Source organism: Pseudophryne corroboree, chromosome 4, assembly GCF_028390025.1.
Source record: "Pseudophryne corroboree isolate aPseCor3 chromosome 4, aPseCor3.hap2, whole genome shotgun sequence".
In the NCBI taxonomy this organism is placed as follows: Eukaryota; Metazoa; Chordata; class Amphibia; order Anura; family Myobatrachidae; genus Pseudophryne; species Pseudophryne corroboree.
The window spans coordinates 564,791,076-564,863,164 of NC_086447.1; the positions used below are offsets into that span (position 1 = coordinate 564,791,076).

The window sequence follows — 72,089 nt, forward strand, 5'->3', positions numbered from 1 at the left end:
TATTTCATGTAATCTACAATAAAGCATATCAGTATTAACCTCATCTTCCTGTGTACCTCATCCACAAGTCTTATCTACGCCCACCAAGTTTCCTGCACTGTGTGCCCACCACAGAACCACATATTGATTCTAGCTTGGATACACAAAATACCAGAAATCTGACAGTTTGTTCTGGACCATGGATTCAAGTGATGATCAGAGTGTTGGTACGGGGGCTCTTCAAAGTCTTATAACCAGACTAGAAGGTCAGGAAACCGCCCAGCGGCAAGTGGTTCAGTTCTTGCAAGAGGTCTCCGCACGTCTTTAACATGCAATCATCTTTATATTCAGCTACTCCAGTATCCAGTTCTGCACCAGTTACGTCAATCCAGCCAGCATCAGCCGACACCCGGGTGTCACGTCTTCAGCTGCCCATACCTTGCAAGTCTGATGGCAATCCAAAACTCTGTGAGGCTTTTTAAATGTTTGTGAAGTACACTTCGAATTACTTCCTCATAACTTTCCTACAGATAGAACTAAAGTGGCCTATATCGTGTCCTTGCTGTCAGGTTCTGCCCTGAACTGGGTGTCACCATTATGGCATACTTGCCTACCTGACCCTCTCCATGAGGGAGAAAATGCTCTGTTCCTGGACTTACCTGGTAATGTATGATTGCCATCACCTGTGGTCTTTATTGGCATAAAGAAGCAAAAAACATACGAGTACATTGACAAACATAAGCACCGTGTCGCAGCACAGGCCAAAACACAGTACAGATGCAGACGGTATAGTGCAGTCGAAGAACTACGGCGCAGGCCTGTAGCCTACACTATAGTTCTCAGACTGCACTATGCATTTAAACGATACAATAACACAACAGTTAATAAGGCTATGGGTGTGGAGGGTAGGGGGGTGAGGGAGGGTAGGGGGGTGAGGGAGGGTGAATCACAAGCCCGAAGCTTTATTGAAAGACAGACACATATAAGGGGAAGGGCAATAAATAGAAGGACATTAATAAAACAACAGACATTGTGGGTGAGGGGGGAGGGGCCACGGTCCCAAAGTCTCATTATTCAGTCCAAACAAGGGGAGAGGGGCAGAAAAAAGGGTTTTTTTAGTCCTCTTCTTCCTCAGGGCTGTCCATGGTGGAATAGTCTCTGAGCAAGCTGTGAACCAGCCTGCAACAGTCCTGGATGGACATCCTCTCCCTCCGCAGAATGAGTCGGTTCCTGGCTAGCCACGAAGCGTCCTTAATACAGTTCATAAGGCGCCAGGCTTCCTGGATCGCCCCAACGGTGTGGGTGCCAGGGAATAGTCCGTAGAGTACCGAATGGTACGTGAGGCAGTTCCTTGGCACACAGTCTTTCAGTTCGTTTTCCAGGGCATCCAACAACAACTGGGCCCAGGCACAGTCCCAAAACAGGTGCATAGATGTTTCCTCATGTATGATGCACCTGGGGCAATGTCTGTACCTGCACAGGTTCCGGGAGTGCATGAATGACCGGAGGGGCAAGCCCCCTTGGATGGCCATCCACGACAGGTCTTTGTGTCTGTTTGTGAGCCTTTTGGAGGCCACATTCTCCCAGACCTGTTTGGCAGTCGCTGAAGGGAGCCCCGGAATCGGCTCCAAATCATCTTTAGCTCTGATGAGCTTGTAGATGGTCTTCGGCTTCCATAAGTCAGGTTTAACTCCCTCCAGTTGGTGTTCCCTCACGAACTTGGACACGTCCAGGTAGTACCACGGAGTGTTCCAGTTGTAAGGGATGGAGCTGTCCCATTTGTCCCAGCCGAGGTTCCTCCAAAGAGGCAGGAGGAAGAAACGGGACATGGAGTTTCCTGCAGAATCGTTAAAGTTCTCGCACAAAGTCCTGCGGATGCAGTTACACACGAAGAAGGCTCGAAGCATGGTTGGGATATCCGGAATACCCTTTCCACCCTTGAGGGGCTCCTTGTACATAACTGATCGCTTTACTCTGTCCATCTTGGAGCCCCAGATGAAGTGGAACACTGCCCTTGTGATGGCCCTGCAGACGGTGGCCAGAGGTGGCCAGGCCTGTGCGGTGTACTGCAGAACGGGAAGAATCTCGTTGCGCAGCACAAGTGATTTCCCCTCGATGGTAAGTTCTCTGAGGCTCCACAATCCAATCTTTTGTCGAACAGTCGCCAGTCTCTCATCCCAACATCTCAGGGCTGCACCCTCGCCGCCGAACCAGACTCCCAGGATCTTGATGAAGTCGGGCTTGATGGCAAAAGGAAATGGTGCAGAGGATGACAGGTGCCACTTTCCGAAGAGCATAGCCTCTGACTTCCCGCAGTTGACTTTAGCCCCTGAGGCTCGGCCGAAGTTCTCGCAGGTCTGGACGAGTGCGGTCACCGAACGTTGATCCGCGCAGAAGACAGTGACGTCATCCATGTACAGCGAACACTTGGCCTCTCGTCGGTCACGACCCGGTGCGGCGATCCCTCTGATCTCTGGATTCCGTCTGATGCATACAGCCATAAGCTCTATAACACAAACAAAAAGAAGAGGTGAAAGAGGGCAGCCTTGTCTGACCCCGGACAAGATGGAGAAGGGGTCAGTCTTCCAGCCGTTCACCAGCACCGAGCTGTGGATATCAAGGTACATCAGGTTAACATACGTACAAAACATTTTACCGAGGCCAAATTTATGCAGAACCCTGCCCATCAGCTCATGTGAGACACGATCGAAGGCCTTCTCCTGGTCAAGGCTGACCAGGGCCGCGTGAACGTTCCGATCCTTGATGTAATGGACCGTGTCTCTGAGGAGGGCGAGGCTGTCTGCAATCCTGCGACCAGGAATGGCGCAGGTCTGGTCCGGGTGAATGATCTGTCCGATGACAGCCTTCAGCCTGTTAGCGAGCACCTTGGCGAGGATCTTGTAGTCCGCGTTTAAGAGAGAGATGGGCCTCCAATTTTTCAGCTCACATCTCTCCCCCTTACGCTTATACAAGATTGTGATCATTCCCTCCCTCAGCGATGGGGGCATTTTGCCCTCCACCACCATCTCCCCATACAGCTCGAGCAGGTCCGGTCCAATGAGGTCCCACAGCGCTACATAGAGCTCTGCTGGGAGACCATCACTGCCCGGGGTCCTGCCCTGCCTAAAGGATCTGGCGGCAGAGTGCAACTCCTCCAACGCCAAGGGAGCATCCAGAGTGGCTTTGCCTGCAGGATCAATGGTGTTAGTGATACCTGACAGGAACTTATCGGCCTCCTCGCTGTCTGTTGTCTTAGGGGAGTAGAGGTCGCTGTAGTAGTCTCTGACGACTTTCATCACGCCCTCCTTCCCCTGTCTGGGAATGCCGGTCTCATCTCGCAGCTCGGTCAGGGGCGTGTGGCCAGAGTGGAGTTTCCTGAAAAAGAAAGAATTACACTTCTCATCCTTCTCAAGGTTCTCCACCTTGGAACGGAAGACGATACGTCTGGATTCCTCCTCAAAGTGCCTTTTCAGGCCCCCTTTGGTCTCATCCAGCTCGTCTCTCACGTCCCAGCCGCACCGTTGGAGGTCCAGCAGGGACTGCAAAAGTCTCTGCAGTCTCTTGAAGTTCCTCTTCCGGTCGCACGCCTGTTGTCTCCCTTTAACCTGAAAGAAACTGCGAATGTTAGCCTTGGCATATTCCCACCAGTCGCTCATACAATCAAAATAACATTTGTCATTTTTCCATGTGATGTAGGCATCCTTCAGCTCCGCCAGCACATCCTCTCTTTCCAGTAGGGCACAATTCAACTTCCAGGAGCCTGGGCCAGGTGCGAAACCGCTGCCCAGGACTCCTTGGAAGAGAATGGCCCTGTGGTCTGAGAAGAAGCAGGGGATCATAGAATGCCTAGTCTGCTTCACTGCTCTAGAGGTAAACACAAAGTCAATGCGGGAACGCACAGAGCCATCGGGGCGGCTCCATGTATAGTTCACGGAGCCGGACCCCATGGAGCCCATAGCGTCCCGCAGTGATGCTTCGGTCACCATTTCTATAAGCAGTTTAGACGTCACATCAAGCTTGGTAGAGTTGCTGGTGCTGCGTCCATCCTCCTCCATGGTGCAGTTGAAGTCTCCTGCCATCACTACCGCCCTAGTGGTTGCGAGCTGCGGTCGCAGGGTCTGGAAAAGCTCCAAACGCTCATTCTTGAAAGGGGGGGCGTACACGCAGATAAGCCTAATAGGCTCCCCTGCCCAGGAGCCGTCTACGATCAGCAATCTGCCGCAGACAAGCTCCTGAACAGAATCTAGCGTGAAGAGGCTCCCCCTGATAAGAATGACGACCCCTGCAGACTTACACTCGCCCCTACCGGACCAATAGGAGGCGCCGTGAGACCACTGCCTGCCCAGATGTTTGTAGGACTTGGAGAAAGGAAGAGAGCATTCCTGCAACATGTACACATCACATTTCTGACTTTCTAAGAAAGTAAACACAGACTGTCTTCTAAGCTTATCCTTAATACTCCTCACATTAATGGTGAAAATAGAAAATGACGCCATTAGTTGGGGGTCCGCAGACGGACTGTCGAGCCCCTTCCTTTTGCAATTCCTCGTTGCACCTGCAGTGGGTGTAAGAGGGGGAAACTCTTCCAGGGAAGAGAGGGCAGGGGTGGGAGAGACAATGGGCTGGATAGGAGAGTCGGAGGAGGGGTCAGGGAGGGTTGTGACAGTGGTAGGGATGGGAGTCACTGTCACAGGGGGTGGGCTGGTGGAGGTGGGGAGGGAGGGTGGGAGGGGGGTGGGGTTGGCAGGTTTCTTACCCTCCTGCGGTTTCTTTTCCTTCTGCGTAGCAGAGGGCAGCAACTTGAGGGCGGGGAGAGCACGTCCGGTCACCACAGCAGAGTAGGTTCTCGCCCTACTCGGGCAGTCCCTGTAGACATGGTCCACCTTGCCGCACAGGTTGCAGGTTTTCCTCGTGGGGCAGTCTTTTGTCTCATGGCTGGCCATGTGGCAATTCTTGCAGGCCGGGACCTTGCAGTCCTTCATCACGTGACCCATCCCGCCACACTTCCTGCAGTTGCGTGGCTGGTCGGCGTAGTGGAGAAGTCCTTGGGATCCCCCCAGGGAGAAGCACTGTGGGAGGTGCCTGACTCCTTCTGGGCACGAGGTGTCCTTCTGCAGGATGACGATCACCGCCCACTTTCCAGTCCAGAATCCGTTCCCGTCCAGAACCCTTGTGGGGTCTTTCTTGACGGCGCAGAAACGGCTGAGGAAGGTGACGATGTCCTTGATGGGCGTGTGCGGGTTCCGCATTGAAACCGTCACCCGCCTTTCCTCTCTTTGAATAGGGCAGTTGCCCACAAAGCGGGAGAAAGGGGATTCGGGTCTTGCCGTTTTCACTGCCTCCCAGTACCTCTTGCAGATGGCAAGGGAGGCGAAGGTGATGTAGAAGATCCCCTTCAGGTAATTCTGGATGCTGAGGGTTTCAGCGGTCGAGAAGCCCTGGTCCAGGATCATCTTCTTCCCAAAGGTTTCCACTGTCATGTCCGGCATCCGTCCGTCCACCTCCTTCAGTTTCATCACCACGGTGTACCTCATCCAGGGCTCCAGGGACGGTTTGTCCTTGGTGCTCACCTGGGTGGGTGCCGCTGGTGGTGTCACTGCAGGGGTGGTGGCGCTGGAAGCGGCCGATCCGGTGGGGCCTTTGGCGGTTTTCTTCGCCGTCTTGGCCTGGCTCTTCCTGGCGAGGGTGGCCGGAGTGGAGGCAGAGGCTGGAGCAGCTGGGGCTGGAGCAGCGGGGGCTGGAACAGCGGCGGCTGGGGCAGCGGTGGCCATACTCACGGGTCCTTTGGCGTAGGAGGCGGGGCGGAGGATCAGCGCTGTCGTCGAGAGGAGGAGAGGCGGTCGGTCGCTTCAGAGGGCAGAGCCAGCAAGTCTAACCCTCCAGTGCAGCTAGGGGGCGATGCAAAGCTTCTCTGGCGAAGTCCCTTTTCTCCACGCAGTCTTGCTGGCGGAGGGGGGGTATCTTCTCCAGAGGGCAGAGCAAACAAGTCTAACCCTCTGCTGTAGCTGGGGAGCGATGCAAATCTTCACCCTCTTCAAGCGATCTTCTCCTTCTCCTCGCAGTCTCGGCTTCGATTTTTCTGGCTTCTCGGCCCGGGTACAGCTTAGCCCTGAGAAGGACAATTGTCGGTCCAAGAAACAAGGTAGCACCGTCAGTCAGCGTGAACTGATAAGAACAGATACTACACTTGATCTTAGCCAAAAGGCCGAGAAGCGATCTTGCCTACCTGACCCTCTCCATGAGGGAGAAAATGCTCTGTTCCTGGACTTACCTGGTAATGTATGATTGCCATCACCTGTGGTGAGCTAGTTAATTGATAAGAAAGGTGTTTCACCACAGGTGATGGTAATCATACATTACCAGGAAAGTCCAGGAACAGAGCATTTTCTCCCTCATGGAGAGGGTCAGGTAGGCAAGTATGCATTATGGGAGCATGCTGATTCTTTGTTATCCAACTACAAAGACTTCGTGAGCACCTTTAGAAGAATATATGATGAGCCCAGCAGGTCTTCCTCCACTTCTGCTGACATTCTCCAGATACAGCAGGGATCACGCTCTGTTGGGCAATTTGTCCAGACAGCGGAGACAGTGGCTCAGACCCTGCAGGGCGGACACTGCTCCCCCCCTCAGTCCCTTGCTGCAGGGAGGCTGTTGCCAGCAGCCTCCCTGTAAAATAATAAACTCTAAAAAAAAAACATTTACCAGGAAAACTCAGGAGAGCTCCCCTAGCTGTGACCGGCTCCTCCGGGCACATTTTCTAAACTGAGTCTGATAGGAGGGGCATAGAGGGAGGAGCCAGCCCACACTCGCAAACTCTTAAAGTGCCAATGGCTCCTTGTGGACCCGTCTATACCCCATGGTACTAATGTGGACCCCAGCATCCTCCAGGACACAGGTTCTCAAACTCGGTCCTCAGGACCCCACACAGTGCATGTTTTGCAGGTCTCCTCACAGAATCGCAAGTGAAATAATTAGCTCCACCTGTGGACCTTTTAAAATGTGTCAGTGAGTAATTAATACACCTGTGCACTCGCTGGGTTACCTGCAAAACATGCACTGTGTGGGGTCCTGAGGACCGAGTTTGAGAACCACTGCTCTAGGACGTAAGAGAAAGATTAATGAGTGCTGAGTGTGTGAATTGATGAATTCTTCAGGGAAATGGGTTAACAGGTGCTAGTGGTGAATTGATAAATGGGTTCCTGGAGGAGGGATGTTAATGAGTGCTAATAGTATGGATAAATGTGTTATTGGGTTCTGGGATGGTGAACAGATTAATGAATTCATGGAGAGGAACGGGTTAATGGGTGTTGGATGAGGGAAGCTAATGGATGCTAAGTTGGCAGTGAATTGGTAGTTAGTTTTGAGGGGGACAAAGGTAAATGGGTATATTGGGAGATCTTTTGCTGCAACAAAAGGCCCATACACACTGGTCGATGTATCGGCCGTTCTCTTGAACGGCCGATACATTGCGGGGACCGTCGGCCAGTGTGTACGGGCGATACGTCTGTGAACTCCGTCGTTCACAGACGTATCGCGTCGGCCGCGCAGCACAGCCGACAGCCAATATATCTAACGATATATTGGCGCGTCGCTGTGTGTGTACGGGGCGGTCGTCCGACCGCCCGTACACATGCTGCGGCGGCCGGCGGTGATTGACAGGTGAACTGGGCGGGCGCGAGTGCCCGCCCGCCCAGTTCATGACGTCAGTCCCCCGACGGATCGGGCTGTGTGTATGCACAGCACACTGCCCGATCTGTACATAGATATATCTGCAGATCAATTGATCTGCAGATATATCTAATAGTGTGTACCCACCTAAAGTGTAATATGGCAAGTCGCCACCCTCGAATGCAGGGGTGATGTTAATTGCATCGACCCCAATGGGGCCAATTTAGTTAAGTGCAAGTTGGATCCTATGAGCTGTTCTCACGGCGAACTAACACTGTGAATACATTCACAATCCAATTCCAAACTCATTTTGATTTGATATCATTTTTCTACCTTTGATAAAAAATGCAGTGACACTTTTTAAAACCTCCAGTACTTTCCTTATGGCCACTAACAGCTTTCTATATGGTCATGCTATCTCAGTTGTCACAATTGGGTATCCATACCTCCCAACATGACCCTCTCCAGGAGGGACAAAATGCTCTGCTTCTGGATTTTTTCTCTTAATTCAAGATTGCCGGCATCTGTTTCGAACAGGTAATGGATAAGAAAGGTGTTTCAGCACAGGTGATGGCAATCCTAAATTAAGAGGGAAGTCCAGGAGCAGAGCATTCTGTCCCTCCTGGAGAGGGTCATGTTGGGAGGTATGGGTATCTAGGATGGCTTTCCTACTTTTTCATGCACTTCTCCCAGGTCACAAAGTCATACAGCCTCTCTGCAAGTACCTGACATCTCTAATTGCATCTCGTACTTCTCAGGTGTGTGCATTTGTGCGATGTAAACAAACTCACTTTCGTAAACTCGCTCCTAATTAAATGTCAATTAAAAATAATTTAGGTACTGGAATGCTAGATAGGAATATGTTGGTTTACCTTTTGCAGCAACATGCTGCATACCCTCCAACATGACCCGCCCCACTAGGTACAAAATGCTGTTTCTGGACTTCCCTCTTAATTTATGATTTCCATCACCTGTGAAGAAACAGCTTTCTTATCATTTAGCTCAGGCATGTCCAAACAGTTCAACACAGGTGATGGAAATCATAAATTAAGAGGGAAGTCCAGAAACAGAGCATTTTGTACCTAGTGGGGCGGGTCATGTTGGAGGGTCTGCATGCTGCAGTGCACTTTTTAAAAATGATTAATTTGCCACATTTTCTCTCCAGCAAAGGGTTACCTGAGACAGCTGCTTCATGAAAGGGCCAGCAGGTTATAACTTATAATTGCATTCCAAAGGTAGGAGCAGCTGTTACAGCAGGCAGACCTAAAAGGAGCTATGGATGCTTCTTATCAATAAAACAATACACTATGTTTTCGGTTCGTAGACTAGCCCAGAATGTCAGGCACCCCGTACAGTCAGAGCTGCACAACAGTCAGTCAGGTGAGAGCTCTGCCGCGTTTCCCGGCGTTGTGCTTTGCATGCATATTAAAGCCACAACGGCTCTTGTGTTTTTATTAATATTCATCGCATTTCAGCACAATAATCTAGCTCGCCGTGATCGCCTCCTCCCAGTTCCCGCCCGGCTTTCATCTAATAGGCTTTCACCCTTTCCTATGGGCGGTGCGTTACTTGTACCATTAACTCCATCCTACACAAAGCAGCAGCGTTTCTCTTCCTCCCTCCCCGTCCCCCTCCCAGCTCTCTGCCTGCAGCCGCTCTGACCTGTGCCGCCGCCTGATTCATCTGTAGACACCGCTGCACCCCCACAGGAGCAAAGTTACCGCTGGGTGAGTTCAAGTCTATTAAGGAACGCTCCATAGAAGATAAAACAATCATTTAGTGAACATGGGCTTCCTACTGTGCTCACCAGTGCGTGACAGAGGAGTCTGTCATCGGGATATGCTGATAAGATGGCTATATATGGAGTGTCTAGAAAAAGAGAGGATTTTTTTTTCTTTATTTCAAGTAGAACTTCCATATTTGCGAATATTGCTATTTTTGGCATACGCTTTAATTAATGAATCGAAAATGTATTGTGTATTTACAATCTAGAAATAAAGGGCCACCCTTAGCTTTAAGGGATGGTGAAAGTTAAATGTAAGAAAGTAAAATGGAGATAAGTAATCTTTTATTAGTTTATTTAATGTTGCTTTACACAAATAATATTCTTATACAAACTGTACAAATGTAGTGTGACAAAGAAGTTTGTGCAGTAAGGTTTTCCTGGATAAATACAATAATTGAGTAATTCATTATTTCACAAGGGACACAGAAGTTATTTGCGACCAATTGCTCTAACTTCAATCAGAAGAGATTGCTCCAGTCAGTGTATTGTACAAATTTAGGCACATCTTTGTGCCTATTCCAGAACATGGTGCGCCATGGGACATGTGCTAATGATGGAAGTGGTTTTGAATCTAAAAGGAAAGCGTATTTCTAGCCCAGAAGTGCAGTTTCTACTCCTGAGAAAAGAGAGCAGCAGCTCTGGCTTAGTGATACTAGTTTAATGAATAGTTGATAACAATGCTGAAGTCTACTCTATTGTCCTGTGACCATGGTATAGGACATTAGTGGGACAGAAGCGTGCAGCTGTAGGGACAATTTACCTGAATGAGGGCAGCTGTCACATGATTGAGATAATGTGGCCTAAGTCTTAAGAAATAAGGAACAGGAACAACTATAGCAGCCAGCTACTTCCTGGTTGACCTCTTTGTGAGCTTTGTCATTACCCAGTACAATACTTCAGCGCTGTGAGGATCAGGAGTAGTGTGCTCCATAGGTTTACTGTTTTTGTCTGACTGAGTTATGTGAATTTTATAGGGTATTTTTTCTTGTATTTAACTTATGTTTCATGGGCAAATTAAAAACCCCACACAGTTTTCCTGCATTATTCATGCAGTAAAGGAATTTGACTTTATGGGGCTGATTCTGAGTTGCACCGCAGCTGCGTTCTTTGCCGCATCTTATGCTAATGCCACGGGAGATTTTGGTAATATTGAGATGCTGACTTGCAGTTGTTCCATCTTGGTCTTTAGATGCACTATTGGGAACACCATTGAAACTTGCACAGCTTTATGGCCGGTGCAGTTACTAAATGTCTGTGCATGACGTCCTGTGTGAGAGGCTGTTTGTGTTTGGATGCACCCGCTGTAAACAGCGTTTAGTTATTCCCCTGTTACCTCCCAAGAACACCCACTGAATTCCACCATGCATCCAATTTGGTTCTGCATCTCTAAGAGTTGACAATCATGACGCATGCGCTGTGCGACTGGGACGCATGCGTGGAACTAAAACATTGGCCAGCTGCGTGCAGCTGCAGCATCATCATCATCACTGCGTAAGTAGGTGGGTACCCCATTTATATATCTTGAAGCTTTAGGTGGCAGAGTAATGGTTTGGTTATGAAATTATTTTTGAATATTGTTTCCATGACACTTTTTTACATGTATGTATGTGTTATAATATATGTATTATTTTAAAATCTTTGCCATGGGAAACCTTGTGGAGGCACCATAGACAGAGGCGGATTGGGCATAGGGTCCACAGGGAAGATTCCCGGTGGGCCGGCGCACCAGTGGGGCCTGTTTTGTTTGAGGACATGTGATCCTATATATAGACATAATGAATAAGATGCAAAATAATTTGCATATATGAAAATGACTTTGCCACTTAGCCTGTGATTGCAGATGATCTAGTGTATGCTCTGTCTGCCTGCTTGGCTGACATATAAGATTGAGTGAATAGTGATTGGGATACAGTTGGTGTAATAAGCAAGAAAATATCTTTCTAAAGAATTATGTAGTTTCCTAAATTCTGAAGGTGTATCATATAATGTGCTCATATTATTTAATTTTATTTCCTTTTAACTTCCCCCTTGATGCTGGACATGCCCACTATCTGGAAAGTCTTGGGGGGAGGGTGCTGCTGCCATGGCCCATGGCTAGACCTTACACCTCTGGTGCTGCCCATGTGGGGCCACTAGTACAAATTTTTCCAGGGCCGCTTTTTGTTCCCAATCCGCCCCTGACCATAGACCTCAATACTCAATGCAAACGTAATCTATTTGGGATGTTTTGTGTAAGTACATAGCATGTTCACATGTTACCCACACATTAACTTTGAATATTGTGTTTAATGACTGAGAACAGAAACTACTCTTTAAGGCTCCTAGTTCCACTTCTAACATCCCTGAGATCTGGGTTTACAGGCAGTCACGCATCACGCAATGGCTGTATCTTGGTGTCTCATATACAGGTTGAGTATCCCATATCCAAATATTCCGAAATACGGACTTTTTTTGAGTGAGAGTGAGATAGTGAAACCTTTGTTTTTTGATGGCTCAATGTATAGAAACTTTGTTTAATACACAAAATTATTAAAAATATTGTATTAAATGACCTTCAGGCTGTGTGTATAAGGTGTATATGAAACATAAATTAATTGTGTGAATGTAGACACACTTTATTTAATGCACAAAGTTATAAAAAATATTGGCTAAAATTACCTTCAGGCTGTGTGTATAAGGTGTATATGTAACATAAATGCATTCTGTGCTTAGATTTAGGTCCCATCACCATGATATCTCACTATGGTATGCAATTTTTCCAAAATACGGAAAAATCCGATATCCAAAATACCTCTGGTCCCAAGCATTTTGGATAAGGGATACTCAACCTGTATATATAAAATAAAGCACAGGCCCACCACCATGTATGTACTGTGCAGTGTTCACTCATGAAGGGATTAACAAGTGATATTGACCAAACAAAGGGGCAGATGTATTAACCTGGAGACTGCATAAGGAAGTGATAAACTGGTGATAAACGCACCAGCCAATCAGCTCCAATATGTAAATTAAAAGTTAGGAGCTGACTGGCTGGTGCGTTCATCACCTTGCACTTATCACTGGTTTATCACTTCCTTATGCCGTCTCCAGGTTAATACATCTGCCCCAAAATGATGTTCAAGTGCATGAACACAATTGGGTTTAATTTTTCTTTTTCTTTTTGTGGCCGCCACTAGATGGTGCCAACAGCAGCGATTCCATTGTTCTGCCGTTCAGGCGCCCAGCAGCCGTCAAGGAGGCATTTTTTCTCACAGCTTCCTGAGGTGCAAGAAAAAATGTGTGCAAACTCTGCGCTTTGGGCAGTTTAGACTGGTTTACCCAGTCTGTTTGGGCGCGACATGTGCAATATGCATATGCGCCCAACCAACAATTGAATACTGACAATTGTTTGGGAATCTAAACATTCCCATTAACCTTTTTTTAGATGACATTTTTAGATGCCCAAAACAACTGAATCAGCCCCAATAATGGGGGGATTTCTTCCCACAGTCGCCACTAGATGGTGCCCGACAGAGCAATTCAATTGTTTTGGGGCGTGATGTGCTGTGGGGAAACACAGTTTAGCTTGAAGCCCCTCCTGCTGGTTAGTTAAAGTTTGGGAAATAGGACCCTTTGTGCAACCAAACTGCACTTTTTGCACCTCTCCCAGCACTTTGGGTGGGTGTAGCCGTTTTATGTGGCTAAACCCGGGGGGGGGGGGGGGGGGGTGTAGTAAAAAAAAAATTGAAGTACGCCCTGCGGTCACTGTAGATGTGCACAAAAAACAATTGAATCGCTCCCGCAGAGTTCAGGGATTTTTGTTGCCGCCAATGTGAGGAGTTGTACTTAGTGTAGGCATGGTGCATGAGCACAGTGATTATGAGGACTGATGGGGAAAGGGGACAGGGGAACTGCAGGATATGTATAACTGTGCACTGGCAAACATAAACCTTGTTCTTCCATGCACACAATGTGGGAGCATATACACCTGATTTCCGTGGAACTCCGCATCAGTCGCACTGTATGCAACATCTGCCCTAGTAGGATTCACCACAACCAATATGATCGTGTCATTAATATTTTTATTTTTTATTAATGCATGTACGAGCACCCAGTTATCTTTCTTTAGTCGTTACTGTAAATGCACTCAAAAGCCACATGACTCATCATCACCCGCACTTGTGTGCGCACAATTCCGGAGCATGAAAACATGCATGCAGGGTCGTAACTAAGGGTGTGTGAGCGGTGCCGATGTGCTAAGCCTTGGGGGTGGCACCATCGCTGCTCCATGGCCCCTGCATCTGGCTTTCAGGGTGCTTGGAACTTCCTCATGTAGCTAGTATTGCTGTTGCAGCACTGCCTGGAGAATCCTTTGGAAGCTGTAAGCTGTGCTGTACTTCCTGGCACTACTTGAATAAGTTAAATACTTTTTTTTTTTTTTAATTTATTTTTTATTTATTATTATTTTGAGTTTAAGTAAATAACATAGACTGCATTATTATACTAGGTATGGTTTGAGCCGTAATTGAAGATTTAACAAGTACTTACTGTATATAAACATAACTGGTTTCTGATGTTTCAGGTTGATCACGATGAACGTAGATCATGAAGTTGGCCTTTTGGTGGAAGAAATTCGTCGTCTCGGGGAAATAGGTAAATACATGATGAGAAAAAAAAATTATATATATATATATATATATATATATATATATATATATATATATATATATATATATATATATATATATATATTCAGCAGTTTTTAAAACAAAGTGATGTTACGCATCCACATTAAACATGTTTAAATATCGTGATTCCTCTATCAGAGATGTTTAACATGTTTCATTTCCCCAACGGATCCTCGCTGGCCGCTAGCTGACAGTTCCGGTCAGATTGGGGAATCGTCACTTAGATGTATTGGGGCATTTAGACCATGTCAACACAGTGGGTTTGATTAAATTCTGCGCGGATTAAATAGTGCTGGGAATTTGCTCCCGGCGCTATTCAATTCAGCGTACTGTCATGTCGGGGAAGGCTGGTTCTCCTGGACTAAACAGGGCGTTTTGCAGAGACAATCGGCATGCTCAGTCTAAAGTGCCTGGCACAATGCTGTTTACGCGGCACTAAGGGCAGAAATCGGCATCGCACCAGCACTTTTGTCAGATTTCTGCTCACAACCCCCGAGGGGTGCGAGAAGAAATCCTCTTGTCGGGTGTCAGTGTGCTGAATTGATTAGCACAGGGAACTAATTCCCGGTGCTATTAATCTGCACTGAATTGAATCGAGCCCTATTAAATCTTTAGTTTTATCAGCCACATTTCTACCAATATCAACAACAAAACCTACTACACCAAGAAGCATTCCTACATAGCATTTCATTTTGTATGATTTGTTCTTGCACATAAAAATTTGTTTGCAGGGCACTACATTATCCGGTGTCCTCTACTAGCCTCCTACATAGTATTTAGGTGATGTTTAAAAAAATAAATAAAAACTAGGACAATTAAACTGTCAACCTGATCAAAAGATTGACTGTTGAACTATAGACAGTCAAAATCTCAACATTGAATAACTAGATGTCGATAGGGTCATAATGTCGACAACCAAAATGTGTCAAATGCTGCTAAAATCCAGCATCTGAAAGGCAAGTGATTCCAGCACCGTGCTGACCAGTTTGGGGTTGGTTAATCTGCACCTCTTCCCCTGGCTGGCTCAGCTTGGTACTGGTTATTGGACTCTAGGGGGAACACCACACGGTTTCCCCCTATTTTCTAATACCAGCCCACTATCAGAGGTCCGGAGCTGGTTATTATCACCGCACGATTCCCCCAACTTAAATGTAAGTATTTTGCTGCTCCTACACTGCGGCAGCTCTCAGAGGGTATGCGGTCAATAGATCTATAGTGTATAGTTACAGTTACTAGGTCGACATGGTTATTAGGTTAACCAAGGAAATGTCGACAGGTTCAAATGGTCGACATGAGATGTCTTGGGTTTTTGTTTTTTTAAACATTTTCATAATTTACCATTCATGTGGACTACGATTGGGAATCATGACCTTGCTTGAAGCATGGCAGTGAATTGGTACACTAATTGGGAGTCCACGTACTGAGACGGCGAAAATGTCACCATTACATGCAAAAATGTTGTCAACCTTTTCCTGTGTTGACCATTTTCCACGCTGCCCTTTTGTACTAATGACCTAATGACAATCTCAATCTTTTGCCCATGTCAACCTTTTCACTGTCTACCATATGGTGTCGACATAAAGATTGCAGACCGTCTGACTGTAGATCTGTTGATCCGTAACCTCCTAGAGGCGCCTAAGACGCTGGCCGCCAGGTGCTATTGACATTACTGTTAACTGTAAACAGACTCGACATTTCAAATGTCGACCTTACGATTTGTATACAGATTAAAAGTTGACCTTTTGACGCTGTCGACATTTCAACTTGTCTGTATTATATTATGTCTCTGTCTACATTATGTTCCTGTCTACATTTTGACTGTTTACTTATTGATTGTAGACATTGTCCATATCAACGTAGTGTTTTCTTCAGTTAGGCCAGATGATAGTGCTGTTTTCTGTGACATTTGGAAATAATGGGGGTCATTCCGACCCGATCGCACCCTACGCTTCGTCGCAGCCATGCGATTGGGATGGAACTGTGCATGCGCTGCAGGCACATTGCGCAGGCACTTCATTGCAGCGACGCCGCTAGCAAAGAAAGCGGTCGCAGCGGCGTCCGCAAGAAGATTGACAGGAGGAAGGTGTTCCGGGGCGTCAAGTGACCGTTTTCTAGGAGTGGTACAGCGAACGCAGGCGTGTCCAGGCGTTTTGAGGGCAGATGAAGTATTTTGGGTGACAGTGTACAAATAGCGCTTCACTTGGGTATAAGCAAGCCGTTCAATACATGCATGGGGGACCTGCCTTGAGAAAGGAACCTTGTGTGTTCCGAAACGCATTGGTAACATCCCCCAGTTGGACGGACTTACCATCTTCTGGACCAGAGGAGTGATACCTGCCGGAGTGAGGACTTTAAGATCTGGGAGCAAATGCAGGGCAAGTCCGGACTTCCCTGCATAAACTATCACCTGCAGCTCCCCTACGTATATCCTCGGTAGGACTCCTTCCCTATTATCACATTATGCCTGGTGTGATATTTTATTAGTGGTATTTTATTAGTTGTATGGTGTTTAGGTTATTAAAGTGTGTATTTGTTTACATATTTGACTACAATATCCTATGTCAGCAATTGGGTAGCGCCACATTCAATACTCAACCTACGTTTTGAGGGCAGATGTCTGACGTCAATTCCGGGACCTGCAACGCTGGAATGATCGCACAGGATGAGTAACTCTTACCCTGGTCTTGTTCTGCACAAAACTTTTTTTGCATAGCAGGGCTGTACAAGCGATCACAGCCTTGCTATGCAAAAATACACTTCCCCATAGGCGGCGTATAATTGATCGCACGGGCTGCAAAAAGTTGCAGCGTGCGATCAACTCGGAATGACCCCCAATGGGACCTCATGTTGCAGGAAAGTAGTTATATGTGGACCAAAAAGAGGTGTGTGTGGTTTAGATTTAAATAGGACTGGGCATTTAAGCCACACACACTGCCACTACAGCCGCATTCAAATAAGTCTTAAATGGCTTTAATGTAGGTTTTGTTTCTCAATCAGCAAAGTTTGCAGTGATAAAATTTTGGAAGGCATAGAATCTTGTTGGTGGTGGGGTTTTTTTTTTTTGTGTGTGCAAAAAAAGACTTGTCCATGCAAGCTTTCTCTCATTCTGGAATGCTATGTTAGTAAATACCTGGGGGATATAACCTAGCATAGAATGTTTGCATCAGAAGTGTCTGTCTCATTTTCACACTTTTAACACAGGTTAAGTGTTTTCCCAGCGCTGCTTATACTGACTTTTATATACACTGTTTTCTGAGGAGATCAATTAAATAAACCTTGACTGTGAAAGTACTCTCCCGTTCACATGATGCAGAGACTCCTTTCCTTAAAGGTGATCTTTGGACAGACACTTGCATAATATTTCTGTCCCGTGTTTACATAAAGGTATCTTTATATCCTGTGCTTCTTCCTCAGATCATACACTCGCGCATATGGTAACAATAACTTACATTGGCATTCAGCCTCACATTCCAATAAAGATATCTTTTTTCCCTCCTCTATGGATGATTCTAATTGACTGCTTGTGTACCGTTAAAAACACGCCTATGCCGGCGTCTTTGCAGTGGCTGTACAGTAGCAGTGATGTGAAGTCCCGTGCTGCAGTTCCGGGCGCTTGGATGGTAATGCCGCTGCCGCTCTGATTTGCCATTTTCAGATGCCTGTGTCCCCATGGTAACTGGCGGTTCTACGCGTTTCGGGGAGCTCTCTCCCCTTTGTCAAGCTTTTTGTGAGTGACCGCACTATTCAATATTGCTATCATTTTCAGAGTTTGCCCTGCTTGTAAATACCTGAGATTCAGGAAATATATTTACAGTCTATGCTTCTATGTTGCCTGTGTTTTTATATATAGAGCAGTTTTCCGGAATTTATTGCTGGGTTCTGCTAGAAAAAAAGTTGAGGCGGCACTCCACGAACTTTCATGGGAACTTATATTAGAAAATCTCATCACAGAGAAAAACGTGCAAAAAGAAGGGTTGCATGGCAACAACGTTTTAAGGCTGAAATGCCTTGTCTTTAGGTTGTGAAACTGTGGTGTAAAGAAACAAAACCGTAAACCAAACCAAATAAGACTTTTCTTACCTGTTTGGTTTGCCAGAAGTCGATTGCTCTGTTACCAATCGTGGGCGCCCACGATTCCGCCTCATAAAAGCACCGATAACTGCAGGTAGTGGGAGTATAACATCCTGCTACCCATTCACAAGATGTGCCGCTGAGTCCCCCTCCATTCAGATGCAGCGGGAGCGTCCTAGTCCTGCTGCCTGCAGCCGCACAGCTCTGCTTTCAGTATTAAAGTGGGTGCGTACGCACGCACCCGCGAATGCCACACCACACTGTGGGGCAGATGTATTAACCTGGAAAAGGCATAAGGAAGTGATAAAGCAGTAATAAATGCAAAGTGATAAACACACCAGCCAATTAGCTCCTAACTGTTAATTTACATATTGGAGTTGATTGGCTGGTGCGTTTATCACCTTGCATTTATCACTGGTTTATCACTTCCTTATGCCTTCTCCAGGTTAATACATCTGCCCCTGTGTCCTTTGTCTGCATCGTGGACAAAGATGCAATAGGACACATCTGTATGCACAGATGTGCCCTCATACATCACTGCTGCAGTCACTCCAAAGAGCCCATTTTGGCACTCCAAGTCCCGTGAGACTCTGCTAGTGTTGAGCAGCTTTTTCAAGTCCTCTTTGTCAAAAATGTGTTTTAGACTGTGCTGATTAATTTGATATGCGATGCTTGTATTCCTGTATGCACCCAAGTCTCTGAATTTGTATTCGAAGCGTTATGATACAGCAGTAGAGGCTTTTTTTCTATGACATTCCACACTAAGGGGTCAATTTTCTAAGCCTTGGTTGGCGATAAAGTACCAACCAATCAGCTCTTAACTGTCATTTTTCAAACACAGCTGTAACATGGCATGACTTTATCTCCATCTGGAGCTTCGTAAATAGACCCCTTAGTAGCATACAGGTATACAAGTGTCACATATATCATCATTTAATCAGCAATCTCCCAGTACATCCTAGTTATATCAAGTTGTGACTAAGATGCATTTTCGGCAAAAAAAAAAAAAAAACACTCAACGCTATCGAAGTTGACCTCTCGGCTCACTTATACCAGGCATCTCTCGTGTGTGGCGTATTGAGGCTAGATATAGGATGACACATCTGTTGCCTGCTTGGACATGCCCCTCTCAAATACAAATCTCTCTGTACATTTTTCTTCTACCTTAGCTGCAGCGCAGCATGGTTTTACCAAGTTGCAAAGTTACTTGTTTTTGATTTGCTCGTAATTTGTAATCAACCCCAAACTGTCTAATTTTATTTATTTTGTGTGTAATCACAAATAAACAATCCCTTTTTAGATCTTGTGTATTATTGCTTACCATCTCTATTTAAATGTTTAACTCTACTGTTTCATCTGGCATTGTTCTTGCCTAATCTATTCATCTGGGCCCCCGAGTCTGAAGAGAAATTGATGCAATGAAATACCAGTGGAGGTGGGGAGGGTAACTCCATAATTATTAGCAGTGGATGCAACATTGATTCAGCACTCTGCCTTGGCTCACAGTTGAATTGGAGCCCCAGTTGTGCAGGAATACTGCTGTGCTCCTGTCTCTGGGGGTAATTCAGATCTGATCACTGGGCTGCTTATTTTGCTGTCCTGCAGTTAGATAATCGCCGCCTCCATGGGTACTGTAAATTTGCCATGCAAGTGTTCGATCGCATGTGTACACCGAGCTGCGAAAATCCTCTGTGCAGTCTGTGCGCAACCCAGGACTTACTCCTCCAGTACAATGAGAACAAGCTGATCGGGGCCGGAGCTAACGTCAGACACCCTCCCTGAAAACGCTTGGGCACGCCTGCGTTTTTCTGGACACTCCCTGTAAACGCTCAGTTGCCACCCATAAACAGCCTCTTCCTGACAATCACCTTGCGAACGCCCGTGCAAATGGATCCTTCGCACCATCCCATCGCTGACTGGCGATGCCCGTTGTCCGACGTGCGTGCGCATTGTAATATGCGTGCGCAGTTAGGACCTGATCATCTGCTGTGCAAAAACGCACAGCAGTGATCAGATCTGAATCACACCCTCTATGCGGTCTGATTGGATCCCTGATGTGTAGCGGAATTGCTCTTTGGCTGACCAAAACAACCTTTTTATATAGCCGCATCATTTGATTTCATGCCTGCACCTCCCACAGTCTCTCCTTATTCCAATCATACTCCATTACCAGACACTGAACAAAAATCGCATTCGCCACTGACTGCTTTATTATTGTCGGCTGATGATGTTCTGCCTTACACACACACACACACACACACACACACACACACACACACACACTTTCTGCTGCGGGGTACACTGGGCTCCACAGGGAATAACATTGGGGTGTGGAGTAGGATCTTGATCTGAGGCACAACAGGCTCAAAGCTTTGACTGTTCCCAGAATGCCTAGCGCCGCCTCCTCTGTAACGCCGCTTCTGTGCACAGGAGCTCCGTTTTGTAGTTGATGCCATGCAGTAAGCAGGCATACAACAGGGGGCTGATCCAGCAGCCCTGAGAGAAGCTTTTAAAGAATATTGAAGATTTCAAGGGCTGCAGCAGAGACACTGACTGTTGGATGTCAGTCAGACATCTCCTGCTGCAGCTCCATCACCTCCCCCTGCGGCGCTGTACACTCCCGCGCCCTGGTTGCCAGGTACCTACAGCGGAGGCTTTGGTTTTCTTCCAAGTTAGTCACACACATGACCGTTGCTCTCCCGGATCACGTGGCCGCACTCGGGGAGGAGGTAAGGGGTCCCCTCAACGGGACCCGCTGTAAATCGCGATCCCGCGCGGCCGGTGTGGACACTGTGGTAGTACAGGGACCCCACTAGACCCCCAGGGCATGGGCACAGGTCGGCTTTCTTTCATAAAACCGTTTTATTAAGCCCTCAGTACCCGGTGAAGTCCAGCAGGGGGATAAGGCTTTGACCTGTAGCCCCAGGAGCTGCACATCTCTCTCTCTCTCTCTCTCTCTCTCTCTCTCTCTCTCTCTCTCTCTCTCTCCTCTCTCTCTCTCTCTCTCTCTCTCTCTCTCTCTCTCTCTCTCTCTCTCTCTCTCTCTCTCCTCTCTCTCTCTTCTCTTCCTCTCTCTCTCTTCCCTCTTCTTCCCCTCTTCTTCCCCTCTTCTTCCCCTCTCCCTCTATTTTGGTGCCATTATAGCAAGCAGAGCTGATCCTGGGACTGTTTGGGCAAATCCTCCTCTGTAAAGCCACCTGCCTTTCAGCGCTGTGCATTTTACAGGACACTTAAGTATTCTACATGTCTGCTGACAGTGTTAGTTAAAGTGCATTTAGTCAGGGTTATTTAGTACAAGTACCCTGTGATATACATCCAGTCTTTACTGTGCATTGTTATATCTATTAAGTGTATAGCTATACATAGTACTACTCTGTATTGCTAGTCCAGTGCAGTTTTATTTCATGTCATAATTTCTGCATTGTACAAACTGTGACTGTGTGTGTGTGCATATAGGCTACTGTGTGACCTTCATTTCTTGTATCTCACTCAGATTGCTATCCCTATATTCTATAACCTGAGGGGGCTAAGTGTGTCAGGTTTATCATAATATAGGCAGTTCACAGGATATACTCGGTGTGTATTTTTCTCTGTGATTTTTAGTTACCATATACCTCTTGAATTCCCTGTTTTGTGCTGATACACTGCACAGGTTTTTTTTTGTCAGGTATTGTGCTGGCTGATATTGTACTGTGTTGCCTTGCATTGAGCTTTTGATTATGTCAGCTACAAAGGGCAACGGAGCTGGGGCTGATCCCACATTGCTTGGTGTTGATGCTGCAGACACATTTGAGGATAACCGCAGCTGAGGGTTCAGGTTCTGGGGGTTCCTTACCCCCCAGTGGGACTGTAGCAACGGGGGTGCAAAATGACCCACCTTGGGCTACCTTCTCCACGCTATTGAATACGCTGGTAACTAGACTAACACCCCCTATGGGACCTCTTGTGCCGGTACAACCGCTTATGGTCCCTGCGGTTAACCCGCCGTGGGCAGAACTGTCCAATCAGTTACAGCAATTGAACCAATTACTGACTGCTCAAAAGTCTAACCCTCACCCGCCTAAGACCAAGGGGTCCTCTAAGTAAGCCATTACTTCCTCACAATCCACCAACGTTCCAGACACCTCGTCTGATGAGGATGGCGTTTATACGGACCCCACAGATTCTGATCCTGATGCTTCTGATGGGGAAGTTGTTTCGCAGGTGGATGTTCCTGACTTGTTAGAGGCTATCAGGCTCATTCTTCAGGTTGATGATGGATTCGCAAGTGGCGCAGCTGGTAGTATCCTTGGCTCTGCCTGTAACTACCGTCATGTCCATGAGAGAGCCGACGGACAAGCGTGTGGAGGGTGTTTGAAGGCAATCTACACCTTAACGGTGCAGTGCATAGGCCCATTATTGCAGTGACATGGGCTGCAGAAGCTGTGGAAGCGTGGGCTCAGGTGCTGGAGGCAGAGTTGCCTTCCAACGCTTCTGATCATGCTAGACAGTGCCTGTCGTATAGTGTTACAGAATCTCATTACATTAAAGAGGTGGCTTCTGATGCCGGTATTCTGGCGGCCAAGGCTTCTACTACGTCCATTTTGGCTCGCCAATTCTCTGGTTATGGTCCTGGTCTGTGGATATGGACTCTAAGAAAACCCTGGAGGTACCCCCCTTCAAAGGAGACATTCTTTTCGGAAAAGACCGCAACAAGATAGTGGCTGACTTAGCGTCTGCTAAAACAGCATGTCTTCCTAGTACTGCTCCTTCGGTGCCGAAGGCTAAGAGTACTTCCTTTCGCTCCTTTCGTCCTTCAGGGAAAGCAAAAGGTTGGGCGTACCCAAAATAGGTTAGCACTTCCAACCCAATTTGCCCAACCCTAACGGGCCTGGGCTGCCTGTCACCCTGCTTCCAAAACTGACAAGCCTGCTGCTTGACGGGGCGGGGCCTCCCTCTGGGGGATCTTAGAGTGGGGGGCTGACTTCTTCTAGGGTTTACCCAGGAATGGTTGAAGACCACTTCCGATGCCTGGGTACGGAAAGTCGTCACTCGAGGTCACGCGTGTCCTTCAAGAATCGTCCCTCTCATCGATTTTGCCTGACAGACGTCCCTTCGGATCAGGTGAATGCTAAAACTCTTCATTTGGTGGTACAGTCCCTCCTGGACACAGGAGTGGTAGTACAGGTGCCTCTGGCTCAGAAAGGCAAGGGGGTACTATTCACCGCTGTTCCTAGTCCAAAAACCGAATGAGTCTTCCCGGCCCATTCCAAACCTCAAGTCCTTGAACAAATTTGTGAAGGTCTCCAAGTTTTCATATGGAAACCCTTCGCTCTATTGTTCTGGCCTTGGAGCCTGGGGACTATATGGTCTCACTGGACATACAGGCTGCTTACCTGCATATTCCCATTTGGGTGTCACATCAGCAATACCTGAGGTTTGCGGTTGGCAACCTCCATTACCAATTTCGGCATTACCTTTTTTGGTTTGACCACGAGTTTTCACCAAGGTCATGGCAGTAATGACGGCTGTACTCCGCAATCAAGGGGTCAGGATCCTACCGTACTTGGACAACTTGTTGATCCTGGCAAATTCCCCTGAGAGTCTCCCATGCCATCTGGATCTGACTATCCAGTTTCTGCAAGCCCACGGGTGGCTCATCAACTGGAAGAAATCCTCCCTGGTCCCTGTTCAGAGCATGGCGCACCTGGGAGCGTTGTTGGACACTCACAACCAGCGGTTGTTCTGGTCTCAGGAGAAAGTCCTGAAGCTTCAGGACAGGATTATATGCTTCCTATCTCGTCCGCAAGTGTCGATACATTCGGCAATGCAAGTGCTAGGTCTCGTGGTGTCGGCTTTCGACATGGTGGAGTACGCTCAATTCCATTCCTGCCCTCCCCAGAGGCTGATTCTTTTTTTAAATTCAATAATCTTTTTTATTTGTTTTTTTTTTTTTTTTTTGTTTTTTTTCCAATAAAACAAAACAAGAAGTACAATACGTTTCTAAGACTAGGGGAATGCGCAGATTCCCAACATTATCAATTCCTAAACACAGCTTCCAAGATGTGCATGCTCATACCTCCAAACTAACATACAAAAATCAGTATAGAGTGTCTCAGATCATCAATGGCTGCCGAACTACAGTACATATATAAGTTTGTAGCCACGAAGCACAACTGTACATTACAATACATAGCAACAGGTACGGGTAAAGGAGTGTCTGGTCACAGGTACGGGCAGAGGAGTGGCTGGTCGCAGGTATCATAAAAACACATATACGAGGAAGAGGCAACTTTCCGATGGAGATCCAGCTACTATAATCCCAGACAACCTACTGGCACGCATCGCAAACCTCCAATCACCTAGATATTAACCACACAGTAGCGAATATTTAGACATTCCGGTTTACTGAATATGGGGACTCAAGCCATCTACCCCATAAGTCGTGATATTTTTTCCCTGCTTTCCTGGCTAAGTATACATATTTCTCGTGAGAGGCCGTATCATTAACAAGTGACACCCAAGATTGTAATGTGGGAGCATCCTTGGCCAACCAGAGTCTGGCGATACACACCTTGGCCAGGCCAAAAAGATTAATTACATAATGTCTGGTAGGGGCGTCCAGTGCGTCGTCCTCCATAGCTGATAACACACAAGTCATCGGGGTGCACACAACAGATGGAATTCCAGTTAACACCAGAGCATTGATAACACCAGACCAGAATGCAGCAATCTTGGGGCAAAGCTAGATGATGTGCCAAAATCTGCATCTAAACTGCCACATTTAGGACATCTGGTAGAGTGAGTACCCCCTATACGACATAGTGTCATATATATACTCTGTGTACAATAAACAGTTGAATTTGTTGATATCTAGTGGTGGTAGTGGATAGTCTCGGAGAGTCCAAAGCACCCTCCCATATCTCATCTGAAATTGATCCCAAGGTCAGTTTCCCACTTATTTCTAAGAAGGGACAGAGGATCAGAGTAGTGAGACCGAAGCACACTTGTATTAAATGTTGGACACCAAATGTCCATTCCCTAGGCTCAATAACAGGGACTTGACTGGCGAGTCGATAATCACCGGAGGGATATCGGGAAACTGCATTAATCGCATGTCTCAATTGCAGGTAGCGGTAAAAATAGTAAGAGGGTACATTGTAACCTGTTGGAGTTGCAGGAAGGATTTCAGTATATCGCCATTATACAAGTGTCCCAGGGAGGTCACACCCCATCTCCCCCTCACCGCCCCAGGCTGCAGCGAGGCCAACTATGGAAGACCAAGGACATTGTCCAACAGAGTATCTGGGTCTATGCCCTGACCTAATAAGAGAACATGCACCTGTTTCCATACAAGAATGGCCTGTTTTATTATACAGATCTTGGACAATTTAGAGTTCCCACAGAGCAACATTTGCAAGGGAGTGCCATCAGGATATTCCCGGAGAAGCAGTTGAGTGTATAGCCAGAGTGTCTGAGTCAGTCACCCATACCTAAATGTTTGCCAACTGCGCAGCGTAGTAATAAAATTTAAAAATAGGGAGGGCTAAGCCCCCCATCAGTCGTGGCCTGGACAAGGTGTCGAGCCCTCAACCATGCTCTCCTACTGGCCCAGATCAAGGAAGATGGCAAAACTGTCAATCTGCCGGAATATTTTTAAGATAATGTATATAGGCGATTGCTGGAGAACATACAGAAGCTTAGGTAGAAAACACCATTTTTCACCAAGTTGACCCTGCCCATCACCGTCAGAGGTAAATTCCCCCAAGTCTTGACCTTTGAACGAAGGTACGCAAGCTGAGGCATGATATTAAGAGAAATATAAGTACAGGGATCATTCGATACCCATATACCCAGGTACTTGAAAGAATCCACCCATTTAAGCGGGACATGGATCAAGGGGGTTACTGGGGATAGGGCCCCTGAGTGGAGTAATGTTGGATTTATCCCCAATTTATTTTGAGCCCAGAGAAATGGCCATAGGCATTTATCAAGTTGAGGATAGTGCTATTCTGTCCTCTTTCGCGCCCCACCCTAATACCCAGGATGTCTGGACTAGCTCTAATCAAACATGCCAGAGGCTCAATAGCAATGGCGAACAGAGTTGGGGACAGCGGACAGCCTTGTCTCGTTCCCCTAGACAGGGGGAAGGAGTGGGACACATACCCGTTCACCGAAACTCTGGCCATGGGCAGGGAATATAGTAATTTAACATAGCTAATAAAGGGGGTAATTCCAAGTTGATCGCAGCAGGATTTTTGTTAGCAATTGGGCAAAACCATATGCACTGCAGGGGAGGCAGATATAACATGTGCAGAGAGAGTTAGATTTGGGTGGGGTGTGTTCAATCTGCAATCTAATTTGCAGTGTAAAAATAAAGCAGCCAGTATTTACCCTGCACAGAAACAATATAACCCACCCAAATCTAACTCTCTCTGCACATGTTATATCTGCCTCCCCTGCAGTGCACATGGTTTTGCCCAATTGCTATCAAAAATCCTGCTGCGATCAACTTGGAATTACCCCCAAAAGTTAGGACCCATGCCAAATCTACTCATAGTCTCCCATAGGAAGGCCCACTCCACCGAATCAAAGGCCTTCGCGGCATTTAAGGAGGCTATAACAGAGGAGCAGGCCTCCCCCCGGGAAACCTGGAAATGAGTGAACAGGCGTCTCAAATTAACAGCAGTGGACTTACCAGGCATAAAGCCCGTTTGGCCAGGGTGAATGATTTGGGCTATAACGCGGTTAAGTCTGGAGGCTAGGACCTTGGCCAGGATTTTAATATCCGTGGGCAGCAGGGAAATTAGGACGGTATGATTCAACCCTCCTGGGGTCCTTATCTGGCTTAGGAATTACTATGATTAATGCCTCCGCCATAGACGGGGAAAGCATGTTTTGGGCAAAGATGGTATTATATAGGCTAAGCAACTGGGGGGCAAAAAATTTGGCGTGCTTCTTATATAGCTCTGACGGGATGCCATCAAGGCCCGAGGCCTTATCATCATCGGTGGAAAGCAGTGATCGCCGTCTCAATCTCTTCCAATGAAATAGGAGCATCAAGAAGAGCTCTGGCCTCATTGGAAATGCAGGGCAATTGAATTCCATCTAAATAATCACACAATTCTAGCGGGGAACAGGTTAATTTGGAACTATACAGTGCCTGATAATATGAAACAAATTCTGCTACAATCTGGGGGGTGCGGTCCAGCGCTGTCACGGCCGAATCCACAACCTCCACACCGTATGAGAGGAACGGTCCCCCCCTTGCAAGATTAGCCAAATAAGAACTTGGTCTGTCCCCTGTAGCATACTGGACATGCGAGGAAAAGAAGTCTGTGCTGGGTTTTCCCCCACAGATACTCCTTCCATTCTCCCTGAGCAGTGAGCCAATCCTGCCTAGAGGCATCCAAGCCATCTTGCATATATATACCTTCTCAGAAGCAACAACCCGGGTCTCCAATTCTGCCTCACGCTTCCTAAAGGAGGACTTAAGACCTCCCACTCGTTTAATCAAAGTCCCTCTCAGGAAAGCTTTAAATGTATCCCACAGTAGAGAGATATCGGTGGTGTTACTGTGCATATCAAATAACTCCAGCCAGCTAGCTTCTAGTTCAGATCCCTCACCCATATGCATCAACCAGAACAGGTTAAATTTCCACAATGCCTGTCCTCGCTGACAGTCTAAATCAATATGTAACGATATAGGGGAGTGATCCGAAATACCCCTAGTCTCATACCTAACATTGTGAACTTTAGGCAACAGTTCCCAAGAAAGGAGAGCCAAGTCTATATCCTAGAGAAGGAAGAGTGAGAGTGTGAAAAACATGAGTATTGCCTCAGATCGGGTTACTTCAATCTCCAGGGATCAACCAAACCCAGCTCAGAGACAGTATCTGCAAACGGAGATCGTCTAGGCAGGGGGGGGGGTCTGGGACTCGGGGTCGACAGAAAAAAAGGTCGACACACCTTAGGTCGACATGGACAAAATGTCGACATGGACAAAAGGTCGACAGGAACAAGGTCGGCATGAGTTTTTTTTAAAATGTTTTTTTGGTGTCGTTTTCTTCGTAGAGTGACCGGGATCCCAAATTAGTGCACCGCGTCCCCTCGCATGGCTCTCTTCGCTCGCCATGCTTCGGGCATGGTGCCTTCGCTCCGCTACCACTTTGCTCGGCACAGATTACTGTTCCAATCGTAGTCCACGTGGATCGTTAAGTATGAAAAGGTTCCAAAAAAGAAAAAAATTGTGAAAAACTCATGTCGACCTTTTTCCATGTCGACCTTTTTCCATGTCTACCTAAGGTGTGTCGACCTAAGGTGTGTCAACCTGGAGTCCGGATACCGGCCGGGGGATGGAAGATGCCACAGATAACCTATCCATCTCATGGTTTAAGACATTGTTAAAGTCACCCATACAGATAGCGGCTACCCCAGGTGAAGCAGCCATAAAAGCAGACACCTTTTTAAGCACATCGTGCGAGTATGGAGGGGGCACATATACAGCCAGCAACAGTAGGGGGACGGAGTTAATTTTACATTTTAAAAACGCATATCTACCCCATTGATCCGTCTGCACACTATCAAATGAGATGGGGACAGATTTTTTAATTAGGATCGACACTCCCCGGGACGCAGCGGTATGCATGGAATGAAAAGCCCAGCCCACCCATGACTTCTTGAGACATCATTTTAGTACCTACTAAGTGGGTTTCCACCAGGCAAGTAATATCCAATGCGTAGTGCTTGATCTGTCGAAGTACTAGGGAGCACTTGATTTTGTCATTGATCCCCCTCACGTTCCATGCCAGAAGCCTAACCAAAGCCATAACCTAGTATCCATTTAATGAAGCAGAGCACCTGCGACCAGCCATCTCCAGCACACAGTAAAAAAAAATACGCCCGCAATGATTCGCGACAGAAACATAATAGAAATAAGCACAATGCACACCTGGAAATAAAAACAAAAAAATATCATTATCCGTAAATAACCCCGACCTCCACCCCGTATACCACTAAAAACTTGCAGCATACCTGGTTCCCTAACAATTAAAACTCCCTAAACACTAACTGAAAGAGCTACCGCAGAGAAATACCTTTACATACTCTACTGGTATAAAAACAAAACCGAAATCCAATATCCAATCGGAGGCCAAGAATTTAATGACCTCAAGGCAGGAGAAACCCCCAGCTAAAGTCAAAGGCCATCCCAGCAACCCCGACTAAGAAAAACTAGGGACTACATAATGGGATGAACACAGAGCAGGTGCCCCCCCCAAAAAAAAAATAATAATAATAATAATTTTATATAGCAAACTGAACTATGCAGTGACCTGAACTGGAGGCAACAGGAGGTAAACGTGCAAACTGAACTGAGCACGGTAAAGTGTAAAGCGATGTTTAGAGCAGAACAGTACGAAATTACCAACAAGTACTCTCCTCACCTACACACGACCATACATCCCCATCAGCGTCCCATGATAAGCCGCAGAGCCATCGGTATCCGTTCACATGGTCGACCATGTTATGGTCGACAGTCATTAGGTCGACCACTATTGGTCGACATTGACATGGTCGACATGGACACAAAAGGTCGACATGAGTTTTTTTAACTTTTTTTTTTTTTTTTCTTCTTTTGGGGAACTTTTCCATACTTTACGATCCACGTGGACTACGATTGGAACGGTAATCTGTGCCGAGCGAAGCGAAGGCACCATGCCCAAGCATGGCGAGCGAATCGGTGCACTAATTGGGGTTCCCAGTCACTTTACGCAAAAAACGACAAAAAAAAAGTTAAACTCATGTCGACCTTTCATGTGTCGACCATTTTCAAGTGTCGACCATGTGTCCATGTCGACCAATAGTGGTCGACCTAATTACTGTCCACCATAACATGGTCGACCATTCATACCGGAACCAGAGCCTTCATAGACCCAGCATAGCAACACATTACAAGTCATTAATGTAATAATAAAAAAATAAAATAAACACCCCTCCCGAAACAGCACTCACATATAGCATAACATGTATTCAGAAAACGATATACTTGTTAGCGGAGAAACTAAGTGCAGGAGTTCAATCATCTGCTAATGCCCGCCGTGCTGGGAAGCGTCTATCCAGCCACACCGATGCTTCGCGGGGAGTCATGAAGAATTTAGTTTCTCTGTACGAAATCACCCGCAGTTTAGACGTGAAGAGCATGGCATAAGGGATATTCAGATCTCGCAGCCTACGTTTCACAGGAACAAATTGAGCCCTATCTTTTTGAACGTCAATGGCAAAATCTGGAAAGACTGAAATCGGGGTTCCATTCCACTTGAGAGGACCCTTAGTGCGGGCCAATTTCAAAACCACATCCCTATCCCAATAATGAAGGAGCTTGGCTATAAAAGTACGGGAGGTGCCCCTGGGGGTAATGGATGCAGCGGGACTCTATGAGCGCGCTCCACTGCAAAATGGGAGGTAAACTCCTCCGCTCCAAATGCATCCAACAGCCAGCGTTTAAGAAATTTTTCGGGGGAGGCACCCTCCTCCTTTTTGAGGCAGGCCGACGAAGCGGACATTATTCCGTCTCAATCTTCCCTCCATATCCGTCCTCTTTTTGTGCACGTCTGACATCTGGGATTCCAGAGCAGTGGTACGCCTACCAAGTGGTGAAACGGTGTCCTCCAGCGTGGAAATGTGTGTTTCAACTTCACCGACCCTTTCCCGCACTCGCTGAAGGTCCTGGTGTATAATGGATAAGTCCACCTGGACCTGACCGATCCTGTCGGCCAAACGGGCTTCGCTGGCATTGACCGCATCCAGCACTTTCTGTATAGCGGGATCCGTAGCCTCAACCGATGAGGAGCTATTAGAAGGTGGCGGCGATGAGGCCGACTGTGCGTCCCCCCCACACACACATTTGGTTCGTACCGGAGGGTTCCTGGCATATTTCTCTAATTTTGCTGCGGCCGCAGTGTTCTGGTGTTGTCTGACCATCATGGCCGAACTAGCGGCGGGAATCAAAGAAATGTAAAACAGACCCTTCACCCACTCGCAAGGAAATGTAGTATATCAAAACTTTCCAGATGCTGCTCACAAAGAATTGTCCAGCTGCTGCTTGTGAATAAATGTAGTATATCAAAACCGATCAATTACCGCCTGCGAGTATAATTAGTATATCAGAATATCCAATTGTTGTGCAAGAGACCTAGAGGATATAATACAGTGGGCCACTCCAGGAGAAATGTCACAACAGGGTAACCCCCAGCATAGAAGACATATGCAGCATGTACTGAAGTCTAATAAATCTGCAAGCAGCCTGTCCAACTATATCATATGCAAAGTGTGGGGTGTTGAGTAACAAGGGGTTAATCTGGCACAATCCCACTGTATGGTGCAGAGCAGGCAGCATGTACGGGAGCATGGGGGCACCTGCACAGCCCCCCCTGATCGCACTCCGTCTCCCCAGCCGCGTCGGAGGTCGCCCTGGAGGTCAACAAGGGAGCCGGAAGGTAAAGGCTAGAGCAGGATGGAGGAAGGAGAGCAGCGGCGGCAGCTCAGCGGGAGATCCCGCGGACACTCACCCCGGCCCTGGCAGGGGCGCGCAGGTCATATAACAGAGCCTCGCAGGATCCGGCTCCACACGGCGGCATCAGCAGGAGCGGGTGCAGGCCGCGTAGTGGGTGCAGGGCGGCGGCCGGATACGATCCTCCAGCGCGGTGAAGCCTGAGAGCTGCGTCCCATGTGACAGGTAGACCCAGGAACTCTGCACACTTAATCTGGCTGGTCACAGCGGGAGAGGGACAGGCGGGTCCCAAATCAGCATAGGGGCCCCTCCACACCCTTAGACAGGTATTGGGGTAGCTTTTAGGCCCAGGAGAGGACACAGGATAGATCTGCAGGATATTAAAGCTGGAGAGCCACACAGCCTGTGTGCTACTCCATGTCAGCCGAAGCCACGCCCCCAGAGGCTGATTCTTGCCAAGTGGGATGGCCTGCCTCACCAGAGGTCCGTCTGTCACTGAGCTGGTGGCTCCAGGACCAACGATTGAGCAGGGGTCGTCCCTTCTGGATCTCTGACTGGGTCCTTCTGACAACGGATGCAGGTCTGAGGGGTTGGGGCGCGGTGTTGGGGTAACACTCCCTTCAGGGTCGGTGGACCAAGGAGGAGTCTCTCCTCCTGATAAACATTCTGGAATTGCTGGCGGTGTTCAACTAGTTGAACTTGGCTCAGCATTTAATACAGAACAGACCTGTTCAAGTGCAGTCAGACAACGCCACCACGGTGGCGTACATCAATCATTAAGGTGGCACTCAAAGCCATATGGCAATGAGGGAAGTATCACGGATTCTTCAGTGGGTGGAACGCCATCTGCCAGCCATATCGGCAGTGTTATTCTGGGGGTCCTAAACTGGGAAGCGGACTTTCTCGGTCGTCAGGATGTACATGCCGGAGAATGGAGTCTCTATCCAGAAGTGTTTCAACTCCTCATGGACACTTGGGGCCTTCCAGATGTGGAACTGATGGCATCTCAACACAATCGCAAGGTACCGGTCTTCGGAGCATGGACAAGGGATCCTCAAGCAGCGTTCGTGGATGCACTGGCAATTCCATGGAACTTTCAGCTGCCATACGTGTTCCCTCCGGTGTCACTCCTGCACAGAGTAATAAGGAAGTTCAAGCAAGAAGGAGGAATCCTACTTCTGATTGCTCCAGCGTGGCCCAGATGGCATTGGTTCTCAGACCTTCTGGTCTCTCGATAGAGCGTCCCCTTCTGCTTCTGCAGCGCCAAGATCTCCTCGTACAGGGCCCCTGTGTTTATCAGGATTTAGCCCGATTGGCTTTGACGGCGTGGCTCTTGAAGCTTCCGTCTTAAGGGCCAAAGGATTTTCTGAGGTGGTCATTCAAACCATGTTGAAGGCCCGGAAACCGGCTTCTGCTCTGATTTATCATAGGGTCTGGAATTCTTACTTTGCTTGGTGCGCATCTAATCATGACGCTTACAAGTTTAGTACGGCCAAACTTTTGGCCTTACTACAACAAGGCCTGGACTTGGGTCTTCGTCTGGCCTCCATCAAAGTTCATATTTCTGCCTTGTCGGTTTGGTTTCAGAGAAAAATTGTGAACTGATGTGCATACGTTAACTCAGGGTGTGTTGCGGATTCAACCTCCTTATGTTCCGCCGGTGGCTCCTTTTTGACTTGTCTGTATTTCTGGAGGCGTTGCAAGGGTCTCCGTTTGAGCCTCTTGAATCTGCAGACCTTAAGTGGCTTTCTCTTAAGGTATTGTTTCTGCTGGCTATTGCCTCTGCTAGACGGCTGTCGGATTTGGGTGCCTTGTCTTGTAGGTCACCATATCTGATTTTTCACCGTGATCAGGCGGTTCTTAGAACACGTCCCGGGTATTTTACCTAAGGTGGTGTCTTCTTTCCACCTTAATCAGGAGATTGTGGTTCCGACCTTTGCCTCTCCTGATTTATGTTCCAAAGAACGGTCTTTGGATGTGGTACGGGCTCTCCATATCTACGTGAAAAGAACTGCCTCCATCAGGAAGTCGGATTCTCTCTTTTTGTTTTGTTTGGTTTTCACAAACATGGCTTGCCTGCTCACAAGCAGACCCTGGCCAGATGGATTAGAATGGTGATTGCACGTGCTTATGTACAGACTGGCCTTCCAGCTCCTGCTACCATCAAGGCCCATTCTACTCGGTCGGTTGAACCTTCTTGGGCGGCCCGCCGTGGTGCGACCCTTGCACAATTGTGCAAGGCGGCTACGTGGTACTCGGTGAATACGTCCATAAGGTTCTATGCCTATGATATGTCCGCCTCCCAGGACACTTCCTTTGGTTCTTGTGCCCGCTACAGTGCATCCCCCTCCCATAAGGAACTGCTTTAGGACATCCCCAATGTCATTCCCTGTGGAGCCCAGCGTACCCCGCAGCAGAAAACGAGATTTATGGTAAGAACTTACCATTGTTAAATCTTTCTGCGAGGTACACTGGGCTCCACAGGGCGCTCACCCTGACGCACTTAGCTTCTTTGGGTTGGTATGGCATTAGCCGCTGACAGTGGCCACTAACAGTTGTCGTCTCTTTTGCCTGCTACTGCATTGGACTGGTTAACAAAACTGAGCAGCTGTGCACAGAGGCGGGTTTATAGAGGAGGCGGCGCTAGGCATTCTGGGAACAGTCAAAGCTTTGAGCCTGTTGGTGCCTCGGGTCAAGATCCTTCTCTACACCCCAGTGTCATTCCCTGTGGAGCCCAGTGTACCTCGCAGAAAGATTTAACAACGGTAAGTTCTTACCATAAATCTCATTTTCATACCACCAGCTACTATTGTTGTTCTGTTGTCTTAAGTATCAAGTGTTCCCTAAATCTCTTCACTTGATCAGGACCATATTTAGCTTCTGCTCCATATTGGACTTACACTCGGGGATTCAGAATTACAACCCACTGATCGTGTGGAATCTTGGCATTGTCCTAGATGGTGGCTTGACACTTAATCGTCAGATATCAGCCACAATCAAATCCTCATTCTGTCACCTGAGAAACATAGCCAGAATCAAGCACGTAATTCCCTCAGATCTGCCAGAAGTCATCCATGCATTTGTTTCAGCTGGATTAGACTACTGTAATGCCCTCTACCTGGGTCTCTCAGCAAAAGAATTGCACCGCTTACAGCTGGTGCAAAACACAGCTGCCAGGCTGTTAATCGACCAGCCCCGTTCTAGCCACATAACACCCATACTCTATTCCCTTCACTGACTGCCTGTAAGATGGCGAATCATCTTCAAGATTGGCTTACTGAGTTTTAAAGCCCTACATGACCAGGGCCCAAGGTACCTGAAGCAGCTTCTGACCCCATACTACCCCACTCGATTACTGCGATCTGTAGATGAAGGACTTTTAGCAGTACCTAGAATCTCCCGTAATTCATCTGGGGGTCGAACTTTTAGTCATGCGGCTCCGACTCGATGGAATTCACTTCCCCGCACAGTGCGAGAGGCCCCAACTATAGAATTCTTCAAAAGTAGACTCAAGACTTTCCTGTTTACTGAAGCATTTCCATAATGTCCCCTTAGTATCTACTGTACATGCTTCTGTATATTATGAAAAGCTTTTCTGTACTTCATTATTTTCTGTACTATATTATGCTATGTATCTGTTAAGCGCCTTGAGTCCTATTGGAGAAAGAGCGCTATATATAAATAAAATATTTTTTATTATTATTATTATTATTATTATTTATTATTGTTTGTTGTCGTCCTCCCTCAGTGTACAGGGTTGCATAATATGTTGGAATTTTATAAATAAAGGTTAATGTCAGGAGAGAAGGGAAAAGTTATTCTCGTGACTGAAACTTTCTTTTAAATATTTACGACTGGTAGTAAAGTTGGATCTACAGGGCCATAGGTTGCCCAAGCCTGGACTTGTGGAGTGCAGAGTCCCTGGACTATGATGGCCAGCGTGCAGTGGCATCGGGCAGCCCTAGGTTCCAGCACATTTCTTTTACTGTGTAGACAAAACGCTCATTATAAAATATTGGTAAGATATACATTTCAAAATACGTTATATATTAGTATTAGATTATTTTAAAAGGAGGAGAATGGAAGCAAAAGTGACAGGACAGAAAAATTAACTGGATATTTGCTTAAACTAGCACAACCATATTTACTGTTTGCAGATTGCTGTCTGAACTAAGTGGGTCATTCCGACCTGATCGCACGCTGCCGTTTTTTGCTGCGATCAGGTCAGAACTGAGCATGCGTATGCACCGCAATGCGCAGACGCGACGTACGGGTACAAAGCAGATCGTTGCTGTGCGAAGGAGTTAACTAAGAAACAATTCACACAGCCGATCGCAAGGGGATTGACAGGAAGATGGCGAAGAAGGCGAATGTGGGTGTCAACTGACCGTTTTCTGGGAGTGAAAAATGCAGGTGTGTGCAGGGCGGGTGTCTGACATCAATTCCAAGGGCTGAGTAAGTTCTGAGCTACTCCGAAACTGTGCATTTGCACGGCTGCAAAAAGTAGCTCTATATATATATAATATATTATATTATATAATATAATATAATATAAAATATAATATATATTATATAAAATATAATATAATTATATTATATAATATATTATATAATATAATCATACAACTATAGAGGTTTGTACTCCTCATGTAGAATAGATATTGCTCTGGTGCCCTGTTATTTTAGAAGTAATGCATAGACAGTGCGCGACTGGCACTCCAGAGGCTTGGAAAGAATAGGCCGACTCAGCTGCTTATGCCAACGTTTCAGAGCTCACGCTCTTTTATCAAGACAAACTGTTTGTCTTGATAAAAGAGCGTGAGCTCTGAAACGTTGGCATAAGCAGCTGAGTCAGCCTATTCTTTCCAAGCCTCTGGAGTGCCAGTCGCGAGATAGATATAGATATCCCCCTACTTACAGCGATGTGTGATTTGGGTTGCCACCTGACTATGCAGCCTAGCTGTGAAGGCAGTCAGAGGTCATCCACCTTTTGGGTCGTAACATCATGCAGCCACTGTGGCCCTCCGCGAAAATGGTCCGGACAGGCCTGCATTGTCCGGACCGGGCCCCAAATGGTGCATCTGCGTCAACAAAACGCGCCATCACTGTCCCTGCCGGCTGTTAAACTGCGATTTAAGACCTTGGGCATGCGCACACCGCCGTGTGCATGTGCGTAGAAGTGCGGAAACTAGCAAATAGCGATTTACACACTTCAGCGGGGCTACCTGTATTTGACCTTTAGTACAGTAAGGGGCAGGATTTCTTGAGGGGTGTTTTCAAAGGCATGCACAGTGAAGCCTATTTAACAAGTATCACTGTCTCAATCACTGTTCAATAACTTGACAAGAACATAGTATATCACGGTAAAACAAAAATGAACATAACTGGCAAGAGGTTACTTTTAAGGTAGGAGCATAGATTTAACTTTAGTATGTACTTTAAACTTTTTTTTTTTTTTCTTTTTTCACCAGGCCTCTCATATTTGACTGTTTTTCTATGTCAGCCGTCACTATATAAAAGGCTTTAAATAACAGTATTTGTAGGGAGAAACGGGTACGGAGGAGAAGTGCTCAGGTGCTGTTCACCTGAGTAACTGGAAACCAGTCTCTGCAAAACAAATGTTCACACAATGCCTTCTCTCTGGCTCACAAAGGAAAGGAGGTCCCGCCACAGCCTGTTAAGCCCCGTACACATGGGGAGATGTGTGCTGAGTGATCTAGCACAGAACGCTCGGCACACATCTCACCCCACCCCCCGCCCAGCACAGTGCGATGTGTGCTAAGCGAGGGGGGCGACTCATTTCTCCCAGCGGTGAAATGAGCGACATGCTAGATTGCGCCTGCATGCAGGCGCAATCTAGTACCAGCGATAGCGACGCGCAGGACAGCGCATAGCTTTCGCTGTGGGCCATACACACTGAGAGATCCGTGCTGTAACTTCTAAGCAATCTAGTTTGCTTAGAATTTAAGCGTGGATTTCTCCGTGTGTACCCCCCTTTAGATTGTGGGGTTGTGTCCTGCACATCCCCTGCCTTTTAAAGTGGTTCCACCATAATAGAGAAACTACTGTGTATGTATACACACACACACTATATTGTAACAGTCGGGGGAACAGGTATGATCTGGGTTAGATGGCAGGATACAGCAGCTGAGAGATTACACAAGGCCGTTGATTTGGTGCAACTGTGCAGAAAATAGGATTTTAATTACCAACAGGTAAATAATTTTCTCGTAGTCTGTAGAGGATACTGGGGTTTCATTTAGTACCATGGGTTATAGACGGGTCCACTAGGAGCCATGGGCACTATATGAATTTGATAGTGTAGGCTGGCTCTTCCCTCTATGCCCTTCCTACCAGACTCAGTCTAGGAAACTCTGCCCGAGCAGACAGACATACTTTGAGAGAAGGATAGATAAGAATAGTGGTGAGATTCCTAACCAGCACACACAAACAAGAGGAAAGCCATGCTAACCAAACTTGCAACAGCTGAACCAAACAACAATACTTAACCAAGTAACAGTGCAGGAAGCACCGGCGGGCGCCCAGTATCCTTTACAGACTACGAGAAAAGGATTTACCGGTAGGTAATTAAAATCCTATTTTCTCTTACGTCCTGGGGATACTGGGGTTCCATTTAGTACCATGGAAGTACCAAAGCTCCTGCAGAACTGATTGACCAAACTGAAGGTCCTCCGATGCCAAAGTATTGAACTTGTAAAACTTTGCAAACGTGTTTGAACCTGACTAAGTAGCTGCTCGGCAGAACTGTAAAGCCGAGACACCCCGGGCAGCCGCCCAAGAAGAACCCACCGACCTAGTCGAGTGTGCCTGAACAGATTTTGGAACCAGCAAGCCTGCTGTGGAATAAGCATGCTGAATAGTGAGTGAGCCTGATCCAGTGTGCAATGGACTGCTTAGAAGTAGGATACCCTTATTGGGATCATAGAGAACGAACAGCGAGTCATATTTCCTGTGACGAGCTGTCTTCTTTACATACACCTTCAAAGCCCTCACAACATCCAAAGACTTTGAAGGAGCAGAGGTGTCCGTAACAGCCGGAACCACAATAGGTTGGTTGATGTGAAACGCAGACACCACCTTAGGAAGGAATTGCTGACTAGTTCTGAGTTCACCTCTGTCCTCATGGAAATTTAAGTAGGGGCTCTTGTGAGACCACGCTTCTAGCTCTGACACACGTCTTGCTGAAGCCAAGGCCAACAGTGTGACTGTCTTCCACATAAGATATTTTACATCTACCTCCTGTAACTGTTCAAACCAGTCCGATTGGAGGAACTGCAGCACCGCATTAAGATCCCAAGGTGCCATAGGAGGCACAAAGAGAGTTTGAATGTGCAGAACCCCTTTCAAGAACGTCTGGACCTCAGGAAGAGAAGGACAAGGCCGAAATCTGCACTTTTATGGAGCCCAGATATAGTCCCACATCCACACCCGGCTGCAGAAAAAGCAGGAAACGTCCCAGATGAAAATCCACTGCAGAATATTTTCTGCTCTCACACCAAGAGATGTATTTCTTCCCAACACGGTGGTAATGTTGAGACGTTACCCCTTCCTAGCTTGGATCATAGTTGGGATGACTTTGTCAGGGATGCCGCTCTTGGCAAGAATCAGCCGTTTAACTTCCATGCCGTCAAACGTAGCCGTGGTAAGTCCTGATAAATGAATGGGCCCTGTAGCAGAAGATCCTCGCGAAGAGGTAGAGGCCACGGATCTTTGAGGAGCATCTCCAGAAGGTCTGCGTACCAGGCCTTTCTTGGCCAGTCCGGAGCAATGAGAATTGCTTGAACCTTTTTTTCCCTTTTTATTCTTTTCAAAGTTCTTGGGATCTGAGGAAGTGGAGGAAACACGTACACCATCTGATAGACCCATGGAGTTGTCAGAGCGTCCACTGCCACTGCCTGTGGGTCTCTCGACCTGGAACAATACTGCTTGAGCTTCTTGTTGAGACGAGAGGCCATCATGTCGATTTTGTGGACATCCCCATCGACGTGTCAAGCACCTAAACGCCTCCAGGTTAAGATCCCACTCCACCGGGTGCAGGTCGTGTCTGCTGAGGAATTCTGCTTCCCAGTTGTCCACTCCCGGAATGAGGATCACTAACAATGCCACAGCGGTTTTTTTTCTGCCCAGAGGAGAATTCTTGACATTTCTGACATTACTGCTCTGATCTTTGTCCTGCCCTGTCTGTTTATGTACGTCACATTGTCCGACTGGACCTGAATGGCCTGATCTTGAAGAAGATATGAGAAATAAAATTTAAACAGAGCACTTGTGTGAATGGTAGACGCATAAACTGAAAACAAAAAAGGGTTAAACAATATAATGTTTACGCTTTTTTGTGAATATTTAAATGGCTGGACTTTTGCAGTGAGGCAGGTGCGGGGCGTCCAAGTAGGTACCGACAGCCTGATGAATTGAAACCGCAGCTCTAGCTGTTAAACTGTTTGTAGAGAAACTCTCCCTAATTCTCCCTACCTGCTTTCAAGCAGTTTCCCGGCTGGTAGCCTCCGTTCTCCATCCTCAGTGCTGTGAAACGCTGCTCCCCGGTGCCGTATAGTAGCGATGTCCGGTGACTTGGGATAGTGTCTCTGTCCTGCTGCCGCAAAATCGTGTGCGGAAGCAGGACAGAGATGCTATCCCAAGTCACCTGACATCACTACTATACAGCATCTGGGAGCAGCGTTTCACAGCACGGAGAACGGCGGCTACCATCTGGTGCCATCCAGTCCTGCCTGAAAATAACAAACAGAAAAATAAATGCAGAAAACTCTGCAGGAACTTCCATAAGCGTGACCGGCTCCTCCGGGCACATTTTCTAAACTGAGTCTGGTAGGAGCGGCATAGAGGGAGGAGCCAGCCCACATTATCAAATTCTTAAAGTGCCCATGGCTCCTAGTGGACCCGTCTATACCCCATGGTACTAAATGGAACCCCAGTATCCTAGGACATAAGAGAAAATAGAAATAAACATCAAAATAAATACCTTCCCTTCCGACGCTAACTATACTCAAAATAACCCTAACTCACTAAAATAAAAAATAAATAAAAATAGAGACTGTATAGTCTAATCTGGTGTCTGGATGGTAGGTCGAATTGGATTAGGTCGACCATTATTGGATGACATAGTCGATACAAGAAAGGACGCTGTGGTAAAATGATCGACACGCGACAGGTTGACACATGAAAAGGTTGACATGGCTTTTTTTTTTTTTTTTACTTTACCATCCACATGGACTATGACTAAGAATAGTAACCTGTGCCATAAATCACTCGCCATGCAAGGGGACGTGGTGCACTAATTTGGGGTTTCTGGTCATGTTACGCAAAAAGCACACAAAAGTTTTAAAATGTCATGTTGACCTGTCTTGTGTCAACCATTTCAATGCGTCGACCTGTTCACTGTTGACCTAATGCAGGTCGACCCATTGGTCCATAACTGTCTCCTTTTTCCCCAAGCACTGAGAGAGCAATAATCAGTTTGACAAAATACCTGACTCACGTACTATTTTACCTTGCGATATGGACTACGAGGGAGCGTGCATTGCATCGCAAGGGAACATAAACACTGTGCTATTTGAGCTAACAATAACAATCAGAGAATAGAATTGTAACATTTTCTATCAAATTGCATCTGAAAAGTTACAAATGTCTCAGAACAAAGTGTCTCCAATGAGAAATCACTCTGCAAGCAGCTGCTGTCTGAGGCAAAAAAAGGGGGATTGCTAAAAGAGCTGTGGTTCTACTAATGGCCAGCTGATGGGTTGCTCACATACAGTATACAGTGTGTGACACAATTGGACATGGGTCCGTAAGCACATTTGCCTTTTATGAGGAACATATCTCTTGGGTGTACAGTATGGCTGATGTAAAGACACGCAATAATGACTGTTAACAGAACTATCTAGAAGCTCCTGATTCTCAAGTTCAATGAATTCCCAAACTTACATTTATTGGCACAGTTCTATTACATCACAACTGTCTATTAGTGTATCATATTTTATTTTAGTGTATCATAATTACATTTTATATGGCAAATCCAACTTTCACATTTACCTTTTGTTTATACAGTATGATGCTTCACTACATGATACTGTGTAGAAAAGGGATAATTGTTCCTGAGCATTTACTACCAGTACTGAAAGGCACGCCCCTACACTTCTGTGGAGGGGCGCACACTCTTGTACACTTCACAGTTGTTTGGGTCTCTAGATAAAAGTGACTCCACTTATTATTCTTATTTATTATTATTCTTATTATATCTTTATCAACATACGTATGTATTCGGAGGGCAAATGTGTTTTCCTGTAAGTGAGCCCATACTTTGTGGGATTTTTTTTTTTTTTTCTATCGAATTACAAACTATCTTTTAATAAAAATAATATTCACAGAACTTGATGCGCATCTCTCTCTCTCTCTCGCTCTTTTTTTTTTTTTTTTTTTTTCCCTTCTCATTTTATTCTCTTTACAGGTAGCGAAGGAAAAATGACTGTTAAGTTTGGGGTGCTATTCAATGATGACAAATGTGCTAATCTATTTGAAGCTTTAGTTGGAACCCTGAAAGCTGCCAAAAAGAGGAAGATCATAGCATATGATGGGGAAATGCTTTTACAAGGTGTAAATGACAACACCGACATTGTGTTGCTTAAGGATTAATGATGTGTTTATGTTGTATGTTCTTCTCTGGAGTCTTCACATGACAAAAATATGTGCACAGCCATAACCGAAAACCTATTTTTATACAGAGACTTTTGCAATAGCTTCTTTTTTTTTTTCTAAGCAATTTGTTTTGGGAAAATGCATATTTTTTTTTTTTTTTTGTAACCTAAAATGTCCAAAACTGCAATAAAGTCTACCCAAGACTAATGATCTTGAAGTAGTAATTTGTGGATCGAACATATGAAAAGCCTTGGGGGGGAGGGGGGGATCTTGATTTGATTACATAGATGCCTTAATAAAGAATGTAAAGTTCAAAAGTTTTCATTATATGACATAACAATTTGAAATAATACAATAGTTTATATACTGAACCACATTGGAGTTTCTAGCTACAGATAGTTTGAAATAAGTGAGTGTAATTATTGTGGGAGGTGCATACATAAAATAGAATTTTCTAACAATCTGCATACATAAAGTATAATATGTGCTTACATTTCAGCCCCCCACATTATGGCGTGTGTCCTTCATTAAACAGAGACCATGTACAAGGCATGATTTTGCCTTGTACATGATTGTCACTTTAAAAAAAAAACCATTACATTTGTCAAGGGACCCACACCTCTGGCTAACTCGGACTTCATTACATCCGGCCCCTAATCTTAAAATTGCTTGGTAAATCCATTCGTAGTTACTATGGCTAGACCTGTCCTTCATGTGTCACAAACACATGAAAAGGAAAGCCTCAGTACTTTTGTGGTTATGAAGAGCCTTCATAATGTTAATCAGATCTCTGCACTATCTGAGCGTTGATGGGGCAGGTTTTGTCTGAGATTTTTTAGGGGCTGAGAAATTTTACGGGCAAACTGAAATAAAAAGGAGTCTCTAGTTTTGTTTTATAGTTCCAACATCTGTAGATTTTCTGGATTTACAGCAGGACCCAAGGGTTATATATTGTTGGATGCCAAGTTTAGGAAGCTAGGGGGTCTGATTGTTTTTTCTCCTCATAAGTGATCTGGAACAGTTTATTGATGCTGGAAAATGTACGTAGAGATCTGAGAAAGTATTCAAAGTGCTTCACTTCTTCCACATTTTGTTATGTTACAGCCTTATTCCAAACTGGAATAAATCCATTTTTCCACCTCCAAAATTCTACACACAATACCCCAAACTAAGAAATCACATGTACAGAAGTATTCACAGCCTTTGCCATGAAGCTCAAAATTGAGCTCAGGTGCATCCTGTTTCCACTGATCATCATTGAGATGCTCCTGCAGCTTAATTAGAGTCCACCTGTGGTAAATTCAGTTGATTGGACATGATTTGTGAGGGCACACACCTATCTTTATAAGGCACACACCTGTCTATGTTCTCAGACATGCACTTGACCGTGCATGTCTGAGAACAAACCAAGCATGAAGTCAAAGGAATTGTCTGTAGACCTCCGAGACAAGATTGTCTCGAGGCACAAATCTGGGGATGGGTACAGATAAATACCTGCTGCTTTGAAGGTCCCAATGAGCACAGTGGCCTCCATCATCTGTAAATGGAAGAAGTTGAGAACCACCAGGACTGTTCCTAGAGCTGGCCGGCCGTCTAACGGAGTGATCAGGGGAGAAGGGCCCTAGTCAGGGAGGTGACTCTGTGGAGAGAGGAGAACCTTCCAGGAGGATAACCATCTCTGCAGCAATCCACCAATCAGGCCTGTATGGTAGAGTGGCCAGACGGAAGCCACTCCTTAGTAAAAAGCACATGGCAGTCCGCCTGGAGTTTTTCCAAAATGCACCTGAAGGACTCTCAGACCATTATAAACAAAATTTTCTGGTCTGAGGAGTAAAAAATTAAACTCTTTGGCGTGAATGGCAGGTGTCATGTTTGGCGGAAACCAGGCACCGCTTATCACCAGGCCAATACCATCCCTACAGTGAAGCATGGTGGTGGCAGCATCATGCCGTGGGGATGTTTTTCAGCGGCAGGAACTTGGAGATTAGTCAGAATAGACGGTAAGATGAATGCAGCAATGTACAGAGACATCCTGGATGAAAACCTGCTCCAGAGTGCTCTTGATATCCGACTAGGGCGACTGTTTATCTTTCAGCAGGACAACGACCCTAAGCACACAGCCAAGATATCAAAGGAATAGCTTCAGGACAACTCTGTGAATGTCCTTGAGTGGCCAAGCCAGAGCCAAGACTTGATCTGATTGAATATCTCTGGAGAGATCTAAAAATGGCTGTGCACCAACGCTTCCCATCCAACCTGATGAAACTTGAGAGTGCTGCAAAGTGGAATGAGCGAAACTGCCCACAGATAGGTGTGCCATGCTTGTGGCATCGTATTCAAAAAAACTTGAAACTGTAATTGCTGCCAAAAGTGCATCAAAAAAGTACTTTTTTAATAAATTGGCAAAAATCTAAAATTGTGTGTAGAATTTTGAGGGATAAAATGAATTTATCCATTTTGGAATAAGGCTGTAACATAACAAAATGTGGGAAAAGTGAAGTGCTGTGAATACTTTCCGGATGCACTGTTCAGTTACTAATTCAGTAGAGGATGGTAAACATAATGAAAACGGGACTGCAGAGAGTGCCCAGTATAGAGGATCACTGTTTTGATGCTTGTAGAGATAGTAATACTACAGCTGGTTGCTGCAATACAGGAGGCAGTGGTTGAATCCAGCTGAGACTCTTGTGCGGAGGATATTTCTCAACAACATATACAACAGTGAACTCTGTATAGGTCGCATTGTAACTGGTGCTGAATCTGTGCAGAGCATTATCTATAATGCACTCTGGAAACTGAATGCCTAGCAAAGGCGACTGGCGCTGATGGTAAACACAGCAGCAGATGGAGCACACTGGAACTGTGGAGCCATACTCTGGGACATCAACACTCTAAAGGAGCTAAGATGGCTGGCAACAATAGAAGTTGTTCTGGCCAACAGTCATGGTCAAGGAGAGACTTTAAATAGGGCACCCTGGCTACTGGTAGGCCACTGGAGTCATGTGCAGGAATCAAGTCCAGGATTGTTTGGGAAGAGATCAGCTGGCTAAAGGAAAGATGGTGGTGCCCATATCCTGGCGTCGGTGGGCTCCACATATGAGAACAACTATTGTCAGCAACACAGCAAGGAACATGTCCAGGCGGGACGCATTTAGGGGGTCATTCCGAGTTCGCTCGTTATTTTTTTTTCTCGCAACGGAGCGATTAGTCGCTAATGCGCATGCGCAATGTCCGCAGTGTGACTGCGCCAAGTAAATTTGCTATGCAGTTAGGTATTTTACTCACGGCATTACAAGGTTTTTTCTTCGTTCTGGTGTTCGTAATGTGATTGACGGGAAGTGGGTGTTTCTGGGCGGAAACTGGACGTTTTATGGGTGTGTGCGAAAAAACGCTACCGTTTCTGGGAAAAACGCGGGAGTGGCTGGAGAAACGGAGGAGTGTCTGGGCGAACGCTGGGTGTGTTTGTGACGTCAAACCAGGAACGAAACTGACTGAACTGATCGCAGATGCCGAGTAAGTGTGGAGCTACTCAGAAACTGCTAAGAAGTGTGTATTCGCAATTTTGCTAATCTTTCGTTCGCAATTTTGATAAGCTAAAAGCAGCTTGCGAGCGAACAACTCGGGATGAGGGCCTTAGTGCTTTGAGACAAGTTTCAGGTCACTATTGCACAAACAGACCAACTAAGAATTTATTTTGGCACTAGTCTACATACAGTTGTGTTCATAAAATTACATACCCTAGCAGAATTTGTGATTTTCTGGCCATTTGTCAGAGAATATTAATGATAACTCACAAACTTTTCTTTCACTCATGGTTAGTGGTTGGGTGAAGCCATTTATTGTCAAACAACTGTGTTTAGTCTTTTTAAATCATAATGACAACAGAACTACCCAAATGACCCTGATCAAAAGTTTACATACCCTGGAGATTTTGGCCTGATAACATGCACACAAGTTGACACAAACGGGTTTGAATGGCTACTAAAGTTAACCATCCTCACCTGTGATCTGTTTGCTTGTAATCGGTGTGTGTGTATAAAAGGTCAGTGAGTTTCTGGACTCCTGAAAGACCCTTGCATCTTTCATCCAGTGCTGCACTGACGTGTCTGGATTCTGAGTCATGGGGAAAGCAAAAGAATTGTCAAATGATCTGCTGGAAAAGGTAATTGAACTGTATAAAACAGGAAAGGGATATAAAAAGATATCCAAGCAATTGAGAATGCCAATCGGCAGTGTTCAAACTCTAACTAAGAAGTGGAAAATGAGGGATTCTGTGGAAACCAAATCACGGTTAAGTAGACCAACAAAAATTTAAGCCATAACTGCCAGGAAAATTGTTCGGGAGGCAAAGAAAAATCCACAAATAACTTCAGCTGAAATACTGGACTCTCTGAAAAAAAGTGGTGTGGTTGTTTCAAGATGCACAGTAAGGAGGCATTTGAAGAGAAATGGGCTGCATGGTCGAGTCGCCAGAAGAAAGCCATTACTACGCAAATGCCACAAAGCATCCCACTTACAATACTCCAAACACCACAGAGACCAGCCTCTAAACTTCTGGAACAAATATTTGGAGTGATGAGACCAAAATGTAACTTTTTGGCCACAACCATAAACGTTAATTTTGGAGAGGAGTCAACAAGTCCCATGATGAAAGGTACACCATTCCTACTGTGAAACACGGAGGTGGATCGCTGATGTTTTGGGGATGTGTGAGCTACAAAGGCACTGGAAACCTGGTCAAAATTGATGGCAAGATGAATGCAGCATGTTATCAGAAAATACTGGAGGAAAATTTGCACTCATCAGCCTGGAAGCTGCGCATGGGACGTACTTGGACGTTCCAACATGACAATGATCCAAAACACAAGGCCAAGCCGACCTGTCATTGGCTACAGCAGAATAAAGTGAAGGTTCTGGAGTGGCCATCTCAGTCTCCTGACCTCAATATCATTGAGCCACTCTGGGGAGATCTCAAAAGTGCAGTTCATGCAAGACAGCCCAAGAATTTACAGGAACTGGAGGCTTTTTGCCAAGAAGAATGGGCAGCTTTACCATCTGCGAAAATAAAGAGCCTCATCCACAACTACCACAAAAGACTTCAAGCTGTCATTGATGTTAAAGGGGGCAATACACGGTATTAAGAACTGGGGTATGTAAACTTTTGATCAGGGTCATTTGGGTAGTTTCTGTTCTCATTATGATTTAAAAAGACTAAACACAGTTGTTTGACAATAAATGGCTTCACCCAACCACTAAACATGAGTGAAAGAAAAGTTTGTGAGTTATCATTCATATCCTCTGACAAATGGCCAGAAAATCACAAATTCTGCTAGGGTATGTAAACTTATGAGAACAACTGTATTTAGAGAGATTCCGGATTCAAATGTTATTCTGACAGGATCTGTTCTCAGCATCCTCTATCTATTCCGTGAGGGAGTCAGTGTCAGAATGTATGTTTGATACCTCCCAAAATTGGCAGACCTTGTAAACATTATATTCAAGCGATTCCATCCTATTACACAAGGAGACAACCTTTGTCTTGAAGTTGGCAGTTTTTATTTATTTATTTATTAATTATCAGTTATTTATATAGCGCACACATTCTGCAGCGCTTTACAGATATATTGGGCCATTCACATCGGTCCCTGCCCCAGTGGAGCTTACAATCTATATTCCCTACCACATGTACATGCGCACACATTCACACTAGGGTTATTTTTTTTTGTTGGGATCCAATTAACCTACCAGTATATTTTTGGATTGTGGGAGGAAACCGGAGTACCCGGAGAAAACCCATGCAAGTGCGGGGAGAATATACAAACTCCGTATAGGTAGAGCCATGGTGGGAATCGAACCCATGACCTCAGTGCTGTGAGGCAGTAATGCTAGCCATTACACCGTTCGTACAGTTAGGAATGTGATGTCAGTTTGATCTGTGTCACTTCTGTCTGCCTCTCCCTTTAGAATGTAAGCTCTCACAAGCAGGGCCCTCTTCCCTCATGCGCTATTCTTTCTCTTACTTAAACCATCTTCTACTCCATACTCACTTCGGCACCAAAGCCCTTGGTTTTCTGCCACCCTACTACTTATTTTAGTGTTATCTGCTGAGGCAACTGTTTATATACCCTGTACTTGTCCTATATTGGCCCTCATACTGAGTTGATCACTTGCTAGCTACTTTTAGCAGCCGTGCAAACGCATAGTTGCCGCCCACGGGTGGAGTGTGTTTTCGCTTTGCAAGTGTGCGATTGCATGTGCAGCCGAGCGGTGCAAAAACATTTTGTGCAAAACAAGACCAGCCCTGTAGTTCCTTATCCTGTGCGCTGATTTTAGCGTCTGAGGTCCCGGAATTGACGTCAAATACCCGCACTGCAGACGCCTGGTAACGCCTTCATTTTCCCTACCACTCCCAGAAAACGGTCAGTTGACACCCATAAACGCCCTTTTGCTGTCAAACTTCTTGCGATTGGCTGTCCGAATGGATTCGTCGCTAGAAGCATAGCACAGCAACGATGCTCTTTTTATCCGTACAACACGCGTGCACATTGCGGTGCATGCGCATGCACAGTTTTGCTGTTTTTTTTTTTTACCTGATCGCTGCGCTGCGAAAATCGGCAGCGTGCGATCAACTCTGAATGACCACCGTTGTCTTGAACGGTTTTCTTTTGCTTATTTCTTTATGTGCTCTGTAACTGGTCGCTGCAGATCCCTTTTGGCACTATATGAATAAAGTATAATAATAAGGTGGATCATTTTTGTGATTTTTGCTTTTGTCTTTAGGTTGGAAGGAGTCTGAGGACTCCTAAATTGTATTTTTTTTATTTATTTTTTTATTTCGTTGTAACATAAGTATTAATTCAGGGAAAAGTGAAGATAGAGAAAAGGAAAAAAAAATATTATTAACACAGCAAATAATGAAAGGTTTCCCTTATCATAAGGTTCTCAGTGAGCTGATAATATCAGTGCAATCCAAGAAGAACAGCAAATGTTAGTAAAAAATGCAGCACTCACTGGACCACAGCTGCATAGCATATTTTGGTATAAGCTTGGGATAGAGGAGAATGAAACTAGGAAGTCAGTAGTTGATGAGTCAAGATGGCATGAGCAGGGGATCAAATGCCGTAAGGCAGGATGTCCAGAGGCAGGTGCTGGTGTTTGAAGCCAGAAAGGTACGAATGGAAGAGGGGGAGCTGCAAGGCCAGGGAGGAGCAGGGCAGGTTTACGCCTGGAAAATATTTTCTCTGATGGAATTGATGGAAGATCCAGCACCACGAAAGCCAGTTGGTGTAGGACATCCATGCATAGGATGGTGGCACACTCTGACGGTAGAAAAGCACAGTCACTACAAGGGCTTGAGTGTCAGCAGGCACTGAACTGGGGCATTGGACTTCAGACACAGCCAAGAGCTCAAGACTGGACACCAGTGTAGCAAATGGGAAGGCTAGATAGTCGGCGTCTCACCGATGCACCACCAAGGGTCCAGGATCACCGTCGGTACCATTGTGTTGTATGGACTTAGCCATTTATTTTGAAAGAACCTGCAGGTTGGAAGAAACGTGTTAGGAGAGGTGAAACTTTGTATCTTTGTTTATTTACAAAATATCTAGTAACTGTGGCTGCATTATAGCGAAGCAGATCTATTTGCTGGAAACTCTGCTCTCCATGATTATATGAATCATCATTGCTGCTTGACACCACTTTAAATTACCGCTTTCACATTAGCAGGGTGATGATGCTTTTCCACAACTCTCAGCCTGCAGTCACATTGAGGATGTTAGTTTTCTGATTCACTAAATATTACCACACAGCCATATGCAAAGTTACCTCAGCATATGTTGATGGACATTGGATATACAGTATATGGCTATTGGCTGGCCACAACATTAATGAAATGTATTTTCGGAATTATCAAATAACTCCATCGAATGGCCCTGCTAAGGATTAGTGCTCGTACATTGACTACTTCACTCATTTTACAAGTTACCATGACCATTCCAGCAGAGTGATACAACCTATATGCAGACACGAGTTTACAGTTTTATTGAAGCTTTCCGCTGCTGCTTCAATTTTATGCTGACTGACACTGGTTCTATGCAGCTATTGGCCTGCTGGCCTGAGGGATTCATCAGTGTTCCCATTGAGAAGACATCTGCACAGATTAGTGGTTTTATCACGGACAGGAGCTACTGTGCCAGTGGTATGGAGATGAACAACGGTCTTATAGTTTGTAAGAGACAGCACTTTGTGGTGTGAGAGACCTTTTTATTCTGGACCTACCCTCACAGGACTTTGAGATATATAGAAGTATTTCAGCTGTTCCTGACATATGTCAGATTCTCTATTTATTACCAAATTGGTATATATTGATCATGAATATGTGATTTGAACTGTATGTATCTACAAAGATCTATTGCTACATTTTATTAACATTTTGACTTACACATGTTTTTAAAAGGGTTGTGTACAGGATTCCGACAGTGAGGATGCCAGTGATCAGAATACCGACAACAGCGTTCCGACGGTCAGAATCCTGACTTTTTAGTAAATATGTTAACTCTCCCTATATCCGCAGCCTAACCCTCACCTCCCACAGCCTAACTCTCCCCCTAGTGCCTAACCCTAAACTCATTCCTGCAGCAAACCCTTACCCTCCCCGGCGTACTTACGTTGGGGTTGCTGACTGTTGGGATTCTTAGCGGTGTAAGTTGTCAGGATACCAACTACATCCCGGTTTTGATAAATAAGTTATAATTTCATAACCACTGCATATTTATCACTATACTATAGCGCTGTGTTCTTTTTCTTTTTTACCTGTTTGTTTTTAGCTGGCTACCATACACAGCTGCCAAGTGTTGGTCATTTAAAAGATATATTTTTCAGTGCCTTGGAAATTATTGTATTATTCTCTTTCACCCAACGAGGTAGCCAACCGCCATGTGAGAGGGCTGAACGCTGGAGGATAGTGCAGCGTGATTATACTATCCTAAACAGAGGAGAGGCAAGGTGGTTCTAGCAGGAAATTTTAACACTGGGCTCCCACCCAGATAGATCCAAGTCTCCACCTAGGTCAAGCCAGAATTAAGGCCTTACCAACACTTCTTCCTCTAAACCCCCTATTTGACACCTGGTGGGTGAAAGAACCGATAGCTCGAAACTTAACCTTCTGCTTCCTTGTCCATGATGTCTGTTCATGGCTTGACATGATCTTTTTAAATATTACCCCTGCTTAATGTATTTTAAATGTTACTAGCACTTGGTCAGATTGTGAACAGTTCACAGTAGACAAGAAGGTCCTCAGCCAGGACATCGCCATCTTCTGCTTAGACCGATTCTAGAAGCTAATTGAGTTTTATGACTTGAACTCCAAATTACAATCCATACATTTACCGCAAATTAGTCCCTGTTGATTAAATTCAAGGTTTTGTGGATCAATGTAATTTTCCCAGCCTGTCCCCCAGTACCTACAAAACATTACATTTTATACTATCTCCCCATCTTGTCACAGTTTTCAGCAGTGTAATGTTTCGTAAATCTTTTCCCCAAAAAGCCCTCAAGGCCAAGATTGTAGTTTTCCCTAAAGAAGGGAAAGATCCAGCTATTTGTGTCCACTATAAATCTATCTCACTGTCAAACAACAACATCAATATCTGCGCTAAGATCCCTGCCACACATATGAACACAATCCAGACCCATCATATCTAGAATGGGGTGTAGTAGGGTATGCCGGCGGCCCGGGCTCCCGGCGACCAGCATACCGTCGCCGCAATCCCGACTGCCAGCATACAGACAGCGTGGCGAGCGTAAATGAGGCCCTTGCGGGCTCGCTACGCACGCCACGCTATCTATTCTCCCTCCAGGGGGGTCGTGGACCCCCAAGAGGGAGAAAAAGTGTTGGTATGCCGGCTGTTGGGATGCCGGCGCCGGTATACTGTGCGCCAGGATCCCGACAGCCGGCAAACTGAAGACCACCCCTAGAATGACCAAGTGGCCTTTATCCCCAGGAGGCAGCCTCAAGATAAAACCAGATGGACCATTACCCATTCCATTAACTCTACATAAACGTTGTTTTTGGTCCATCCCATTGATGCAGAGAAGCTATTTACCAGATTGGCTGGCCTTTTATGTTGTCTTTTGGGTTTGGAGATTTCCTCTGGGGGACCCAGGTCCTTTATTATGGTCTTTGTAAAGGTATTAGACAGGGGAGCTCTTTGCTGCCCGTGATATTTGTATTAATCATTGAGCCCCTGGCAACAAGGATCTGCCTGTCTGCAGATATCAAAGGCAATATGGTGGGCACAAAATATAAAATAAACCTCCTTGTGATGATGTGCTAGTAATGCTGACCATACCAAATCTTTTTAACATCAACGCATATGTTGCTATCTCTGGTTTCAAAATCAACCTAAGTCTGAATCTCTGGCATTGCACTTGCAGCCCTTGACATCTTGAACACCATGATAACTTTAGTTTAGATCCTCTAAAATTAATATTTTCGGTTACATGTCACAAACCATTCTAACTCCCTTTAGGCAGAAACTTTACCTTTCAAGACCCTCTTCATCAAAACCATCCATACCCTCTACCCCATGCTATCTACCCCATCTGTGTTACCCCTGTCAGTCTGCCCCTTCCCTTTAGAATATATGCTTTCACAAGCAGGGCCCTCTTCCTTCGTGTGCTTTTCCTTCCGTTACATATCTACTTTATACTCCCTACAATGGCACCTAACCCTTTTTTTCTGCCACCCTGCTGCTTATTTAAGTGCTTTAACAGCTGATGCAGCAATGTTTATAAACTATGTACTTGTGTGGCATTGTCTTGTACTGTTGGTCACTATTTTCATGTTTTGCATTTGTTTATATACTTTGTTAGGAGCAAAACTGATTCTTCGTAGGTGACAGAAATTCATTATTTTGTGGTTGGTAGAATAGCGGTTCTTATTATTATCCTGCTGCTTTACTCTTTCCAGACATTTCCTATCAATGCTCCATTATCTACTCTAATGCAACTGCATATGTGGTTCATGCAATATGTATTTGAGACATAAACCCCCATGCATGAGATTTCTCAATTTGCATAGAACCTCATCCAATGATGGTATTTATTGGTTACATGGTTTGACAAATTGCAATAGATACACCTGAAATCCTTCTCTTGCACTGTCTTCTACCCAACATAAACTGAGGATGTAAAAGCTTTGCTATACCTGTTCCGGTATGAACATACCCGGTTATTGCATTCTCCAGATATATTTGGGATCACTGTAAAATGCACTAAAAGACTTCTGCTCTCCCTACCCTTTGGCAAAGCCTACATTTTTCTCTGGGATGTACAGTAGACTACCCCATTCTTGTTTGTGGATTGAAAAAGGTGTTTGGGTTTCAACCAGTAGGCTTTGTCTATAGAAGTGATGTTTATCCCAGCTGACGCATTTCCAGTTCCTCTTTCTCAAAGTTTTTTTTCTAGAGGAAATAAAAAAATGTGTCAGTGGAGATAACCATCACCTCTATAGGCAACACTTACTGTTTCACAGAAGTACCAGCTAATGGGAAATGGGCTCAATATAGTTTCCAAGACTTGTATCCTGCTACATGCTCAAATCTGTGTTTTATGGTAGAAGGCTTGTTTGTAAGGAAGATGTGTTATATAAGGGATGCATTTATTCTTTTACTATAAGTCTATTATTAAATACATTTTGCTTATACACTTTGATATACACTATATCCACTCCTCTTTTCTCATATGCAGTCTGATGGGGAGATTTCAGTGGCTGAAGAGCCTTATCGGGCCCTGGAGGGATTTGTGATATGCCTACAGACATCTTGGTTCTAGTAAGAATACTAAAAGGGTGCTACTGGTGATCCTGGAACATTGATCAAAGGGATAGTTACAATAGGTCACAACTAGCAAGACCCCTATACTTGATTTTCAATAGTTCTATTAGATCAGGCATGGTACCTATGGATTGGCGTATAGCTGAGGTAGTGCCATTATTTAAAAAGGGATCTAAAAATCATCCAGGAAATTACAGACCAGTTAGTTTGACATCTATAGTGGGGAAATTATTGGAGGGAATTTTAACGGATAGCATACAGGAGTATCTGCATGCCTCTAAGTTTATTAGCAAGAACCAGCATGGGTTTGTAAGGGACAGACCATCTCAAACTAAATTAGTTAACGTCTATGAGGAAGTGAGCGACAATCTTGACCAAGGAAAAGCAGTGGATGTGGTCTACTTAGATTTTGCAAAAGCCTTCGATACAGTGCCTCACAGGAGACTGATCATCAAATTAAAGGAGCTTGGCCTAAAAATAAAAAAAAGAGCTTGGCCTAGGAAAAACTATTTGTACATGGATAAGTAATTGGCGGGATAACAGGGTACAGCGAGTAGTGGTCAATGGGATGTCCTCCAGCTGGGCACCACTAGTCAGCGGAATACCACAAGGGTCCGTACTTGGGCCACTACTGTTCATATTTAGCAAGGACCTGGAAATAGGCCTGGAAAGCACAGTGTTAATATTTGCAGATGATACTAAATTGTGTAAGTTAATTCAGAAATAGATGTGGAGTCTTTGCAGAATGACTTATCTAAACTTGAAATCTGGGCGTCTAAATGGAAAATGGGATCCAATATAGAAAAATGCAAAGTTATGCACTTCGGGACCAAAAACAAACTTGCAATCTACGTATTAAATGGGGAAAATCTAGGGGTAGCAGTATTGGAAAAAGATTTGGGGGTACTCATTGATAATAGGCTAAACAACTGTACGCAATGTCAAAATGCAGCAAGTAAGGTGCTAGCGTGCATAAAACGGGAAATTGAGGTAAGGGACGAAAGTGTAATCCTGCCGCTGTACAAATCATTGGTACGTCTGCACCTGGAATATTGTGTTCAATTTTGGGCACCACATTATAAAAAAGATATCTGTGAACTCGAAAGAATTCAAAGGCGTTCTACTAAATTTATTAAAGGGTTAGAGCGACTGGAGTATGAGGAAAGGCTTACTAGGTTGAAACTGTATACACTAGAAAAGTGGCGTCTAAGAGGAGAAATTATCAATATCTTCAAATATATAAAGGGAAATTACAAAGAGTTATCAGAGGAATTGTTTATTAAAAGAACTCTGTATAAGACGCGAGGTCACTCGCTGAGGCTTGAGCGAAAATTCTATACGCTACATAGGAAAGGGTTCTTCACTGTTAGGGCAATAAGGATCTGGAAATCCCTGCCAGTGAAGGTGGTAATGGCGGACACTATATATGCATTTAAAAACGGATTGGATAAATTTCTGACTAAAAAAGATATCCAAGGTTATAACATTTAAAATATTGACATTTTTAATCTGGGAGGAACATGATTTTCAGTTGATAACTAAACATCAAACATTATTTCAATTGGGACATTATAATGAACTCGGCTTAAGACAGAATACAGGTTGAACCCGATGGGCATTTTGCCTCTTTTCAACCTCATTAACTATGTAATACCTCACAATTAATATTTACTACATTTGTTGGTTTTATGATATATTCCACACTGTGTTGCTTTTATTTTAAGTTATTACCTTTGTGATACCTGAAAGTTTGAACAAATATTTATGCTATACAGTCCACTGTTATCTACAAAATAAGTTGATATGTTGACAGTTGAACTGAGTATATTGGATGACAACACTTGATGCATCGTGTAAGAAAGGGTCTCAAAATTCTCTATCTCCTCTCTAACTAAAGCAAATGCCTATAAGGTTTACTGCAGAAAGCATATAGTCCCTATCAGTCTAAAGAAAATGCATGGTACTGCTTCAGACACGGTTGGGTATGATTTGCTGGTAGTTGCAATGCCAGCAGTCAGAAGACCGACTGCAGCATCCCGATGAGGAATCCTGACAGAGGCTAGGTAAGTATACTTACCTTCCCCCAATGCCCCCTTAACCCCCACCCCCCTTCCTGCAGCCTAAACCTAACCTCATCCTCGCAACCTTAACCCTAACTCTCCTCAGGGGTGCCTAGACCTAACCCTCCTCCCCACAGCCTAATCTTCCCTTTCCAGAGCCTAACACTAACCCTCCCACCGTAGCCTAAAACTAACCTCCCTCCTCCTGCAGCTTAACTTTCCAAAGTCCCGACAAACCCTCATTCAGGATTCTGAAAGTCGAGATTCTAGCGCCAGCATTCTGAGCAGTGTCGGGATTCCAGGGTTGGTATGTCGACTGAATCCGTCCATTTGATGGAGTAGATTAACATGTTGCTAAGTCATACATACAAAATCTCAATGGTGACTGGTGGCCATATACTGGAAACATCCGCAGTCCATCACCTACTAGGTACTTAAGAATAAGATCTGGGGGTTTATGTAATAGACTCCAAACTGCTCACTGCGGAAACTCCGGTGAGTCTGCCAGCATTTTTAAAGTGGCAATCATTTAAAAGCAAAATATGGTTGGTTTCATCTTTTAAGTAGTTGCCGCTTTAAAAATACAGGCAGACTCGCCGGAATTTCCATAGAGTGTGTAGCTCGGAGAATATTGTATAAGTATCCTGACATATAGTGACCATGGTAAAATATCTGCATATCTCAATAATAAACACCATAACTATAAAGGGGTAAATATGAAAGGGGTTTGATACGTATACTTAACCTATATTTACTCAGCCTAACCCAGATTCTGGCACCAGGATTTTGACTGCCTGCATCCCAACCGTTGTCACGCCCGGCTTGAGTTGATATGATGACTGATAATTGACTGAGGGAGCAGCTCTCGGCAAAGGAAGGAAACAAGGTGGCTTGATGTAGTTTTTACTCATGGATTGAAGACTTAGGCTCAAAGATGAAGAGGACTAGGCAATAAGAACAATGACCGAGAATGATACACTGTAGAAAGATTAATTCAGTTTTACTGAGACCTCCATCATAAACCACGACTAGGCAATAAGTCCGAGTGAATTCTGAAGGACGAAATGTTCATGACTTGAAAACAATGCTGAAGAATACGGAATGAAGAGAGGACTTGTGATTTGTAAATGATGCTGAAGAATAGGGAATTACGTGATGACTTGAGATTTGTAAACTATGCTGAAGAACACGGAACACTGAGCATAGTCTGCAAACGGAGACCCTCTACCAGATAGGGGACCCAGCAGTTAAACTGCAAGGGCAGGAGGACTGAGAGCAAAGGACTGCAATAACAGAACTGACCACCGGGCGGCCACAACAGAACCAGGATACCAGATGTTAACCTGGGAGTGCAGAGCCTGAGCACCTTACAGTAGCAAGTAACTTGAAGCACTGGCACCATAGTTAAGCATCAACCCCTTTTTATAAGGGAAGACTGCACCAGATTGGCTGGACGCGAACTGGGATACCAAAGTGGACTACTGTAATCTCCTGATTGGCATTCCTGACAAATACCTCTCTCCACTCCAATCTATCCTCAATGCTGCTGCCCGGCACATTTTCCTCACCAAACATACTATGTCCACCTCTACTCTCTTACAAAACCTTCACTGGCTACCCCTCCCTTTCAGAATCCATTTCAAGCTTCTCACACTCACTTACAAATCCCTCACCCACTCCTCTCCCATCTACATCTGACAAAGTGATCAGCCGCTCCGCAATACATACAGAGTGTGAAGATACGGGGTTCTTCTAATCACTCAGACACAGAGCCGATGAAACTAAAGTGATGGTTTATTTCTCACAGCACACAGTAGTAGATAATTCACAGGAAGCAGAAGTAAATATAGCCCAGAAACAGTATACAGGTAGCAGTCCAGATAGTAAGTCCCAGTAGAGGATTTAGGTCCACAGCAATTCCGTGCAGAAGTTCCAGATAAACAAGTCCATACAGCAGAACTATCACTGAGTCCACACAGCAGTGATAGCAGATTAGTCCATACAGTAGTAAGTACATATAAGTCCACACAGCACTGTTGATGCGTTCCACAAGGTACCCTGGCAGAGAATCACCCCTTAGCCAAAGTCCTGCGACTAACATCAGGAGCTGACCTGCGCAACCTCTTTTAAAACCTCCCAAATTCCCATCATGCAGCGCTCACCTGGGGCGGAGTCGCAGGTTCCTGATTGGTGGTATCCCACCTCAGGTATTTCCCTACTACCTCCCACAGCTGGCCTTCTCCTGCTGACCACATGCTGGGTCAGGCTCCGCGCTGTCTGTGAGAGACCAGGATGGAACAGAAGACAGTAAACAGAAGGAACAATGACAGGGAAATTGGTTTCAGTCCTGATTGTCCCCTGTGGAGGCAAAGCTTCAAAGAGACATTACCTGATCCTCAAATGTATTTCCTGTGTGACCATATGAGGATCATAGATGGACTCAATAGGCATAGCAATGATAACCTGTAATAACCTCATACCAGACTGGCATTCTCCTATAATCACATAACATGACAGCACTATGTGCCAGGTCACAGCACACCTGTATTTACCTGGGTAAGATTATAGTACAGAATATATAGGCTAATGGATGAACACACACATGGGGTAATAGGGACACAAGCCAGAGAGACATGGAAACAGAAGGAATAAAAAGTACATTAAACACTATAAAGATTGAAACACCACAAATACAGTATTAGCCCCCCTTATATCCCCACATTCCTTCCTCTACTTTTTTTTATTCCTGTTCTGAAGTGTTGAGGAAACATTACCACTCAGGAGCGGTGGGTGCAGGGGAGAGAATATCATGCATGTGTGTACCACCTGAGTTTCACAGGGTGATGTCACACCAGACCCATGTGGTAAGAGGCAGTATTGTTAAACAACCAGCAAGGACAATATTACAATATGACACATTCATTTTCACCAGCAGGGGATTTAGCAATTCAGATGTTGGGTATCCCCACTCCGCAACATTGCAAACTTTTACACCCGGCACACCTAGTGGGTGTACTAATACCTGTGCCTCTGGCACAACGGGGCAGGGAGTACCTTACACCTCCCCCCCTTGCACAAGGAGCAGCTGCCTAAAGGCAGGCCAATGTTGGGGTTCTGCCCCCAGCACTTCCGCAACTCTGTCCAGTCCTTCCTTCCTCAAACCCCAACTAGGGGGCGGGCAAATTTCCGTACAGCACGTGGTCTCAATACCCAGTGCTGAGGATGGACCTTTCATCAGAAACAATTCAGCTGGTGGCTGCAGGGGAGTCACCAGCACAGGCTGGTCCTGTGCCCGCGCTCCCCCCTCAAAAGCCAGTATCTCACCTGCAGCTCCTTCTGCGCACTCCTCCTCCTGGATAACCTCCTCCCCCGCCAGTCCTGTGCACTTGGTAGCTGGTGGGGTACCAGTCAGGGTTTTAATAACTGAAGCTTCCACAATTATCTCCACAACTTTCTCTTGCTCTGCAGATGGAAGGGGAGCGGGTTGCACTGTGCCTTCACCCTGGTAAAGGAGACAAAGTAACAAGCGGCATCTCCCAACCTCCACTTGATCTTTAGTTGCTTGGGCCTGGCTTAAGGCAGGCACATCCCTCGGCACATATTTATAGTCCACAACACTTTCACAGGCATTACGGTGGTGCAACACATCCTTTTCTGGTTCCTGCTCTGATATTATGTTAATAGTCTCTGCTACCAATGTCACTTTTGAATCACAGGGTACGTACCAGTATTCACATCGCAGCTCCTCATTCTCAAAATCGTTAAAATGGAATAATCCTTCATAATCTTCTTGTGGAGTTAGGGTAGCAGGAGATACACAGGGCATTTTCTCATCAGCCTTCCTCAGTGAAATGAATGGGGCTGCCGTTGCCAATCCATCGCGATGAGCCTCCCCCAGCTGAATAAGCTGGGCATCCTGGAGCAAAAGGCCATCCGTGACTGGTATGTTTGTAGTCGGGGAGTGGAACAATACTCCCCCATCCATGGTGATCTCTTGGGCACAGTCTTCATTGATTCCCTGGCAGCTGGTTACTAGGTCTACATCTTCCACCTCAGCAAAAGGGAAGGTGTAGCACAGCTCCTCCTGGGATGCCTGTATTGTGGGCATAGCCTTCACTTCAGCGCTAGCCTCTCCCAGCATAGTACACCGGGCAACTGCTTCCCTTGGGTGTGGGAGAAGCTGTTGCAGACGGTGCCTTTCTGCATCCACCCTGCAACACTGGTCTAGCCATGCTGGGGTATCCAGGAGCCCCTGATCCATTGCCTCTTCCTCTGCCACAACGAAGCACTCCTCCAGACACTCCAGCTGTTCCCACACACTCATCCCTGGGCCGAGACGAAGGATCCACGTCCGGTAATTGGTGAACGCTTTTGTTGGATCCCGCTGATCCTGGAGAATAAGCTGGAGGATTTCCCTGCGAGTGCAGAATTGGAAAGGGATGCCTCGCAGCTGGCATTCTGCTATCAGCTCCTCCATGCTCATTTCTTCCAATGTGGTTATGGGCCCCGTTGACCATGACTTTGCTCCCTTGGTAACAGGCACTTGCAAGGCGGACCCCTCAGTCATCTGCCCGGGTTGCAGCGGCGCCATTTTGGATATTTCCTCTGGCTCTAACCCAGAAGATAATTGATTCTGGACTTGCCCTTCAGCCTCAGAATATTGACTTCTCTGCATCATTTGGGTCACTGTAGCACTCACTTCCTCTGTGAATTCTACAAACTCTGGCTCCCCCAGCAGATTCCATGAGGCTGCCTCACTTTTACAGTGCAGGAATGCATCCCCCAGGTAACACAACTTGTCCTGTATGCTGGATACTCTCCAGCCACTGATCATCCGCCTAGCTTCATTCCAGTACTCCCAAATGTACTGCATCTTTATAGCACTCAATAACAGATCCGGCTTACCAGCCTGCCGATACACCGACACACCTCCATCCACGAGCTCCACTGCCCTGGGAGACTTGAGGCGTTCATTTTCTTTCCTTGGAAACATTTTATTTTGCACAGGACTGACACCTGCTCACTTGTTACCACCTCACTGCAGATCCTCTTGCATTACATATGGCCTGTTCCTCTGTTCTCTGCTGGGCCTTCACACTTCCTGCGGTCGTTGTTTGGTGTCTGAATGATCCCACTGCTGCCGCCAAATGTGAAGATACGGGGTTCTTCTAATCACTCAGACACAGAGCCGATGAAACTAAAGTGATGGTTTATTTCTCACAGCACACAGTAGTAGATAATTCACAGGAGGCAGAAGTAAATATAGCCCAGAAACAGTATACAGGTAGCAGTCCAGATAGTAAGTCCCAGTAGAGGATTTAGGTCCACAGCAATTCCGTGCAGAAGTTCCAGATAAACAAGTCCATACAGCAGAACTATCACTGAGTCCACACAGCAGTGATAGCAGATTAGTCCATACAGTAGTAAGTACATATAAGTCCACACAGCACTATTGATGCGTTCCACAAGGTACCCTGGCAGAGAATCACCCCTTAGCCAAAGTCCTGCGACTAACATCAGGAGCTGACCTGCGCAACCTCTTTTAAAACCTCCCAAATTCCCATCATGCAGCGCTCACCTGGGGAGGAGACGCAGGTTCCTGATTGGTGGTATCCCACCTCAGGTATTTCCCTACTACCTCCCACAGCTGGCCTTCTCCTGCTGACCACATGCTGGGTCAGGCTCCGCGTTGTCTGTGAGAGACCAGGATGGAACAGAAGACAGTAAACAGAAGGAACAATGACAGGGAAATTGGTTTAAGTCCTGATTGTCCCCTGTGGAGGCGAAGCTTCAAAGAGACATTACCTGATCCTCAAATGTATTTCCTGTGTGACCATATGAGGATCATAGATGGACTCAATAGGCATAGCAATGATAACCTGTAATAACCTCATACCAGACTGGCATTCTCCTACAATCACATAACATGACAGCACTATGTGCCAGGTCACAGCACACCTGTATTTACCTGGGTAAGATTATAGTACAGAATATATAGGCTAATGGATGAACACACACATGGGGTAATAGGGACACAAGCCAGAGAGACGTGGAAACAGAAGGAATAAAAAGTACATTAAACGCTATAAAGATTGAAACACCACAAATACAGTATTAGCCCCCCCTTATATCCCCACACAGAGGTTACCTCGTCTCCGCCTTTGTCGTTCTTCATCAGTGAGACGGGACCGATTTAACCTGCGTGGGTTCGTCTGGGGATGGAGAAGATGGACTAGGAAGAGTAGCTACCCGAGGTCTCAGACAGTCCAACTTTGATCTCTCCAAGCAACGCTCTCTATACCTCAGATCCAACTTATTGCACAGAGTGATTAGTTTGTCCAACTTGTCTGGAATGTCTAGAGTTGCTAGATCGTCCTTAATCTTGTCTTAAAGACCGTTCCAGAAAGCTGCTATGAGAGCTTCTTTGTTCCAACCAAGTTCGGAAGAGAGGGTATAAAATTATATAACGTATTGACTGACTGTTCGAGTTCCCTGTCGCAAATGCAGAATCTCCAAAGAAGCTGAAGTCCTGCCCGGTTCGTCGGAAAGTTGATACAAATTCAGAGTAATTTGAAAGAATGGGATCCGCTCTCTCCCACAGAGGAGATGCCCATACTAACGCCTGACCGCTCAGCAGAGAAATAATAAAAGCTACCCTGGTCTGGGCGGTTGGGAAATTCACTGACTGTAACTCAAACTGATTTTCAGATTGGTTGAGGAAACCGCAGCATTGCTTTGGAGTACCATCAAACTTACTAGGTGAAGGTAATTGCAACTGTGGAAATGGAACTGGCACAGGAGCTGTTAGAACTGGAGTGGCAGGAGCTGACATACTTTGCTTGAACTGCACGATTTAAGTTTGCTTAGCTTCCTGCTTATTTAGATGTGACAGGATGTCTGAGGCTGCGTCACCCCCAGAAGCCTGATCACTCGTCGGATCCATGTGGCCAGTGCTTACTGTCACGCTCGGCTTGAGTTTCGGCAAAGGAAGGAAACGAGGTGGCTGAATGTAGTTCTTACTCATGAATTGAAGACTTAGGCTCAAAGATGAAAGGGGTAGGCAATGAGAACAATGACCGAGAATGATACACTGAAGAAAGATTAATTCAGTTTTACTGAGACCTCAATCATACACAACGACTAGGCGATAAGTCCAAGTGAATTCTAAAGGACGAAATGTTCATGACTTGTAAACGATGCTGAAAAATATTGAATGAAGAGATGACTTGAGATTTGTAAACAATGCTGAAGAACACTGAATGAGGTGATGGCTTGTGATTTGTAAACAGTGCTGAAGAACACTGAATGAGGTGATGGCTTGTGATTTGTAAACGATGCTGAAGAACACGGAATGAGGTGAAAATTTGTGATTTGTAAATTATGCTAAAAAACACGGATCGCTGAGAGCACAGTCAGCAAACGGAGACCCTCTACCAGATAGGGGACCCAGCAGTTAAACTGCAAGTGCAGGTGGACTGAGAGCAAGGGACTGCAATAACTGAACTGACCACCAGGCGGCCACAACAGAACCAGGATACCAGGGGTTAACCTGGGAGCGCAGAGCTTGAGCACCTTACGGCAGCAAGTAACTTGAAGCACTGGCACCATAGCTAAGCATCAACCCCTTTTTATAAGGGAAGACTGCACCAGATTGGCTGGACACGAACTGGGATAACCATTGGCTTGGCTTGGTCTCCAACATGGTGGCTCCCTGCAGAGAGGACACATGTGGTACCAGCACACAGCGGCTATCTCTGGCCTTAGCCTCCCAGACGCCGCACTCCAGCATCAGGACACTTGGAAACAGACGCCACCAGCTGCCATGCCTCGCTCCCCAGGACCCAGACCCTGGCCTCCAGATGCCTGGCAGCCACACCGGAGGACCTTGCTGCCACAGCTCCTACCCACCGCAGCCACACCAGCCAGCTAACAGGAAGGCCGCAGGGACCAGAACCGGAGGTAAGACTCCGGATGCTGACAACTGTCAACATCCTGAACGCATCCCAGTAGTCTTACCCCCCTTGCCATTAATATGCTCTGTCCTTTCAATTCGATTTTATGTGTGCCCTATGTTATCTATGGTCATTCTGCATTTTTATGCTCATAACTCCAAAGAGGGTATAAGGGGATACCCAAAAGACTAACTCTAGTTAGCATCCTGATCGTAAGTATGGGCTAGGAGCTAAGGTGGGACGGTAGTGGGCGACGATTAGAATACTTACATAGCAGGTGTCGTGATTCTACGCGTCGGGATTCCGCCATCGGTCTTCTGATTGCCAGGATCCTGATATCATGCCTGTATAAAGGGTCTCTTCTTGTGCTAAGGAAAAGATACTGATAACACTAGCTCAAACTAATTCACCTAATTTCTGTGAGGCTACACTGATCTAGTTTGTAAATGAAGCCAACTTGAGGAAAGTCAGGGTTACAGAAGGAAGTAAAATGGGATATGGCTGATTTAGATACTATTAGTAATTCTATGCCACTGCCATCAACTCAGTGTAGTCCCAACATTGAGGAGGGTTTTTCAAGGAGGCTTGAGAAGCATGCTAGAAGATTAATCAGAATATCTGACATTGCCACTTCAATTCTAATAATAATGCAGCATACTCGCCTGATCCTATATAATAAAAGGCTAACATTGCTCCTCACCGCTTCTGGGGGAATTCAAGTGTTTTGTGTGTCGATGGCCACTAGATGGCGCCCAACAGAGCAATTCAAGTGTATCTCCATTCCGCTGCGCACAGCCACTAGCACTGACATTACTGTTAGGTTGTTCCATCATTTTGATGGGCTGGTAACTAGTTATAAAATAAAAAATAAATAAAAAGTGTCTTAATTGGTACTGCTTGTAGAACATACAAGATCTTAGGAAGTGTTTTTTCACTTTAATAATATTAGTTTTATCAAACCATGAAGATTTAAGGGAAGACCAAGACTGTAATTTCTGCGTATCTTGGCCAGAAGGGCAGAGAGTAGTTAATAAGTTTTAATGGTGTGAGAAGAGAGCGGAAAAAAAACCCAACTAATGCTCAAATCCGCTGACTGGCTCATGCTATAATCCAATTACAGTATCTGGCCTCTTGCTGATGATCTAGCAGGAATTTCTGGAGAGGACAAAAGGGAAGATAGTCAGTAGAAGATTGAAAAAGAATATCAACATATCTCTGAAGAGCATAAATGCAAAAACTCTACCTAAACAAAATAGGATTTTGGTTACCTACCGGTAAATAATTTTCTCGTAGTCCGTAGAGGATGCTGGGGTTCACATTAGTACCATGGGGTATAGATGGGTCCACTAGGCGCCATTGGCACCTTAAGAGTTTAAGAGTGTGGGCTGGCTCCTCCCTCTATGCCCCTCCTACCAGACTCGGTCTAGAAACTGTGCCCGAGGAGATGGACATCTTCGAGAGAAGGATTTAACACAGATGGTGAGATTCATACCGGCTCACACATACAAGGCACATCAAGCTAGCTTAGCTTGAAAACTCAGCAATTGCTGAAACATTACTTACCAAGTAACAATGCAGTACATAACTAAACAAAGTCGTACTGAACCAGATAACGGTTGCAGGAAAACGAAGCGCTGGGCGGGCGCCCAGCATCCTCTACGGACTACGAGAAAAGGATTTACTGGTACTGTAGGTAACCAAAATCCTATTTTCTCTTACATCCTAGAGGATGCTGGGGTCCACATTAGTACCATGGGGATGTACCAAAGCTCCCAGAACGGGAGGGAGAGCGCAGAATCTCCTGCAGAACTGATTGACTGAACTTCAGATCATCAGAGGCCAAAGTATCGAACTTGTAAAACTTTGCAAACGTGTTTGACCCAGACCAAGTTGCAGCTCTGCAAAGTTGCAATCCGAGAGACTCCGGGCAGCCGCCTAGGAAGACCCCACCTTACGAGTAGAGTGGGCCCTAACAGATTTTGGACACGGCAGTCCTGCCGTAGAATAAGCGTGCTGGATAGTGAACCGAATCCAGCGACAAATAGGCTGCTTAGAGGCAGGACACCCAATCTTCTTGGGATCATATAGGACAAACAGAGAGTCCGACTTTCTGTGACGAGAAGTTCACTTCACATATATCTTCAGAGCCCTTACAACATCCAAGGACTTTGATGTAATTGAGGAGTCAGTAGCTACTGGTACCACAATAGGTTGATTGATATGAAGTGCCGACACAACCTTCGGAAGAAACTGCTGACGTGTCCGGAGTTCAGCTCTAACTTCGTAGAAGATCAAGTAAGGACTTTTTACAAGACAAAGACCCTAATTCCGACACCCGTCTAGCAGAAGCTAAGGCCAACAACGTGACCGCCTTCCAAGTAAGAAATTTGACCTCAACCTCATGTAGAAGTTCAAACCAATCTGACTGGAGGAACTGCAAGACCACGTTAAGGTCCCAAGGCACTGTAGGCGGTACAAAGGGAGGTTGGATGTGCAGAACTCCCTTCAAAAAAGTCTGAACCTCAGGGAGGGCAGCCAATTGTTTCTGGAAGAAGATGGAGAGGGCTGAAATCTGGACCTTCACAGATCCCAACCTCAGGCCCATATCCACACCTGCTTGCAAGAAGAGGAGAAACCGCCCGAGTTGAAACTCCACCGTAGGAAACTTCTTGGATTCACACCAAGAAACCTATTTCTTCCAAATACGATGGTAATGTTTAGACGTTACCCCTTTCCTAGCCTGTATCAGGGTAGGAATGACCTTGTTCGGAATGCCCTTCCAAGTTAGTTTCAGGCATTCAACCTGCATGCCGTCAAACGTAGCTGCGGTAAGTCTTGATAGGCAAACGGTCCCTGCAGCAGCAGATCCTCCCAAAGAGGAAGAGGCCTCGGCTCTTCCTGCAAGAGATTTAGAAGGACCGCAGACCAAGCCCACCTTGGCCAGTCCGGAGCAATGAGGATCGCCTAAACCCTTGATCTCCTTATGAGCTTTAGAACTCTTGGAATGAGTGGAAGAGGTGGAAACACATACACCGACCGGAACACTCACGGAGAGACCAGGGCATCCACTGCCACTGTTTGTGGGTCCCTCGACCTGGAATAAAAGCGTTGAAGCTTCTTGTTGAGACGAGAGGCCATCATGCCTATTTGGGGTAACCCCCAAAGGTCTGTAATTTCCTTGAACACCTCCGGATGGAGACCCCATTCCCCTGGATGGAGATTGTGTCTGCTGAGGAAGTCTGCTTCCCAGTTGTCTACTCCCAGAATGAAGATTGCTGAGAGTGCCAATGCGTCTTTCTGCCCAGAGGATGATTCTTGTCACCTCTGACATTGCAGCTCTGCTCTTCGTTCCTCCCTAGCGGTTTATGTAAGCCACTGTCGTTACATTGTCCGACTGTACTTGAATGGCCCGATTTCTTAGAAGATGGGCCGCCTGAAGAAGACTGTTGTAGACTGCTCTTAGTTCCAGGATGTTGATGGTGTTAGGTGCCGGGGTCCGCGATGTCCTCGCGGCCCGGCGCCTAGCAACTAGGGATGCCGAGCGTGCTAGCCGCCGGGTCCCTAGCAACGCTGGGACGCCGTGCGCGCATAGCCGCCGGCTCCCTAGCAACGCAGGGACGCCAGGCGCGCTGAGCCGCCTGGACCCTAGCAACGGGGACGCCACGGGCGGACCGCGTTCCCCGTTGCAGGGTCAATTTAACAACACACACACTGGTTTTCTGGGCGTGCAGCAGGGCAGCTGCACAGCATTTAGGGTAATCAGATTCTGAACATCTGATTGGAGGACTCATTGCTAAATACCTTCTCAGTGCTTCACACAGACGCCGGTAATAGCTTCCTGCATGCTGCTTAGGTTTGCTGAACGTCTGTTCCAGTCCTGCTGTGTCCGGTCATTCCTGTCCTCAGAGGTCCTGAATCTTGGAGTTGGCATCTCATCCCAAGAAGTCTTCTGGTCCCTTATTGTCCGCAACGATCGCCAGAGAATCTCGTGTGGTGTTCGTGAGTTGCGGCTCTGCCGTGTGCTGCGGCTCAGCCCGCTTTATTTTGTATTCTGTTTCGGAGCATTTGCGGAGGGTTCCGCTTCCACAAGTCCTCTCCGGAACTCGGCGGTGCCGGGTAGGAGAGTGGACAAGTGGGTATTTTGGTTGTCCTTTTCCCTGGCGGTTTTTCCGCACATATTCTAGTTTTAAGTTAGCTTGTAGCCCCTGGCCTTGTTGCTTAGTTAGAGGGCCCCTTGTTATCACCCTGTCTCAGATTTCCCTTTGTCTCCCATTAAGACCTGAGGGGGCATCGGAGTTGGGCAGACGTAATCCGCCCTTCAAACGCGGCTGCCATGGGCTCAAGCAACCATAGTCTCGCAAGGGATTTCTGACAGCACGGGCGAGACAACGGAGTTATGGTGCCAGGGGCTATTTTCCATTCCCGCTCCCTTTCCCAGCATAACTTTCCAGTGCTCAGGTCCTTGTTATAAGCTCTCCTCAGACCAGAGTGCTGGAATCATAACATTATTACCGGCCAAACCAAAACTTAAAATTAAACAGGGTTTAATTTTTTCTCATTCTGTTTTTGTGAGTTTATCGGCCTCATGAATCCGACAGGTTTAGGACCAAATCCCGGTCAGCTCTTAGTCAACCAGATTCAAGAACTTACTCAGATGGTTCAGGATCTTTCTCTTCGGGTGAGATCGCAGGAAGATCTTTTGCGAGCCTCCCAGAAGGTAGTCCCTGAACCAAAGATGCATTTGCCCGACTGTTTTTCCGGTGATAGAAAAGAATTTTTTAATTTTAAAGAATCCTGTAAACTTTATTTTCGTTTAAGACCTACATCCTCTGGTAATGAATCTCAGCGGGTTGGGATTATTATTTCTTTACTCCAGGGGGATCCTCAGACCTGGGCATTTGGTTTAAGAGCAGAGGATCCTGCGTTGTTATCTGTAGACGCCTTTTTTAAGTCTTTAGGGCTCTTGTATGATGACCCAGATAGAGAGGCGTCCGCTGAGAGTCAGCTGCGCGCTCTCAAACAAGGTAGAAATCCTGCGGAGGTTTATTGTACCGAGTTTCGCCGTTGGTCGAACGACTGTGGCTGGAATGACCCGGCCCTGCGCAGTCAGTTTCGCCTCGGTTTATCTGAATTTATTAAAGACAGTCTCCTCCAGTACCCCGCTCCTGAGACTCTCGATAAACTAATGGAGCTTGCTATAAAGATTGATCGTCGTCTCCGAGAGCGGAGGGCTGAAAGAGGAACATCTGTAAGGTCTAGTGCTTGTGTATATTCCTTTCCAGAGGACGTCGAGGAGCCCATGCAGATGGGTCTCTCTCGGCTGTCTCCTGAGGAAAAAACCAGAAGACAGAATTCCGGTCTTTGTTTATACTGTGGTGGTAAGGGACATTTTGCTCGTAATTGCCCGAACAAGTCGGGAAACGCTTTGACCAAGTGAATTGTGAGGGGGTTCACTTAGGTCTGCAGCTTATCTCCTCGAACAACTCTCTTTTAGTCCCTGTTAAGGTTTTCTTTGGCAGCCTCAGTTCTTTGGTGTCGGCTTTTGTCGACAGTGGAGCTGCAGGAAACTTTATGGATTTAACTTGGGCTAAGGCCTTAGGCATTCCGCAGTTACCATTAGATAGATGTATCACCATGCACGGCTTAGATGGGGGTCCGCTTTCCAACGGGGTAATTACTCACCGTACACCTCCAGTAGTACTTACAGTAGGAGCCTTACATTCCGAAGATATTGAATTCTACCTTACACATTGCCCGGCAGTTCCTGTTGTTCTGGGTCACCCTTGGCTGGCCTTTCATAATCCCACAATTGATTGGCGGTCCGGGGAGATTTCCCAATGGGGTACATTTTGTGCTAAGGAATGTATTTCGTATCCAGTCAGAGTTGCAGCAATCATTCCAGAGCTCATTCCTGTGAAATACCAAGAGTTTGCCGATGTCTTCTCCAAAGGCAATGCGGACATTCTGCCTCCCCATCGGCCTTATGATTGTGCTATTGAGTTAGTTCCAGGTGCCACTTTGCCTAAGGGGAGATTATATGCCTTGTCCGGGCCAGAAACTACGGCCATGAATAATTATATTCAAGAAAGCCTAAAGAAGGGATTTATTAGACCATCAAAATCTCCTTTAAGTGCAGGTTTTTTCTTTGTGGAGAAAAAAGATGGCTCGCTTAGACCATGCATTGATTTTAGGGCCCTGAATAAAATCTCCGTTAAAAACACCTATCCTTTGCCGTTCATTTCTGTACTTTTTGATCAGTTACGTTCTGCTGTGATTTTTTCTAAAATTGACCTTAGAGGAACTTGCGACCTCATCCGAATTAAATCTGGGGATGAGTGGAAGACGGCTTTCAGCACTCAGTCGGGTCACTACGAATACCTGGTGATGCCGTTCGGCCTGTCTAATGCTCCGGCAGTTTTTCAAGACCTCATTAACGATGTTCTCCGTGACTTTCTAGGGAAATTCGTGGTCGTTTATTTAGACGACATCTTGATTTATTCTGAATCGATGGAACAACATGTTACCCAGGTGCGTCTGGTTCTTCAAAAGTTACGTGAGAATCATTTATATGCCAAGCTGGAGAAGTGTGATTTTCACGTCACGGAAGTATCTTTTTTAGGGTACGTAATTTCTCCTCAGGGATTTTCCATGGAACCAAAGAAGCTCCAGGCCATCCTTAATTGGGCGCAACCCACTAATTTAAAAGCAATTCAGCGCTTTTTAGGGTTTGCGAATTATTATAGGAGGTTCATTCATTCTTTTTCTGACCTGGTTGCTCCCATAGTAGCTCTGACAAAAAAAGGAGCGGATCCTACCAACTGGTCGCATGAAGCTGAATTGTCCTTCCAGGCCTTGAAACAAGCCTTTGTCTCGGCTCCAGTCCTCAGACATCCTAATCCGGAATTGCCCTTTGTTGTGGAGGTTGATGCCTCAGAGGTTGGAGTGGGGGCTGTCCTTTCTCAAGAGGATCCGGAGTCTCTGGAGTTACATCCTTGTGCCTTTATGTCCAGGAAATTCTCCTCCGCTGAATCCAACTATGACGTTGGTAATCGGGAGTTACTGGCGGTGAAATGGGCTTTCGAGGAGTGGAGGCATTGGCTGGAGGGAGCTAAACATACTATTTCGGTTTTGACTGACCATAAGAACCTGCAATATATTGAATCAGCTAAACGGCTTAATGCTCGGCAGGCACGTTGGGCATTATTTTTTACTCGTTTCAGGTTTATAATCACTTTCAGGCCTGGTTCCAAGAATACAAAAGCTGATGCCCTGTCACGTAGCTTTCTTCCGGTTCACAATAGCAATCCTGTTGTTACCCCCATACTTCCATCTTCGGTCATCCGGGCAGGCCTCACACAGGATTTATTTTCCCAGTTAAACCAGCTTCAACACCAAGCTCCTAGACTTACTCCTGCTGGTCGTCTTTATGTCCCTGAATTTTTGAGAGCCACTGTTTTAACTGAATTTCATGACAACAAAGTCTCAGGGCATCCGGGAATCACTAAGACATTGGAGTTAGTCTCTCGCTCAGTGTGGTGGCCTAGTCTTTCTAAAGACGTTAAGGAATTCGTTCATTCATGTCAGGTTTGTGCACAGCATAAGGTTCCTCGTTCGTTGCCTATCGGGCAACTCATGCCTTTAGCTGTTCCTCTCAGGCCATGGTCTCATATTTCCATGGATTTTGTGGTTGACCTTCCCCTTTCAGCCGGATTCCGAGTCATTTGGGTGGTAGTGGACCGTTTTAGTAAAATGGCTCATTTTATTGCTCTTCCCCGATTGCCTTCTGCTCAAGGGTTGGCAGTTCTGTTCCTCCGCCATGTGTTCAGGCTTCATGGCTTGCCCACTGATATTGTTTCTGATCGGGGTCCACAATTCATCGCACAATTCTGGAAATGTTTTTGTGCCTCAT

General features: G+C 45.9%; 1 protein-coding gene and 1 pseudogene across 2 annotated transcripts; one reads left to right on the plus strand and one right to left on the minus strand.

Moving 5' to 3' along the window:
* Positions 1-6,091: 6,091 nt before the first annotated feature.
* LOC134913241 (U2 spliceosomal RNA) lies at positions 6,092-6,196 on the minus strand (annotated as a pseudogene).
* A 2,691-nt stretch (positions 6,197-8,887) lies between these two features.
* ABRACL (ABRA C-terminal like) lies at positions 8,888-42,541 on the plus strand. Of its 2 annotated transcripts, none has more exons than XM_063919730.1 (3): positions 8,888-9,027; positions 13,995-14,065; positions 42,147-42,541. In XM_063919730.1, exons 2-3 carry the CDS (start codon positions 14,005-14,007, stop codon positions 42,329-42,331), a joined length of 246 nt encoding a protein of 81 aa, XP_063775800.1. In that variant the 5' UTR covers positions 8,888-9,027; positions 13,995-14,004; the 3' UTR covers positions 42,332-42,541. The 2 variants fall into 2 exon arrangements, with proteins under 2 accessions (XP_063775800.1, XP_063775799.1); XM_063919729.1 differs by lacking the exon at positions 8,888-9,027 and adding an exon at positions 9,173-9,374.
* The last annotated feature ends 29,548 nt before the right edge of the window (positions 42,542-72,089 follow it).

Bases quoted from the DNA above. Each gene is read 5' to 3' on its own strand.
- ABRACL (XM_063919730.1), top strand. From the start codon at position 14,005: ATGAACGTAGATCATGAAGTTGGCCTTTTGGTGGAAGAAATTCGTCGT. The intron at 14,066-42,146 runs GTAAATACATGA...TTCTCTTTACAG, and splicing joins TCGTCGTCTCGGGGAAATAG to GTAGCGAAGGAAAAATGACT.